General features: G+C 45.8%; 1 protein-coding gene across 2 annotated transcripts; it reads left to right on the top strand.

Moving 5' to 3' along the window:
- Positions 1-31,528: 31,528 nt before the first annotated feature.
- Positions 31,529-51,613, top strand: EMP1 (epithelial membrane protein 1). 2 transcript variants are annotated; one of them, XM_009003300.5, is made up of 5 exons: positions 31,529-31,613; positions 46,306-46,422; positions 48,302-48,398; positions 48,499-48,639; positions 49,350-51,613. In XM_009003300.5, exons 2-5 carry the CDS (start codon positions 46,345-46,347, stop codon positions 49,514-49,516), a joined length of 483 nt encoding a protein of 160 aa, XP_009001548.1. In that variant the 5' UTR covers positions 31,529-31,613; positions 46,306-46,344; the 3' UTR covers positions 49,517-51,613. The 2 variants fall into 2 exon arrangements, with proteins under 2 accessions (XP_009001548.1, XP_002752167.1); XM_002752121.7 differs by having other exon boundaries at positions 31,529-31,985.
- The last annotated feature ends 19,861 nt before the right edge of the window (positions 51,614-71,474 follow it).

Raw genomic sequence — 71,474 nt, 5'->3', positions numbered from 1 at the left:
CTCATGGCACCACGGCATTTTCATCTCCAATTTAGAGATGCCAATCTTTAAGAGCCTCTAGAGAGGCAGTGCAGCTAATATGTATCTGCTGAAACCTGGGCTTTTCAGCCATCTCACGTGGTGTGCATCTGACTGATCCCCTTTGGTGGTGAGAAGGTGGGCTCTGGGACTGGGGAGATGAGAATGACAAAAAACCTTGCATTAGCCAGCCCACCTGAGCTTGCCAAAGTCAGCCCGCTCTGCCCATGGGTCTGTCCATTTCTGCTAGAAGGAACTGATGGCGCCTATAGATTAAAAACCTTCTCATGAAAATAGAAGCAGAGCAGGCAATTGTTACGTGCTTGGTGCTGGTATGTCTAAAACTACGTTCATCAATGTTAAGCAAACTTCGTTTCTCGGAACAGGAGGGAAGCGGCTGACTTCCTTCGTCTTCATCTTGGATGTGTGAAGGTCTGCCCCAGGTGAAGGGCACTGACCAGATGTGTGACCCTGGGCAAGTCACTTCATCCCTCTAGGCTTGAGCTTCCTTTCCTGGAAAACAAGGTTGCAATAACTTCCTAAGATCTGACGAACTCGAATAGTCTCTGAGTCCAGGATCCTTAGGAAAATGGAAATCATTAGAGCGGGAAGGGAAGAGTTTCTTGTAGGGGACTTCTGGTTCAAGGCCTGCCTTCCTGAAGTGGCCATTAAATCATTAATTGGTCTGTGAAAAAAACATCATTTTCTTAGGGATGGAGTGTGCCCTTATACTATTTGCAAAACTAGCCAACTAACTAACCATCTAACTAACCAACTGGCCAATTAACTAACTACCAACCAGCTAGGTAGCTAGATTAACTAACAAACTAACTAACTAAAATGAACACTTGAAGAGCGACCACAGTGTGGGGAAGGAGCCATTGCAAATATCCTTTTCTTCTGTTGCAAACAGTGGCGGCTCCCGCAGCTGGATGGCAGCCCAGGGATGTTTCCTGACATGACCTGTAACTGCTTGGTGCTCCTCAGCTTGCAGGGCACAGGTAATTCTGGTTTCATGTGGCCATGCCAAGTCCAGAGAGAGGCCCCATCTCCACTTTCAGTCACGTGACCTGGTGACTCAGGCCCTTTCTGGTTCCTGCTTGTCAAGAGTATGGGAAAGGTGAGAAAACTCTGGTCAGTGGCTCTCTGGGAGGGTCCAGGGTTGAGCAATAGTTTGTTATTATGTAGTTTGCCCTGAACACTTTTCACGTGAGCATAATAAAATTATGTTATAGTGCCAGCATTGCCATTTTCAGATGACATCTGCAGAGTTGCTGTGTTCATCTCCTGTCTCCAGGAGTAAGCCAAAATCATCTAAAGGGGGAAAAAAAAATCTACATTTCACCACTTCCTTTATTGAAATAGTTTGGAATTTAACCACTTCATCACCAGAAATGTCTTTTATGTTAACCTGAATCCACCCTGCCATGTTTAAGCATAATTCCTCTTACTCTACAGAGTGGAAAATTTGTTCCACGATGGTAGGAATGTCTATGTAACCTTAAGAGAAGATGCCAATTCCAACTTTACTTTCTCTTCTCTGCCTATTTATAGCCTCTGTTCTTTCAAACTAGGTTTCAAATCTCCCTCCATAAGGAATCTTTCACTGTGTAACCCCTCCTTTCTACAAGAAAGACCAGAACACACAGGCTCAGAGTTTATTTTCTCATGCGCTTGTTCTGGTTGCTGTGCTATTTTCAGTCAATTTCAGGGCACTGTGCTCTCTATTTGCAGGTGGGATGGATTCTCTTTAATACAACTGTGGTGTTGTGAAAAGCGCTCTGGCCTTGGAGTCAGGAATCCTGGATTTGTCACTTAGCAGCCATGACTTGAGGCAGGTCCTCAGCCTCTGAGAGGTTCAGATTCTTCCTCTGGAAATCAGAAAATGGAGCTCTAACTCCTGGAGTCACTGTGAAGATAAATGAAGGAATGTATACGACAGTGATGAGGCTTGCGCTTAACAGGTGGCCCATTGACACTCACTCGCATACTCTGAGGTCGGGGCCCATAACTTCTGTTTCTGTTGTTTTTCTCCTGAAGGCCTCACTATACTGCTCTGCCCACAGCATAAGCTTAACGAGTGCCACAAACTGGCCATCTATTTGATAGCTAAGGACAAGCGAGCTGGAAAAGGCTTAGGGCACCTTATGATCTGGGTGAAGTCTTGAGAAGTCCAGGATGTGGGTCCCCACTCCAGGTAGGTCACAGGAGACGGCTCAGTGTGTGACTCTGAGCCAGGGAACCAGGTGAGTGGCAGGATCCATGAAATAGGAATCTAGGGGAAACAAAGGATTTGGTCCTAAAAGAGATATCTGGCATAGGTATGTGCGAGAGAAAAAGGGGCCAGCCATGCTCCTACTATAATCTGCTCCTTGTAACTTCACTGGCTCTTAGAGTTCACCTTTGCACTGCCAGCTCCATATTCCTGCGTCATTTCAACAAGCCAATTTCCGGTCCTTATCAGGACCATGGGAGGTAGGGTTTCTTTATTCAGGTGCTCAGTTTGATTACTTAGGAGGGATAGATATTATTGATGCTAAAGTAATTTCTTTTCCCAGGAAAACGCAGGCTTTCGCCTCCACCTGGTTCCTAAGCCCGGCCTGCACACATGGGTCAGAGGCTCCAGGATGGCTGGGGCGATGCTCCAGTGAGAGCAGGTGACAAACCCCAGCACTGATCCAGTTTGACTCCAGGGTGAAATGGGTAGGGATGACTCAGGGGTTGAGGAACCTGCTCCACAAAGGCTCTGTGGAAGGAAATGGTGTCTGGTTGGGAAACAGACTTGCCGCCTTGGGATGAACTAAGCCTGGAGAGATTACTGATGGCCAGGGAGGGGTTTATTTGTAGAGGGCGAGGCCTTCTATTTTTCCCACTAGGCCTGATGAATGGAGAGGTGAGGAAAGAAGCCTGTTGGGAGGTCACATCTACTCCCCAGCTCATCTCTTCAGTCAAAGCCTGGCAGAATCTGCTCACTTATCTTTCTACCACCAGTTCCCTGACCCCGGAGAGGATACCAGTGGTAAATCAGTGCTTGCATGTGGTGATTTCTGTTTTGTGGACCCTCACATGCAGACAGCCAAGCTAAACGCATTTCTCAGCCACACTGTTGTTAGTAGGCTGTGCAAAGTCACATTCTGGTTTTATCTTGGTCATTTGCCTTATTCCTTTCATCCATTATCTTCACTTCCATTTCCCTTGTGTACCTCCTTTCCCTATTTCTCGCCCTACCTGTACCCCTGACTCACCCATGGGATTCTAATGATGGAACAAGAACCCCATGCATGTGCCCCTATGGCTTTGGCAAGAGCTTCTCTGGGTATATACCAGCCTGTGGAATCGCTGGGCCGTAAGGCATAGGAGTACTTCATTTCACTAAATACTGCTTGGTTGCTGTCCAGAATGGCTGTGCTCAAGCAGTGAACGAATGAGCTTATTTCCTGGAATCTTCTCCAGAACTTGCTATTACCTGGCTTTCTAATCTTTGTATACTGAATGTGTATAAAATAATATACCATTGGTTTTAAATTTGTCTTTTCTGATTTCTAGGAGGGCTACATATCTCATATCTTACTTGTTATCTATTCTCTGAATTGTGTATTACATGTTTTTCCCGTTGTTCTTTGGGGTTTCCAGTCTTTTTCATGTTGATTTGCAGGAGTTTTTTTGTACATATTAGATATATAATTATCTATGTATGTATATACTATAATCCAATTTTGAAAGCAAGATTATACTTACTAGCCTGATTACTATTTTAATTTCTATAATGGTGATTTATCTATGCAAACTTTCAATGTCTTCTTCTGCCAAAATTGGTACTTTATTAATTCACTACAATGTGTCTAGGTGTGCACCATTCCCCCATCTACATTGTACAACATTCTATAAGTCTTTCCAATTGAAGTCTCTCATTTTCTTTAATTATAAGAAATAATATTCATTTCTTTAAGTATTTTCCCCTTTCATTGTTTCTTTGGTCTTTTTGGAGAGCATCTTTTGTGTGGTTAGTGATTCTTCTACTTCTCTAAATCTTAACTTTCACGTTTGCTTCTCTTTTTAGAAAGAAATTAAAATTTCCTTTTATTTATCTCACTTCTTCCTGGAGTACTTCTTTCAAGAGAATACTGAAAAAAGGTTTTACGTGTGCCTGAGATATCATTAATTTGCCCCAAACTTAGAGACGGTGTAATTGGAATTAAAAATTCTAAGTTGAAGGTTTGTCTTTCAACATTGAAAAATTTATTCTATTACCCCACATCCAATGTTGATAGTAAGGATTCCTGGTTGTCCCCCAGTAACCTAGCCCCGTCCCAGGGGATCTGAACCTTCTCTCTGGAAATCAAGAGAATATGGAGAGGATCTTTGGAGGCTAAGTGATGGTGTGCTGTGTGGCTTGCAGGAGTGGCAAGAGGACCAAGAGCTAATGGGGTGAGGTGGCAGGGTAAGGCACAGTGAAGGAGAGGTACAGGCGGGGGGTGGCTGGCAACAGCTGATTTTTCCTGCAGAACCCTGGAAGGGCACCAAATTCTAAATTTAGAGGACTCAAAAACTCTAGATTTGTTGGTGGGCAAGAGTGAGATGCAGGCTGAAACGCCCCACTTCTCTACCCTATCGTGGGGGAAGAATTGCTCCTCTGTAAAGAAACCGAGCAACCTGTTCCTGGTGTGGGAGCTGATGCCACATCCAGGCTCCACTTCCACTGACCCTGTAGTGGACCCTGGCAGTCTGCAGGCTCCGGTGGAATCTGAGTTCAGTCCGTTCTACTTGCATCACACATTGGTAGGCATTTGGAAAAAACTATAAAACACAATTTAGAAAAAGAGAAATGGCTTCACAGGAAAACAAGTGTTAATTTAGGATACATAAGGAACTTGAAAGAAACTCTAATTTGTGTATTCAGAGACGTGTATGAAGATATCACATCAACTAAAAGAAGAGAATGATATAAAAGCACTAATTAAAAAGTTGAAGGATAAAATAGAGGAAAAGTAAAACGAAAAGACAGAGAGTTAAAAAAACAGGGTGGGGGGGTGGAAACGTAACATGTAGACTAACCCAAGGAATCAACATTTAACTGATAAAAGCTCCAAAAAGAGATGAAGATGAAGATGAATGGATGAGGGAAGGAATTACAGAAGAACATTGCAAGAGAATTTCTCAGAGTTGAAGGACACAAAATTTAAGAAAGACATATTCACTTTGTGCTCACGACGGTAAAGAATAGTTGGCAAAAGCAACATCATAAAATTCAGGACACTAATACTGAAAAGAGAGCTCTTAAATGTTTTCTGAGAGAGAGAAATGGAGAAAAAAATAACAGGAACCTACAAATAAACGAGCACCAAAGATTTCTAACAGCAACACAGTTTGCTAGAAAACAGTTTTTAACTGCTTTAAATTATGGAGGAATGTGATTTCCCCCTAGAATTCTTTATTATTTTTCTTCTTATTATTAGATCAATATGCTGATATACCAACTAGAATCCTGTACTCCTCAGGAATATCTGTGAAAATTTAAGGCAGAGGAAAGGACATTTTGAGACACATAAGGAGTCAGAAGGCTTAACTTTACATACCTTTGTTTTGGATGTCATTTTTTAAATTTTTTAATTTTTTATTGGATTTTAGGTTTTGGGGTACATGAGCAGAGCATGCAAGACAGTTGCGTAGGTACACACATGGCAGTGTGCTTTTCTTTCCTTCTCCCCTTCACCCACATTTGGCATTTCTCCCCAGGCTATCCCTCCCCACCTCCCCCTCCCACTGGCCCTCCCCTTTTCCCCCCAATAGACCCCAGTGTTTAGTACTCCTCTTTCTGTGTCCATGTGTTCTCATTTTTCATCACCCGCCTATGAGTGAGAATATGCGGTGTTTCATTTTCTGTTCTTGTGTCAGTTTGCTGAGGATGATGTTCTCCAGATTCATCCATGTCCCTACAAACGACACAAACTCATCATTTCTGATTGCTGCATAATATTCCATGGTGTATATGTGCCATATTTTTCCAATCCAGTCTATTATCTGTGGGCATTTGAAAACACACTCCTGCAAAATAAAAAAGTAGACCAAGCCAGAGGAAGACCTGACGTCCCAGGAGCAGTCTATTCAACCTGGAATTGTAGCGAGGAGTAGCACACAATGACCGTTTTGCTGCAGGTCTGGAGAGAGCAGTGTAGATTTTACCGCTGAAAGAAACACAAATTTGTGTCTTCAAATGATTTTGAAGACATGTAAGCACAGAGATGTTAAGTCAGTTGACCAAGATGTCTCCATGGTAAGGAGCAAGTTAGCGATCAAGTCAGAATGCAAAAAAATACTATGTAAAATTGCTAAATTAAGAAATAGCTTTCTAGAAATCAAGAAGTAGGTTTTAGAGAAATAAATAATTACCAGGAGAGAAAATTCTGACTATAACAAATAAGCATTTAGCTTACATGGAATGTACCACTGTTTTCATTTTCCTGATGGAAATCTTTGATAACTTAGGAAAGGTATGATTTAGTGGCTGGACTCTAGGGTGGTTGTTTTGGCCATGGGGGGGGGGGGCAGGAAGCAGGGAGAGGCTGGAGGTGACGCTGGAAAAGTGGGCTAAGGCAAGGCTGTGGAAAGCATCGAATGCCATGCTAAGAAGTTTGGAATTTCCTCTGTTGACCATGGGGAACTATGGAAAAAAGTTTTGAGCAATGTGATTCCATCTGTGTTTCAGAAGGATGATCCTTATGGCAAAATGCGGTAGGATTTGGAGTGTGGGAACGACAGGAAGTGGGAAGGCCGAATTGGAGGCGATTGCAAGCTTAAGGATATCTTCAGGGTCCGAATTAAGGCTTTCAGCCTATGTAGAAAACTGAAGTTCCATAATTGCAACTTGAATCAAAACTCTTTCACCACTTTCGCCACTGTCCTGTGGACTGGGCTGTCCTCTGCCCAGGGAGGCACTGATGGGGCAGTATGTGGGTGGGTCGCAGGGAACTGCCCACCCTTCCTCATTCAGGGGCCACTAGAACCTCCTGCCAGGTCCCAGTCTCACTTCGAGTTTTCAGAATCTTACTACAAACAATTTCTTGGCCACATTTCAAGACATGTCTTAGTTTGTAGCACAGGATTTTTACCAATCTGTCCCCAGCCCCCTCCACACCCTTTAATGATTCCATTGGTTTTTATAAGTAGTTTTCCAGTTTTTTCCTCCTGCCCTGCCAACTCATCTAGGAAGCAGAATTTTTTTTTTCTCCTTTTTTATTATTAGGATTTAAAAAAATAGTAAAATGGAAAAAATGAATGTTTTTGCACTTCTGGCCTCTTGCTTTCGAGGTTCACACCCACTGGCACCTTCCCTCTGAGGCTCACTCGCATTCCACACTGCTGGGCGTGTGTCTGTGTGACTAGGAACCCTCAGCCGCTGTCTCCTGTCATCATAATTTCCCCCGCTACCTCCTCACCTGCTTCCATCCCTCCCTTTCTTCTGCCCGCTGGTTGCTAGGCAACACAGCTCAGGGGCAAGAGAAGCTGGCGGGCAGTACCCCACGGAAATAGGGGCTGCTTGTCTTCCTCTCCCAGCAGCCTGGCTGGGAGTTGAGCATCTTGCTGAAGGTCAAAGGCAGCCATCCATAGCTGTGTCATTCCCTCCACTAGGTATAAACCTGACGCAACAGGGGAAATACTTGAAGGTAGGGAATGGGGTAAAGTAGGGCAATTAGCTTTCCCTTCATACCTGAGAGGGTGTGTGGCTCCTGCCTTCCGGCAGAAGAGGGTAAAGGTTAAGATGAATTGGTCTTTTTGCATTTCAGGAATGTGAATTTTATTTCCTTCCACACCTCTCTGTCCAGTAGCTGGGCTTGATAATTAGAGTCAACCCTGCAAAATGACAAATTCACTTGTTGGCAGAGGTTGAATTTTTTGAGTTGGGGTCCCTTTCTCTAGTACCAAGCACGGTCTGGGGACTTGCAGCAGGGCAGCCTCTGGGAGCTTGTTAGACACATGACCTCGGTCCCATCCCAGACCACCGAACCAGAAGCTGCAGTTTTTAATAATGGCCAGGTCATTTGGTTGCATGCTGATCAAATGCTGTTGATTCAGTCATGTGCTCTTGAGACTTCTTTCTTTCCCGCTCAGCATCACGGACTTCTATCTTGGGTCTTTCATGGGTTGGGTGAGGCATCTCTCAGCCTGGCACAAACCTCTTCCCTTTCTCCATCTCTCCTTATCCTACACAGGTGTGAGACAAGGCACATCCAGATATGTTACCTCCTTTATCCTCCTTGTGCTAACAAAGCAGAGATTATGAGTCTATATTTAAACAATGAATCCCAATTTTATTGATGAAGAAATGACGTAGTATGTTCAAGGTTACAGAGCTTCAGTGGACTCACCCTGGGGATTGCTGAACAGCTTGCTTTCACCTTCTTTTCTTATGTGTCCTAGGCTAGAAATTCTATCCTTTTAAACACTTAGCTCCCAAGAGTCTTACTGAAAAAAAGCAATCAGAAACATAATGTTGGGTTTGGTTTGAGTCATAAATTCCACCAAGTAGGGATGAAACTAAGGACTTTTTCCTGAGCCTCTGCAAATGATTCCAGTAGTTCAGAGGCCCTTTTGAACAAGAGGTTACATGGATTGAGTTTCAAAGAAAAGAATGTTGAAAGACATCTTCCAGCTGAGAATGGTCTCCAGATGTGAGCACTGCTCTTCCAGATGTGTGGATGAATGGGGCGGGACTGAGATGCCTCACATATCTGCAAAATGAAATGGAAAAACCTCTCTCAGCCACAGGGGAAAGTAGGACGGGGGAAGATAAACGGAATCCAAGTTAAACTCTTCACAGTGGGGCCAGACTAACTCAGAGAAATCATTCCCGTGTGGGCTGACATTTTAAATATGCAGTATGTGTAGAGGCCACGCGTCAAAGTGTGCTGCTGAGCAGAAACTCAGAAGGTATTGTGTCTGCAGGAACTCGCTCTTCTTACACCTGCGTCAATCTGACTCAGCCCCTTAGAGGAGCCTCACCAAGAACTGCTGAGACTCCAGGCAGATCTAGCAGGACAGGCAGTGAGACTTACTCAGGGGAGCTGAGAACAGAGCCCAGAATGCGGAAGGGGAAGGAGCCAGAAATCACACAGTCCTTCCTTTCTTCAGCTTCTGAATCAGCAGCTCATTCTCTCAGGGATTGCCGGGTTTGTGTCTTTACAATGGCCAGAAGCTCCCATGTTTCTCAGGTGAGTCAATCTGAAACCACAGAAAACCGAGGACTTGTGGCCAAGTCCTCTTGGTTTGTCACATCTCTGAAAATCTGAGCCATTGTCAAACTCCTGGCTGCAGGGAATTAAACTCCTTTATTTCCCTCTGCGAGCGTCTTCACCTTCTCCAGGAAGATCTGCCAAAGGACTGCTCCAGGTGCAGGTCCACCCACCTCCCCACTTTCCCAGACCCTCCACTTTATCCATTTGGAGGCTGTCCCTGAGTCGCAATTTCCATGTCACTCGGGAAGTATGAAAGTGATCTTCATCCCCTAACTTCCCTATTTTTCAGCAACACAACTCACTCACTCTGTACTGGTTAAACTGGTGAGAATTTGTATTTTTATTCCATCTAAAGTTTCCCAGGATCTAAACAACACGTTCTGACAAAACAGGTTAATTTAAGTTGCTAATTATTTACATCATTAAAATATTATTACATTTGCACATGTAATGATGTCTACATATTGATTACACACACACACAGACCCAAACTGGTTAATATGCTAATAATAAAATTGATGATTGCTAAGTTGGAAACGTTAATTAGCTGTCTTCTGTTCTCCTATGTGGGGCCCAATTCTCCCTGTGATCTTGGGCCCAACACATTTCTCAAAGGCCACACCAGTCAGAAGGTAGATTTTCCAGTTGGAAGGTATCGAGAGCATTGCAGAGGTAAACCCACGATCAGTCCACCCTGGGTGGGCATGTCATATATCATTACACTGGGAATCAAGTATCAGGAAGTATAGTGTCATCATCATCATCATCATCATCATCAATCAATGGCTAACTGTGAGTTTATTTCCTTTTTTTTTTTTTTGAGATGGAGTCTAGGACTATCGCCCAGGCTGGAGTGCAGCGGCATGATATCGACTCACTGCAACCTCCGCTTCCCAGGTTCAAGCAATTCTCCTGCTTCAGCCTCCTGAAAAGCTGGGACTACAGGCGCGTGCCACCGTGGCAGGCTAATTTTTTGTATTTTTAATAGAGACAGGATTTTTCCACATTGGCCAGGCTGGTCTTGAACTCCATCTCCTGACCTCAAGTGATCTGCCTGCCTTGGCTTCCCAAAGTGCTGGGATTACAGGCATGAGCCACTGTGCCTGGTTATTTCCTTTCGTTTTTAATCAATTTAGAACTGAGTTCTCAAGCTGCTGTTTAAGTTTGATTCTAAGCATATTTTGATATTCCAATTAGTACCCAATTCAGTATATATATATATAATTACACACCCTCCATCAAAAACATCTTTACTTATTTTTATACTTAAACCCACTTCAAATTGATTTAAGGCTTAGGAAAATAAGTTAGGTTTAGTTCAATATGTGGTTCAGAAAATGTGTACACTTTATTCTGGCTTCCAACTAATTGGAAATCTTCCAAGAATTGGACAGATTTCTGTCTGGCTTGTATTGTGGCAATGGTGTATTATTTTGTTCTTGTCAGTGCATCCATCATTATTTTAAAAAGATTCCAGAAAGCCTGGTGTTACAGTTAGCCCACCTTCCCCCAAAGGCTGTGCCACTGCATTTTGATCAAACATTGGGATCATAAAGATTCTCCACCTTCTGTGTCTAGGCTTCCCCCATGCCTCACAGCCCAGAGTCAGGAGAAATAGTGTTTTGGTTCATCTGCTTCCCTGAAGTGAGCTGGGTTGTCCAGACTGAAGGGAAATGGCATTTCTTCTGCTGCAACTCAGGACCCTGCTGCAATAATTCTTGCCTAAGAGGACATCTCAGCCATGTGTTCTCCAGCTCATTAATCCTCAGCAGTGACTAATGCTGAAAACCCAACCCTTGTCTTTGGCTGCCAAGGGTGTAATTTCCTTTGGAATGTTCATTTCTGTTGACTCGTTCCCTACCTTTCTATTCACCTATCTGTTATGCTTAGCTCTAGCCTCCTGCACGTGTTAATTCTAATCCTTTAGTGACCTAAGCTAAAGAAAATGGCCCAGGAATACATTTTTTATTGATTAGGTGTTTTTCTGTGTGCTATAGCACCTATACCTCGAATGTTGACATATTAGTTTAAACCTACCATTTCTTGAATGCCTATGTGCCAAGTAACTTACATGTATCATGTTTGTTGTTACTAACAACCAAACATAGTGTTATCCCCATTTTTTAGATGAAAAACCTGAGGCTTAGAGAGTCTGAATGCCTTTCCCAAGGCTCTGCAGCAGATATCAGATTAAATCTCATCTGTCTGACTCCAAAGTCTCTGTTTCATGAGCTTCCAGCTCTGGTTCACGTTACCCCAGTAGAACCCTGTGACTTCAGGAATTTCTCAAGCGTCCAAACAAATCTATTTTAATTCATTTTATTAATAAAAACAATAATTCCTGGTGGTACAATGAAGTGTGAGGGACAGAAGAGAGTGTTACAGCCGGAAGGGTGGGAAATCACCCCCTCCATGCTGAAGGGAAGATTTCAGGTTCCAAATGACACATTTCCCTCAGAACAACTTTTGCCATAGGTGTGTGAACCTGCCACCACCCTTTTAATTTGATGGATTGATTTAACCTTGTATCTGAACCTGACTGAGGTGATCCCTTCCTGGTTCATGACCCTGTTGTTGGAAGAAGTAGGATCTCGAATTGGAAGGCTCTGAGTGACAGAACGAAGAGCTGGAAGAATCAGAGTGAGATACAAGAGGATTCCAGACTTGTTTCTCATTTTATCAGACACTCCAAAGTGTAGATCTTCCGTCTAGAACTTGAAACAAGACGGTGAACAGCAAACATGAACCGTTTCCTCTGCAGTTTGTTTTCTTGTACATACCCCCTCTTCCTGACGCCTTGGAAGAACAGCCTGTCTTGATCAGCAGAGGACAAGCCTATGAAAGCGTAGAGTAGACGCATGAGTGCATGTTTGCACCCTCATTCCACATCCTTCTATAAAGCATTTGAGGCAGTGCAAAGAATAGCATGACCACCAGCCATGCTGCCGTTTCTTCCCAACAGTGACCATGGGTATCTTTGCTGTGCTCCTGAAATTCTGCAGACAGTCCTGAAGGGTCCAGCGGGTCCTCGGACAGACCCTAACACTGGAAGTCACGCGTATAACTCTGAAGAAGTGTCACAAGAAGTGGCGTTTCTGGAGGATGCGTGGGAAACCTGTCGTTTGCCCTCACAGAGCCTAGTGGATTTGCAAAGCCTGCAGAGGAAGAGGTTAAATTCTGAGCCCTCAAAACAGATTTTTAGAAAAGCATCTTCCAACCTTTGTTTAGTACAAATAAAGAAGATAAGACAACACCTTTCCCAGGATCTTTCTCTTGGGTTGTTTTTTTTGCCTATGATGGGGGTATTTCTAGGGAAGGGGGACCAAAACTTCTTGTTCCTTAGGTTGTATGTATACTTACTCGGGAAATATGAGCAAACATTTTGGAATCTGTATCATTATGTATTAGTTGCCTTACTGGTGAACTTTATGGAGATGATCATATTTACCAAAATAGAATGACACCTCTGCAGAATCTTTTTTCATAGGACTTCTTGGCCAAGTCACCTTCCCTCTAATTAGCAGAGATGAGAATAAAAACCAAGAGAGGTCACTAGTGGAAGAGTAAGTCATCAGCAGAAGCTGATGAGCTCAGCCTCCTTCAATCTGACCTGGAGCCAAGCGGTGCGTTCGGCCCGTGAGTCTGGTCTTCTCTCCTAGCCCTCGATATGCACACTTACTGCAACGGGTACACGTAGTTAGTGCGGAAAACAGGTGTGCAGTGGAGCACGTCCAGTGGCTTTTTAATTATTTGCAAATTTGAGGTCAGATAAGTTTCTTAATTATTAACGATAATCCTTTGGGCATCAATATGCAAAGTACCGCACTTATCACCCAGGAGAGGAGGCGAGTTTGTGACATTTCAGCATTTCACTAGGATGGGATAAGAATCAGGCACAATCTTGTACTTTGCCTCAGAGGGGTCAACAAATAAGCATGAAGCCACCAAAGAAGGACATAGAGAAGGTCATCAAAATGGCAATGAAAGCAGCGTGAAGGGAGCACCAAAGGGAAAGGGTGCTAGTATCCTGGCAGTGTAGCCAGGCTGAGGCTGGAAGGAGGCATGATCAAAGCCTGGTTCAGAGAAGGGGAAACCACGTGGTAACATTATTGCCCAGGCAAAGGGCAGGAGTCTTCAGCTGCATGAATGACTGGATAAAGAACAAACATGATTGGAGCCACAGGGCCACACTGTGCCGTAGCAAGTGCTGACGAGGTCAGGGAGGGTGCAGGTGATGATGTCAGGATCTACGCACAGGTTCTGAGCCAGATATGAAACGGGTTTTGAACCTGGTTGTTCTGAGCAGCTGCATGTGGTATCCGTTAGCATAAAAAACAATCGAAACCGAAGAAATCTGCAAGGGGACAGCTCTAATAATCTAGCATTGAGAAACATAAAAACTGAACTCGTGTTCAGACATTTGGAATGGAGAAAAAGATTCTAAGAGAGGACGTAGGGCAGAGGAGCAATTAGCCAGGGCTCGGCAAAGAAATGGTGATGGAAATGGAGGAAAGACACTGCATGTGCTTTTGTTGCCTCTTGGAATTTTTGAGCTGGAAGAGCCCTTAGTCCAATATCATCTTACAAATGAGAAAACCAAAGCTTAGAGAGGCCAGTTAAGAAGTTGTACCAGCCGGGCGTGGTGGCTCAAGCCTGTAATCCCAGCACTTTGGGAGGCCGAGGCGGGTGGATCATGAGGTCAAGAGATCGAGATCATCCTGGTCAACATGGTGAAACCCCGTCTCTACTAAAAATACAAAAAATCAGTTGGGCATGGGGGCGCGTGCCTGTAATCCCAGCTACTCAGGAGGCTGAGGCAGGAGAATTGCCTCAACCCAGGAGGCGGAGGTTGCGGTGAGCCGAGATCGCACCATTGCACTCCAGCCTGGGTAACAAGAGCGAAACTCAGTCTCAAAAAAAAAAGAAGTTGTACCTATAGACTTACATGTGGGCCAATAAAATTCAATTATGTCTATATTTTATTTGGAAAATAACAAGTATGTTTTAGGTTTCAGACACAGAAGCTTAATTAATTAATACAGCATGTCAAGCAGAGCACTGGTTTTAAGCTTTTGACCGTTGCATTCTGATTCTAGAAAACTTGACCCCTGATCAGCTCTGACCCTGGATCCCTGGAGACCTTTGGCAGGCAGTGAGTTACCTTGCACTGGGGCTACTATGGATGGAGAGGATCAGGTTCTCCAAAAGCCACTGGAAAACATGGTGGGGCAAAGGACTGGTGGGATCTCAGAGCTACACCCTGCTCCCTGGGGCTCTGAGATCTGGGAACAGTCAGGCTAGATTGGATCTCTCCCAGGATGTCCCATTCTGGTCTGGGTCATCTGGCTTCTACCCAGACTCACGTCAACCTCCACACTGTGATTATCCATGACACTTCAGCCAGCAGCATCTCCACTCCACAGTTTATGCAAAAAGAAAAAAAAAAGTTAAGATCCTTTCCCAGGGACTGGGAATGCGTTTCATTTAGCTTCATTTAAAATACATTGTTAAAGCGATGCGCTCCACAGAGCCGCCAAATGCTATAAATATGTATGAAGTCGCAGTGGCCTCCTACAACCATGGAGAGGCCAGTTTTGGGATGGAAAACAGACAGGGGGAATTTTAAGTACATCCTGTTCCACTAACACTTGCTTCTTTTCCATTCTGTTCTTCCTCCTTCTTTCGCTCTCTCCTGCTCACCAACCGCCCTCACCCCAGCAGAAAAAAATAATTGCTATGAGGGTTGAGCTTGAAGATTTCCTTTTTTTTTGTTAAAGTGTTGCAAAACCTTAAAACCGTAAGGGAATAACAGCTTTCCCCACAACACACAAACCCAGCTCTCCTCTGGCAAACAGGAAACGATCCCAGGGCTGTGGGCTCCTGAGCCAGGAAATCAGTCTTTGCTGCTCTGGCTACCTTCCCCTCAGGTTCTTCCTGGGCATTAAGCGCATTTAAAAATAGCAACCACCAAAACCAGAAGAAAAGCTGATTTCATTGTCTAACCACTGCAACTTGTGGCCTGATTTGGGTGGTGGCAGAGAGGGAGCTAATCCTCTGAGTTGGCACCTTGAGAATTCTCTTAGGGTCGAGCCGGTCCCTCCCCCAAGATTTCAACACCGGGTGTCCCTGAGGAGTCAGCCCAGCGCAAGAGAGTGGCATGTTAGGCAGAGCCAGCTTACCACGCTTGTGCACGTGAGCACACACATTGGTGCGCATGTGCGCACGCATGTGCACCGTGGGTGAGGCGGCCGATGGAAATGCAAGATCTCCCTGTGGCCCAGCCTGTGTGCAGTGCAGGTGGCACACCCCTGCCCTGGCTTGGGAAGTCAAGGCTAGGGGCAGAGCCTGTTTGCTATCTGAGCTAGTCACTCCTGCAGTGGTCTGCAGAGTGTGCATCCTCAGCTGGCCCTGGCAGGATTAAGAATCTGTAGAATAAGCTCAGTTCCACTCAACATAGGAAGCTGTCACAGTGACAGGTACAGAAGGGACCCAGTGGGCTTCTAAGGCTATGTGAAGAGAAAGACAGTTTGAGAAGGTACTTGAGGGTCTCAACAGTTAATCTTGTTGAATAAAAGAGAAATCAGTTTTTGCCATGAAGAACCTTGCTCCACCCCATGCCATGCAGATTAAAATCCTCCCAAGCAGAGGTAAATTCACAATGATAAAAAAGATCCACATTCCTCAAAATAGGTTTATGGTCCTAAATTTTTTTTTGAGACAGGGTCTCGGGATTCCTGTCACCCAGGCTTGAGTGCAGCGATGTGATCATGAATCACTGCAGCCTCAAACTGTTGGGCTCAAGTGGTCGTTCCACGTTAGCCTCCCAAGTAGCTGGGACTACAGGTGTGAGACACCACACTCAGCTATTAAATTTTTTTTCTAGAGATAGGGTCTTGCTATATTGCCCAGGCTGGTGTTTAACTCCTGGCCTCAAGTGATCCTCCCAAAGTGCTAGAATTACAGGTGTGAGCTACTCCACCCAGCCTTGCCACTCATTGGGCAAGTGGGTTTTAAAAATAAGTTCTGTGTTCCTGGCACCTCCTGAAGTGTTGTGGGGATACAGAAGAGATATAAGAGCTGTTTGCCATCTTTGAGGACTTGATACGTTATAGTTAAGGAGAGAGAACGAATTCAGCTGAAGCAAATTGGAGAGAAGGCATGCCAAGCATTCAGCCAGGAAGTCTTGAGTGCCCACGAGACACTGCTCTGGGGAGTGCAGCTGTGAAACAGCACAAAGAAATGCCTGCTCTCAGGAGCTCATGCTCTGGTTGGGGGAGGCAGGTGGAATAATAAGTGGGATATATGCAGCATGCTGGAAGGTGCTGGAAGGTGCTGGATAATGGGTAAGAGCTAAGGAGGAAAACCAAGTGGCAAAGCGGGAAAGGGAGTGTTGGAGAAGGGTTGTATTTTAGGATAGGGGACCGGAAGAGTTCTTCCTGAGACGGTGACATCTGAGTCAAAACATGAAAGATACAAGTACTAAAATTGCCTGGTCCAGGCTGGACAAGGACGATCATAGAGGAGCAAATTGGGAAATAAGCAGAGGACATTCATGCAGAGGCTGAGGCTACATCCAAACCCTCGAAAGTCAGAAAGGCTTTATCTAGTCGGAAGAACGGATAAGAGGGACAGAACTGATATCATTACCTTGAAATTTGTACAATCCAATAAATGTTTTCTCTGCTCTGTGTCTCATATGTTACGCACTTTCAAGAAAAACAATTCTATTTCCTACTTATACCCTTTGGGTGGATACAACAGCACTTGGTAATTTCCCAGGGATGCCTGGCAGTCCCATTACAGCACTGGGGACCAGGAGGCAGAAGGGGGATGGGGTGTCTCTTGCTTAGCAGTGTCCACCGGGGAGGTGGCCTGGCTGGAAGGGTAATTGCTCTGCCCTCACCAGAGGGACATGGGGTTGAGAGGTGCTCAGCCACTTTCTAACCTTGTGACCTGGTGCGCTGGTTTTCTCATCTGTAAGTTGAGAATATTACCTTATTATTACTCTTTTTACAGAGTTGTTATTAGGCACACTAAGAGCTCAGCAAGTCATACCCATCATTATCATTATCATGCTATCACGTGAGCCTGTGAAACAAAATGACAAGCTGACAATTGTGAAACCTGTCATGAGTGTGAGGGGTGCTGACATCCGTCAAACTTGTATTTGTTGCACTGCCGAACTGCCAGCCTCCAGTAAATGACTAAATCGGGGACAAAGAGAGGCTGAGTGATGCACCGCTGTCCACCACAGTTCAGAGGTGTGGTTGGATGCATGCTCTGGCCTGGGGCACCAGGGTGGAGCACTTGAGGGTTTGGGGCAAGTCCTGGGGAAGAGGAGTGAAGAAGAGGTGGGGAGGAGGCAAGTGGGGCTGACCGAAGTGTAGGTCTGAATATGGCATCAGCCTCCAGGCCGTGAACTCCTGCGAACCTTCCTAACAGAAGGTGCTAGCTCACCAGCATCATGGGCTGTCCATCCATCCTTCCCTGGGAAGTGTCACTCAGGAGGGGACCTGGGGAGAGCTGGCACTGGGACTTCACTTCCCCATGCACTATCTCTTTCTCTCTTACTGATCTTGACGGTTCACCCATGCCAGTGCTCAAAAGCTTATGAGAAAAAAAAAAATAAACCCGATAAACCTGACGTTGGAGCTGTAAGAAGTTTCAGGCATCTCAAACTGGTCTGGATTAGGCCTGGGGAATCCCGTGGTTGGTGAGTCAAGAAGGCCAGAAGGCCGTCGGAAGACTGAGAAAAGAAGCGTGGCCTGGGGAGAGCCGAGCGTTTCAGAGTGAATGAGAAGTCCACGGCGTGTGCTAGAGGCTCACACTCTGGGTGGCAGGAAGACAGGTCCTGCTGTAGATTCCGCAGGTGGCTTCTTGAGTGTTTAAGTCACTTTGCAACGTTGTGCTCGTCCCTGAGCTCTGGTGTCCCTTTCAGCACAAGGGACAAGCCAGGCTCCTCACATGCACAGTTGTGTCTGTTGCTGATGAAGGTTTCTCTCGACTTCCACAGATTTAATGGGCAGGCATTCAAATACTTGCCGATTCACTGATAGCAAGGTAGTAATAGGGCTTCTTAACACTTAATCTATGTTTAACCTTTAGTAAACATGTATTCCATGCTAGGCACTGTGCTTTACCACGTTATCTCATGTTATTCTCATAAAAACTTTATGATACAGGTACCCGTATTTGTTTTTCAGGGAGGCCTCAGAGAGGTGATGTGATATGTCTCTCTGAGGACCCAGATTCGAATTCTGCCTCGCACCAACGGTTGTTAGCTTGAGCACAGTGCGATCCAGACTCAGCATCCACCAGTGTTTAATTTTTGACTTGTTTATGTCTATAAAAGTAGGTTACCAAGGACAGGTAGATGTGAGATCTTTTGGGGCAAGTAGGATAAGGAGATAAACATATTTATAGTGTGTTAATGTTACAACCAATCCATTTTCACAATCTTTCATTTACTTATAAATTGATTTTGTTCAATAAAAATAATAGAGCAGCCACTATGCTAAAGCATGACTGGCCATTGCTGACGGTTCAGACGAAAGATCATTCCTGCTTTCCACATCTTGCTGTCTCCGGGAAACAGGGAGACAGAAAAGTGAATATTGGTAAAGTCAGGTGTGCTTAGAGGCTGTGGGAGCTCCCAGGAGGGGCACCAGATTCACCCTGGGGCTGCAGGTGTCTTCCTGGGGACGCTGATGCCCAGGCTGAGTCTTGTAGACCAGGCCAGACAAGGGAGAGCGGGACACGGGGAAGGGCATTTCAACAGGGCAGGACATGGAAGGCTTGGAGGTTCCAGGCTCAGCCACAGAGAGAGTTCAGTATGGCTGGGACATAAGGCAGGGAGGAGAGGGTGACAGGCTGCTTGGTGGGCCTGAGAGACCGGGGCAGTCAGACCAGGGAAGGCCTTGTGAGCTGGCCAAACAGCGGGTCCGTATCCTAAAAGCAGTGGGTGCCATTGAACAGCTTTCTATGGAGGAGAGACTTGATAGTTTCAGAAAACCACCCTGAGAGCAGGGAGATGAACCAGAACAGGGCAGCTGGAGAGGGGAGACAGGCTAGGAGGGAATGAGGGTCCAGGGCAGTGAGCGGGGGCAGGCTCAGAGGGCTTGACTGGGGGAGACAGCTCTCGGCACTCAACTGCCCTCCATCCCAAATCAGGAAATATGTAGAGTGCTTTTGTTCTCGTAACATTGTCATATTTAGTTCAAATCGGTATCTCTATTTGTTTACATCCATTGCTCATTGATGATAAGGAATAGCCTACAAACCACGGTACTGGGAGCCTCAGCGGCACGTTCTGTTCAAGGTCTCTATATACCTCGTGTCGTTTCATCTTCCTCTCAGCTTTCCGGGGTAGATTTCATTATCTTCACTTTGCAGATAAAGAAGTTGAGGGTCGGAAAGGTTAGAAATTTGGCTGGAGTTGGAGATAGAGGGTGAAATAATAGACACTGGAGACTCGGAAGGTGGGAGGGTGGGAGGGCAGAGAGGGATGAGGAGTTACTCAATGGGCACGACGTGCAGTATTTGGGTGATGGTCACACTAGCTGCGCCGCTTCACTGCTATGAAACATAACGTAATAAACTGCACTGGAATCTATAAACATTGCGAATAGAAAAAAACTGTCCTTCAAAGTGACAAAGCTGGGAGTCCAACCAAGCATAGCATTCTCAGTGAGGTCCCATCGTAGGATTTTGTGTTTGTTTTGCAGAAGGTGAATTCCTCCCGATTTCACCCATATCCACACTTTGTAGGTTAGCAATCCAAGTCCTTTAAAAAATTCATTTTTGTATCTTCAAATTCTGTTAATGAATAAGGGTCAAAGATTGCACCAGGCACTGAATTGGAGGTGTTGTCATTTGCAAAATGTTTTCATCTATCTTGCCCTTGCTGGGTCTTCCTATATCCCACCGAGCTGAGAGAGACATTATTATCTCCATACTGTCGATGAGGAAACCGAGGCAGAGAAGCAGACATCATACAAGTAAACGGCATAGCTTGGCCTTCATGCTCTGAATTTATCCTTTGCCTTTTGTCTTTCTCTGACTGCACTCAGGTGGCAAACGGTATCACATGAACATTCCTTGGTGCATAAAACTGGGAGAAAAATGTGATCTGAACCTCTGAATGTTTCTGTGTTCAAATCCAGTGCAACTCATTCAAGAAACACTGAGTACCTAAAGTGTCCAGGCACTGGGTGTCCAAAGATGCTTGGCTCGGCTCTTAGGGAGCAAGTGGTGCACAGAAGGAGGGACCTTGGGGACCTGAAGGTGCAACAGGGTGGTAAGTGGCATCCTAGAGGTGTGGCCCGAATGAACCAGCTCCTGGGGTGGGGCTATTCATTCTGCCTAGGGTGAGGTGGAGGGAAGGGACGGCCTTACAGAGAGGTGACATTGAGACTGGCTGTGGAGGTAGAACAGCATTTCTGTAGGGAAAGAAGGGCAGGGGCAATGACAACAACAGGGTCACTGGTTAAATCCTCGCTATGTGCCAGGCCCTGTGTTAAGAACTTTAGAGATATTATTCATTTGCTACTCTCGGTAACCCTATGAGGCATCAACTAGTATTTGGCCCATTTTATAGATGAGGAAATGAAGGCTTAGGGAGGATTTACACCCAGGCAGTCTGATTCCAGCTCATTCTCTTGACCACTGCAACACAGGGCAGGCCCTCAAGCTAGAGAACAGAGCTTGAGCAATGCCTCAGAGATGTAAAGATGCCCAGCTCACTGGAGGTGCAGGGTGGGTGCAAAATGGGAAGAGGGCAGAGGCCTGAAAGGGGGATGGGGCCAGTGTGCGATGGGCCTTGCATGCGTTTATCTCCCCAGCAAAGTTAGATAGCAGTCATGTGATCCGATCTGAGGGGTCTGTGTTTCATCTAGATACGGTGCCACAAGCTCAGTTCCTGCGAAGGCACAGGCTCCAGGCCTCCAGCTCCTCCCAGCTGACTGCAGCCACGTGGGAAGGAAGTCCCTTTGTCGCCAGTCCCTCTCATTTTTAAAAAAACCTTGGCAAATCAAAATTTTATTTGAAAAGTCCTGATTTTAGAATAGAGGAGACTACTTCAGATTACTCTTTTAGAACACTTTCAGGACCAAACAAACCATGAGTGTGGGCTGCTAGTTTGCCACTGCTTACATGGAGGATGAACTGGAATAGGGAGAGCTCAGAGGCCAGGGGCTCCGTGTCAGGAACCCATCACACTAGACAGAGGAGGAAGCCTGGAGCATAGGCCACAGCATAGGGAGGAAGATGAGGGGTCAGGCCTGAGACAGGTTTCAAGTAGAATTAACAGTGTTAGTTGACTCTGGATGTGGAGAGTGGGAGAGGGAGGAGTCAAGGTTGACCTGGTGGATGATGGAGCCATTCAAGGTTGACCTGGTGGATGGTGGAGCCATTCAAGGTTGACCTGGTGGATGATGGAGCCGTTCAAGGTTGACCTGGTGGAACATGGAGCTGTTCAAGGTTGACCTGGTGGATGATGGAGCCATTCAAGGTTGACCTGGTGGATGATGGAGCCGTTCAAGGTTGACCTGGTGGATGATGGAGCCGTTCAAGGTTGACCTGGTGGATGATGGAGCCATTCAAGGTTGACCTGGTGGATGATGGAGCCATTCAAGGTTGACCTGGTGGATGATGGAGCCATTCATTCGTGTAATTTTTGGACAATTATTTATTGAGTACCTACTATATCCAAGATACGGCCCGAGGAGCTGATATATCACAAGGCAGAAGACATGATACCTTGCTGTGAAGAAGCTCCGAATCTAGTGAGAAGGTCTGTTGAAAGATAAGGACTGCTGAGAGATTTGGGGGCATGTAGGAAGAGCACCCACCCTAGCCTTAAGCAGCATGTGTTCGGGAAGGCTCTGCTCTGCAGGAGAAGTACAGGTGTGAGAGAGAGGGGCAGACATTGGATTTTGGATTTGCTGAGTTGAGTCTCAGCTACAGCCCAGGTAGTTCTGTGATTTGATACCATCGCTCTGTGATGCTTTTAGTTTTGTGACACATGAGAGTCCAGGCAGCTTGCTCACTCCTAGGACACATTCCTTTCTTGCGGTCATGCGTTCCCTGTATCCTCTTTTAAAATGCTTGGCACACACGTGTGCATGGCCGAGAGTGTAGCAGATGCCAGCGTCACTCTGGGTCCCTGCCCACTTGTCATCCATCTTAGGTGTTGCAATATTTGTAAGGCGAACCTGGGCTGGTTTGTTTCGTTTACTCATGGCTGTTGTGGAGAACTGTATTTCTCTCAGTATTAAGATTGTTGTATGGTGGATTAATTATGAGGAAGACACCCTGTACCGTTCACCACTCCACCTCCTCTCTGAGACTGCCACACAGTCTTTTTCCAGACCCGGGCAAGATTTTGCTTCATTCATTGAACACACATTTGTTGGGCATCCACCATGTGCCAGGCACTGTTCAAGGTGATGTGCCAGGCACTGTTTAAGGTGTTTGCAATGCATCGTGAACAGAGCAGGACTCCAGCCTTCACGCAGCCTTGCTTTCCTGCGGTTGAAATGATTTGTTCGTGTTTATTTCTGTGTTGCTTTTTTGGGATGTGCACAGATGTGTGGCCCCCTCCCAGCCAGGAGAATGTTCCCACCTGTTTCCTCTCGAGTAAAGTTGTGCCCCTCATCTGAGACGCTCCATTCTGTTCCCCTCTATGGATTGTTTGCAACATGGCAGCTCCTTATCTTGGCTGTTGAATGTCCAGTGTCCCAAACAGAACCTTAAATACTTTGCTCAAGTTCTAAATATCACTGCCTCTCTATATGCTCTGAAAGCCACTTATGTTCTCTTTTGATAAGAAAATTTAACTCTATCCTGAAACCAGACCCTTTATCGCTCCCATTGGCCTCCTTACCAGATGCACACTTTTTGTCATAAGGCCCCTGTGGTCTTTTGTTCTCTGTCCTCAGCTGAAAGTCCTTCCTATGGGAAAGTATCCAGACAGACCCAAAAGGGGCTTTGAACTCAGGCTTGAGCTGGTACAGTGGTGTGGATTCGGCAGGGCAGGATATTCAAGAAAGCTTTTCTAGGGAGGTTGGTTTTCACCAGATCACTTGGCATGCAAAGATAATCTGGAACGAAGAACCAAGAGGCCATTGCAAGGGTCATTTGGTCAAAGAAAAATGGTGCGGAGACCTCTCAGCCTCTTAAGCTGCTCTGTGAAGGTCTCGGAAGCTCTGGCTTGGATTGCTACCTACAGCAATAGTAAAAACAAATTTAAAAAAACAAAAACAAAAAAAACCCACTCCTCATACCTGCAATTTCTTCACCTATTTGTACCATTCTTGATCTATGGCAGGCAATTCATAGCTTCCAGGAGCCACGACAAGACAAGTATTGTAGAGGAAAGAGAAAAGTTAACAGCAAATACAGAGTTAAAAACTCTAAGAAATGTAGATGCTGTTCTTTAACAGGTCTGCGGCCTCCATCAAGCAGGCAGGCTTCCCTGAGCCTTGATTTTATCCTTCCAGGAAGATTTTTTTAAAAGGTTGAAATAGGAGCAGTGTGTATGCGTGAGATGCTATGCAGGTAGAAGCCGTGTTCACCATTGTTGTGATTACTATTTTTACTTTGAGCAGGCTTCTCTCCTAAAGCCTACATTAATCTGGACCTGGACCTTCAGGGCTGCTCCAACGGCTCTCCCTCTGTGGCTGAGGACAGTCCATCCAGCCATTACCCAGTGAGCCACCCCCTGTCCTGCTCGTCAATCAGCCAGCCCTGGGCTGAGGAATCTGTGCAGCTGTAACCTTGTTACCAGCTAGCAGGGACCTTGCATTTTCTTGCTTCAGCACCAAGGCTGGAAATTCCTTGGAAGGGGCTCCATCAGCATAGGCTTGCCTGTTTCACTGCACCCAGGATGCTGAAGGAACGCCACCGTACCAGGATATAGGGAGCTATAAGCTCGTTAGGAACAATTCACTGGTATACCTCCTGCTACCCTGCAGTGCTTTGTGTGGGCTCCAGCCCGTGCAACTGAGTAGGCTCACATGCTGAGCGGTGGGAGTTGGGACATAGGTGAGGTCCAAATGGTGCCAGCAGTCTGAAGTTTTGGGAAATGGATATGCTGGGACTAAAAGCGCAGATGGAGTAGTCTGTGGAGATTTAGCCAGAACGAAGGGATCTCTAAAAGATCAGATTCTGGGCAACCACTCAGCCCTATGCCTTCAAGGTTAAGGAGACTCCTCAGGCTACATGTTCTCAGATGAAGATCAGAAGGACAACGATATGACGGTCAATCATTGCTCATGACATAAAAAAGGAAGAAGAGAGGGCAGAGGGAGCTGGTGGTGGGCATCCATTTACACACGCTTTGCATAAGTTTTTGGATTTGGGAAAGTAACCAGACAATGTTAATACCAGAGGGGTATCGAGATCATGAGAAATGACCCTAGGGAAGAAACTGAGACCTAGCGTGCTTAAGTAAACTTCCAAGATTGCGCACCTATGCGTGACGTGATCGATGCTGTACCCCAGTCCAAAGGACGGGAAACAGGATCGTTAATAAGATGGCAAATATGTCACCACATGTACGGATAGGTTATGTACAGAAGTGTCACCAGGGTGTTGCTATGGTAGCCAAACATTGAAGCAGCATCAATATCTACTATCCACTAATAAAGAATTGCATAAATGTTTTATGGTATATGAACTCAGTGGAATCCTACGTAGTCATTGTGAATAATGATGCTGATCTATATTTATTGACACGGGGTGCTGGGGGGCTTAGCTAGAGGGACACGTAGCCTTTTGTTATATAGTAATAATGGAGGTCAGTGCAGCACTCTCATTGTTTTGGGTAAAATTTCATATGCGTATAAGAATACATATAAATGAAAGAGTGTTTATAATAATTACCCAAGAGGTGAGGTTTTGGATGGTTTTAACTTTTTAATTTACATCTCCATGCATTGTTGTTTGAAGCTCATATATGATTTTTTATAGTCAGACATCAAACGGTAGAAGACTCCCTTCTCTTTGGTTGCTGAACCCCGGGTGCAGTTTCAGAGCTTCCAGCATGGTGGGAGTGAATTTCCACACCCGGTTTGCTTACGGTTGTTTTCCTCAGTAATAGGCAAGTGCTGCCCAGCACACAATTCAGGGGATGACCATTCGGAGGGCATCGTGCCCTGGATCTTCAAATGGGAGCTGTTGGTACGGGAAGTAGATTAAGATGTCCCCAGAAATTCAAGATAAAGTCTTTTTAGAAGAGTAAAAGTTGGAATGAATGGAGTGGTTGCTTTGAGCTTCTGTGGAAGTGACTACCCTAAAAATAGTCCCAAATGGGTGGCAGGAGAGATTTAGGAACCCCTCACCTCTAATTAAGATGACTGGGTATAATCACAGGCAAGCAGGACTGGAGTGGAATTACAGTTGGAAAGGTGAGACTGAGTCAATTGCATTGGTTTGCGCTGTAATTTGGCTGAGGACACAGTGTGTTAACCAGAGAGGTGACCAGTGCTGAGTCCAGAAAACAGAGCTTTGGGTGTTCATCAGTTTATCTAGCCTTGTCCAAGGAAGAATGGCTGTGAATCCTGTGTCCATGGACTCTGCCAGGTTACACACATTGAAGTTCCTTCCTATACATCATCCTACAAGAAGATGCTGGACCTGGCATCTGTGTTTGGAATGGCAAAGGCATGTCTCAAAGTGTGGAAAGAGGTCCTGTTTTATCCTGTAATATTTTTTGAAAAGTTGAAGGCTGGGTGCAGTGGCTCATGCCTATAATCCCAGCACTTTGGGAGGCCGAGGCGGGTAGATCGTGAGGTCAAGAGATTGAGACCATCCTAGTCAATATGGTGAAACCCCGTCTCTACTAAAAATACAAAAATTAGCTGGGCATGGTGGTGCATGCCTGTAATCCCAGCTACTCAGGAGGCTGAGGCAGGAGAATTGCCTGAACCCGGGAGGTGGAGGTTGCGGTGAACCGAGATGGCGCCATTGCACTCCAGCTTGGGTAACAAGAGCGAAACTCCGTCTCAAAAAAAAAAATTGAACTATTATCCTAAAATGTAACTGGGGTGCATTCCCCATTTTCCAGCGAGGCTGAATAATCAAGTCTCTCTGCTTAGTACTTGTTCATTTGTTTGTTTTCACCAAGAACCGATTTGTGTCTTTGAAAGCGTTAACTTGGTCTCAAAGATCTCCGGGTCTCGTGTGTTTTGTTGACCGCACAGTCTCATGGGGAATATGCCTTAGGATCCTTAGGCTGGACTGCTTGGTTTTGTGCCCCTTCCATGGCAATTTTTCCTGGGCAAATTTAAAGACATGCACTACTTTTCTGACAGGTATGGGGACTTAGCTAGATGGGTGCTCTGACCAGCATCTGAGTCTGAGGAAAGAATCTTAAACAAGAACTGAGAGCCTCTTACTCGGTTATTTGACACTTCATTGATTAAACATATTACATTTTAATTGAACGCTCACTATGTAGCCAGCATTTACTTACTGGACCTGCTGCCAAAGGAGGGGCTAGTCACTCTTCAGTCTCTTATGAATATTCAGTTCTTTACCTGAAATGGTCCGCTTAGAAGGAAGAACAATGCACTCGGTAACACGAGAGCGAAAGTACAAAAGAAAACCATTTATTCAGTATACCTGTAATATCCACCTTCTAGTATCACTGCTGGCATTGGTCAGAGAAAGGATGTCTTTGTTTTTCATTTTGGTCGCAATTGCTTCTTATTTGTTTGCCTGTTATTCTTCTCTGGCCGTAAAGCTGTATCCACACTGGAAATGGCTCAGGTCCCTTTGCCAGCCATTTGGATCAGCCATGCATATCCCAACTGCCTAAAAACTAGGTTCAGCAATTAGTATTAATCTGGTAACTGTCCAATGTGGCAAGGGGGGCTTATTTCTCCTCCAAGTTGACATGTCATTGTTGACATCACCACTTCTCCTCTCTAGCCACATGCCACTTTCCTCTGTGTTCCGCCAAAAGTATCAGGCCGTGGTCCTTATTCTAGAAAGGCTCTCAGTATCTCATCAGGGTTCTCTTCCCTAAGCAGTGTAAGGACCAGCTAGCTAAGAGACCAGAAATGGGGAGACTAGGAGGATTTTGGAGACTTCTCATTTTGTGAAACGATATTAAAATTACATCTTACTGAGAGGAATTTAAGAAAGTAAGCAATGAAAGCCAGAAGCAAATATGCTAGGCACAGCGGCTCACACCTATAATCCCAGCACCTTGGGAGAGAGAGGTGGGCAGATTTTCTGAGTCCAGCTACTCTGGTGGTTGAGGTGGGATAATTGCTGGAACCTGGTGCGCAAACGCTACAGTGAGCCAAGATTGTGCCACCGCATGCCAGCCTGGGAGACACAGCGAGACTGTGTCTCAAAAACAAAAAATTAGCCAGATGTGGTGGTGCCCGCCTGTATGCTAGCTGCCCAGGAGGCTGAAGTGGGAGAATCTCTGGAGTCCGGGACGGGGAGATTGTGGTGAGTTGAACTTGTGCCACTGCATGCCAGCCTTGTTGACAGAGAGAGACTCCGTCTTAAAAAAAACAAAAAATAAAAAAAGAGAAGAAGGAAAAAGAAAGCCAGCAGAAAGCCTGAGAGAGAAATAATGAGAGGAGTTTTGAAGAAAGAAATGAAGGAAAGGGAAGAAATACAACATTTGTGATGAATTCTCAAATTTCAAAGAGGAGTGGCGGGGAGCAAACATTCCTTTGACTTGGGAGGATACTGTTTCACTTTTTCTCTCCGTTCTTTACCGTCCAAGCAGTGTTTGCTAATGTTAATACTGACGTCCCTGCTCATATAATAGCTTCAGGGAACACATTGCATAGTTTAGGATTCTTTTTGGTTAACTGAGTTTGAACCAAAACAAGTTCAAGCTATTATTAGTTTTCTTTTCTGTGGGTTGCCGGGGTCAGACCTGCCTTAGGAGACTTCTTGTATCAGTCATTAAAAGCCTTCGTTTCATGCATTCATTAAAATGTTTACACTGGTTCAAACTTGAAAATCTGCCCCAAATGGCATCATGCCAGAAGTTGAGTCTTGTTGCTTCAGAAAAAGGGGAAAATATCCCGGTGCTGGAGAAACACGTGCACTGGGTGAGAGGGACATTCCTTCCCAAGAATATATGGTTTTTCATTGAGTGAGGTCAAATGAAACTTTGCCCATGCGGAAAATGAATGTGTCCAAATTACCTTCCAAATGGGGGAAATGGGAGCAGAAAGGCAGATTACTTGATATTGTTTGGAAAGACCATATAAATGCCAGGGAGCCGTTTCTCCAGCCCCACGTGGTTTGAGGCCCTGAACCGTTTACTGTCAGTAGTCTAAAAATTGTCTGCTCAAGGCCACAGGAAGACTCAGGCTTGACATTTTAATCACATCCAGAGGCACAAGGAGTGAGAACTTCAGCCAGAAAGATCCAATTTCTTTCCCAGACTTGATAACTTAGTTTTATAAAATAAGCTCAGTGATATTTCAAGGGTTAATTACAAGTCTTTAGAAATCTTGGACTTGCATTTATCTTTTAAAAATACTTACACAACTTCCCTTTCTAAGGCACCACTCTGGGTATGTGCATGTGTACATGTGCATGTGTGCATGTGTATGTGTGCATGCATGTGTGCATGTATGTGTGCATGTGTGTGCATGCATGTGTGTGCATGCATGTGTGTATTGTGTGCATGTGTTCATGTGTGTGTGTGTGTGTTTGCATGTGTGCATGTGTGTTTTAAGAGCTCTCATTTAATATTTAATATGCATTTAATATTTTCTCTCCAAGCTTAGACATCTCCAAAAGTACACAGAAGGGTGAGATTTATCAGACCCATTTGGAAGGTGATGCCATCTACTCACTTTAAGGTGAAACGGAGGAGGGCAGATGCCTTGCTCACAGCCACTGCCAGGTGGAAACTGAAACTCCTGCTTTCTGAGTCCTGTTTTGACAGCCCCTCCCTGAGTCCAGTGTCTCTCTTTTTGAAATGTGTAGAAACCCAGATGGACTGAAAGATTCCTCTACTCAAGTACTTTATGAAAATTCCTGATTTTTCCCTTTGTTAAGCCCAAGAAGGAGGTGGTGGGGGAGAGTGCCTTCCCTCTACTATTCCTTGGTTCCAGGGTTCTCTTTAAAAAATGTAATCAGACCACTTACTCCTCAGCATCTGAGAACACTTCCTCTGGAGTCCAGTTCTCCTTTCCAGGCAGCTGAGGGAAGAGAGACTTTAAAATTGGCAGAGGGCGTCAGGGATGAAAGGCAACCCCGAGAGTAGGAAAAGGCCAGGGGGAGAGGCAGAGGGCAGCAGGGGAGAATGGCTCATCTGGAGCGCCAGCCCAAGCCTGGGGATTCCCCAGCCTCATGGGCAGACACCCTCCTCTCCCTGAGGGTTGGGCTGCTCACAGATTACAGGGACTCTTAACCCACTCCTGGGAGTGGCCCCTCTCAGACAGGCATTTTTATTATCAAATGGGTGATGAGAGAGGGGTGAGGTGAGGAACTCTATGAAAAATATGTAGCCTTTTATCACATCATCAGTTTTCAATGAGAAAATCCAGACCTTCTTACTTCTACAGAGACGGAATTCAGTTCTCAGGGACTTGTGAAGGTACAGCATCAAATCATTGTGTGTGTGTGTCTGTGTGTGCGTGTCTGTGTGTATGCGTGTAGTATGTTTTCCTTCTCATCCCACCTTAGAAAATATTCTCTACATTCCCATGTTGAGATATTTTTTCCTAAAAACCATCAATCCATACACATCCCAACCTCCTGAAGAAAGTCCTACAGGTTCATCACAGAAGATTCGGGAAATACAGACTATGACCAAAACAAACTAAAATGTACCCATAAAAACTGAATTTGATCAACATTTTGGTGAAGAGCCACCAGTCTGCTTTCTGTCTTTTTAGGGAATGTAATCTCCAAGAGGCAGGGATGTCACTCACTTCTGTGACTCAGTGATCTGAACCGGGCCCAATGAAGGTTGACATGCAGCCCGTATTGGCAGAATGGATGAAGAAATACCACACAGGCATATTTCGAATTGAAACAGGTTGTCAGGGTACAGCAGAGAATAACAGAAAAAGAAGTGCTTGGGTTTGCTGACTTAGATCCAACCTACTGCTGGTAACGTACTGAATCTCCTTGAATAAGTCACGTCACCTCTCTGGGCCTGAGCTGCTTCTTCAGTAAAATAATCCTTGTAGCTAAGATGTGTTGAGTGCCCACCATGTGCACTGTTGTAAGCCCTACACGTGTATTTCTCATTGTAACTCTATGAGTTAGGTACCTACTATCTCCATTTTATGCACGAGAAAATAGGCATGGAGAGGTTAAGCGGTTTCCCTAAAGTCACACAGCCAATTTGTGGAGAGCTGGGCTTGAACTCAGACCTCTGGTTTCTTAAGTGTGTGTGTGTGTGTGTGTGTGTGTGTGTGAGAGAGAGAGAGAGAGAGAGAGAGAGAGAGAGAGGAGGGAGGAGTGCTGCAGGAAGGTAGTCCGATGATTATGCTACTGGCCAAGTTCAGGAAAGTCAATTGTGGAACAAGGTCCAGCTGATTATTACAGAGAGCAAAGTTCTTAAGTAGAGGACTTCCTCCTGGAATGTGGGGAGTCCACACGGGCATTAGCAGAGCATAATTAAAGACCAGGAATTCTCTGCCATTCCATCAGCACTCCATCACTCGGAGGCAGGGTTGCAAGGGCTCCTGATGTGTTTCTTCGCCTTCAGGGCCTCCTTGTACAGCCGCCCGCAGGACAGTGCACGAGGGTCAGGCAGGGAAGTAAATAAAAAAGGAATCTGATAATTCCTGACGGTGAGCAGCAGCTGATGCATTTAATGGGGGAGAAAGACTGGGAATCTTGCTTGATGGTGACCTAGGACTTCAGTCAGCAGGACACTGGCCCTTTCCTCCCCCTCCCAGGCTGACACCTCGTGTTTTGCCTTATGTCCATGGTAACCAAGTCTCCTTTTTGGTGAGGAGGAATGGGCTTCAGTAAACAGATCTATTTGTGTGATCCTATTACTCATTTGAAGCAATGTCACTCCTTTTTCCACTGTGGTCTGTGTGTCTGAGTCAGACAGAGCGTACAACAGGGTTCTTTGAATTGATGGCTCACTCCCAGCCACTCTTGACTGACTGCCAGCTTAGCAGGGCGTAGCTTACCAACAAATCTTTTTTTTTTTAAAGCCAGACTGATTCATAGAAACTCCTTTAAAACACGGTGAAAAGAAACCGCCCATTACACACCCCAGTACACCAGCAGAGGAAACTTATAACCTCGGAAGACAGGTCCCTCCCCTCAGTGCAGTCGCGAACCTCCAGAAGAGCGGACCAGGGCTGCTGCCAGCACCCGCCACTCAGCTCCTCCGTCGCTGAGATCCTCTAGGTAGGACAGCTCCCAACACTGTGGGACTCTCAGCAAACTTTCTTTGTCCTTTCAACGGCTCTCCTTCTCCTGACCTCATCTAAGCTTTGCTTTTTCTTTTTTCCTTCGCTGTTTTCCTATGATTCTCTAAGAACCAAGTCCTTGAAACTTTTGGCTTAAAGTGAATACACAGACAAGTTTTTCCAGAAAGTTCAGAAAAGTGTATTTTGAGGACGTAGTCTGGGGAGATCAGCTGGACGGGAGATCAGCTGGACGGGAGATCAGCTGGACGGGAGATCAGCTGGACGTAGTCTGGGGAGATCAATCGTGTTGGCAGTGACTGGGTTCTCGCTTCAGGGTGTCGCCGGAGCAGGGACTTTGCAATAAACCGAGGTAGGATACTGTTTATGGAGGAAGCAGCACACACCTTGGAAATGGCATTGGGAGCTGGCCAGATGTTTTCCAGCTCCTGTGCTTTGATTCCGATTGCTTTAGGACTTGAGCTGTTTCTCTGCCTGCTGGTTGTTGGCCGGGATTTTTTGGGTGGTGGTGGACAGATAACTCGTTTTCTGTTTATTTTTCACGTTGCTTTTCCTGCAGGTTTGCTTCTCTGTTCACTTCTGTTTAAATTTAAGTACTTTTTTCCTTCACACTGGATGGGAAGAGGGGGCTTGGTTTGTTTAAAGAAAAACTTTGGCGGAGTGCGGTGGCTCACACCTGTAATCCTAGCACTTTGGCTGAGATGGGTGGATCACCTGAGGTCAGGAGTTCAAGACCAGCCTGACCAACATGGTGAAACCCTGTTTCTACTAAAATACAAAAATTAGCTGGGTATGATGGTGGGTGCCTCTAATCCCAGCTACTCGGGAGGCTGAGACGGGAGAATCACTTGAACCTGGAGGCAGAGGTTGCAGTGCGCGGAGATTGTGCCGCTGCACTCCATCCTGGGCAGCTAAGTGAGACTTTGTCTCAAAAAAAGAAAAGAAAACCTTTAGAGAGAGAAAGAGAAGGAGGCAAATGGTGTTTCAAATGAAACGTGGGAGGGGTTCATCTGGTGGAAGCAGGAGCTGATGAGGATTCCAGATGACTTCTCTTGGCCAGATGTGGAGGGTGGGGGAGGCAGAAGGGAAGCTGGGTTTGGAGGAGAGGGTGGGGCAGGGGAACTTCATCTGTGCCCGAAAAAATTGTTGAGTGGCTTTGTGCTTTCACCCCAGAGTGGCCTTTCAGTGCCAAGTGAAAAGGCGGTATATCAGAAACGATGAGAGAAATTTTGAAAGAAAGTGGATGTGGAATTTCTCTGCACGGAAGGCAGCGATTATTTTGAAATCCTTATCTTTGCTCTCTTTCCTAAAATGTGGTTGTATAAATGCCAACACTCCTGCTAATCATGAGGTAAATCTGGAGGAGTGAAGAAGGTGCTTTTTCTATTTTTTTTTTGTTGTTGTTGTTATTGTTGTTAGGTTTGCATTTTGGGTGAGTGTCTATTAAGGTGTGGCCCATTTCAACACAGACACTGGTTTATTTTTTCCCCAAGTAAACAAGATGAGGAGAATGACAGGATTCAGCTTGTCTGACAAAGCTAGGCTTTTCCTTTAGAAAGGAGTACGCTGGGAGAGAAGATTTAGATGTAATCAACTTGTGTGAGCAGCAATGCTCCCTGTAAAACTGCCCCGGGAGGGATGATTGAGTGGGCACCAGGGCGATGCTTCAAGATGACCGGAACTCCTCCTACATCTGCTTCAAATGTTTATTATTTCCACATTACGTGGATGTGGACTAGGGAAGCCATTATTAAATCAATCGTGATGATATCCTGTGAAAATTATACAAACCTTTTAGTTCTGTGCAGGTTAAAACTAATAAGTAACGTGTGTCTAAACAGTCAGCACAGGGAAAGCCGCGACAATTCTGCAGTGTGAACCATCGCGATATTATTTGTAGCAACGTTTCACATTCTACTGCAGCTTTCTACATGAGAAAATATGCTACATGCTCTTTCCTGGAGTTTAAAGACAATTTAAAAAATGCTATTCTGATTCCCGCTCTCTGCTCTTCCTCCAAGAAGTAGTGAGAGAGTCCCTTGGCTGTGGGAGCTTTTCTGGATTCCAGCTTTGACAATACTGAAATGTGAGGGTTATTTTCTTCCTCCTGCTGCCTCCCACCCTCAGAGGCAGATCCAATTCCTACCAGACTCCAAAGAATGAGGCGGGGGCGGGAGCTGAAGGACATCCTGTCTGGCGCCCTGGTCAGAGAGCCCCCCACATTTTACATTGTTTGTGGGTACTGAACTGTCTTGGGAGTTGGCAAGAGGCCATCAAGGACCAACTCGGAGCAGATCACATCCTTAGAACCTGGCTACCTCCCAGGGCTACTGGGCAGACCACTGGGGAAAGGAAAGACACCCCTTCTGTGGATTGTGGAAAGGACTTACTGTGCCTTCCTCAACCCTTCCTGCTTCCTCCAGAGACCAGATTAGGCCCATCCAATTCCCACCTTGTCAGTGGGCTTCATGTAGACCCACCCCGGGAAGGCAGACACTCTTGGCTTGCTGGTAGGTCTAGGGATTTCAGATAGTGCCAGAGAAAGACACACGGAAGACCTAGAAAAACTTGTGGATGAGGCAAAACTTCTTTTCTGTAGACTCCAAGGAGCCTGGTGGGCACATAGCTGAAACTTGGCCACAGGAAAGGGCAGGAGGCAAGTTGGTTCCATTTCATCCTTCATTTTGTTCACAGAATTCTAAATTTGGGAGGGATCTTGGAGATCAACTCATTCATTCTCCTACTGTATGCAGAAGTCTAATTTTTACACCATCTTGAACAGATGGCCATCCTACAGATCTTCAACTTTCCAGATGGGGGGAGCTCAGAATCTCAGTGTGTACCTCCATGCTCGTTCCCTTTGGCAGGACAGCTCTAATTTTATTAAGTTCCTTAAATCAAGCAAAATCAACTTCCTTATAACTTCCTCATTCTGCTGGCCTGAAACAACTCAGAAAATATCTATTCTGGTTTTGTTCTTGCTCCACCCAGTGATTCTTATCCTCTAACCACTTAACCCCTACTTAATACTTAATGAATACAACTTGATGGATCTAGATTGCATTAGCTTTTCTTTTCTTCTTCTTTTTTTGCCTAAGTCTCAGAAGAGCAGGAGCGTTTTTGAAGTTTGAAAGTATGCACATAGTCAATCATACTCACAGAGTTTTTGATTCGGAGGTATTTTCATTTTCTAAACACATGCATATGGCTTCTTTTTTAAATTCCCACATGTATGTACCTAGCTGCCTAACACAAAAGCTCAGGCGTATTTGGGACTCTCAGATGTACATACTCAGAGGGACACACCCAGTGTTGCTACCTGTCAGTTCACGGTTAGATCAATCTACTACATCTAGCTTCTAGCTAGGCCTTTTGGGGATTGTCCCATAACTTGGTTCATAGTTCATGTAGCCCACGCCTATACAGAGTCACCACCCGTCATAGTAACCATGAGAACAGGCTGTCCCTCAAGTGTAGCCTCCTTCTAATTGCTGGCCTGCAATCTGGGTATCATCCCCTTGAGAAGAGCTCATAACCTTTAACCGGTGTAGAACTGGAATTTTCTGACCATCAGCTTCCCTTTTCCAATACATTTCTCAGCTCCGCCCAGGTGACCTTGAATTTCTGGACCGCACTTGCTATTCAACCATCAGGGAATCCCAAGTATGGTTCCAATTAGGGGTTTACCTGAATCTCCATCCCCCGGGCCCGACATACACACGTCCAGAGACTACTCTTTGCAACACTTCAGTCTCTGGTGTCCTGCGTGGGTAAAACCATATCCTTCCATTTACCCGGGAGATTCACTGAAACTGAAGCAGAAAGATGAAAGCACAAACACCTATGGCGATTGCTGCTTCTCTCACTTCCTGTCAGCAAAAGGTTGGGGTCAACGTTTTCTTTTCTGTTATGGAGATGGCATTTCCCTGGAACTACAGTGGACTCCTCTGCTGTTGGTGCCCTTGGCCTTATGTGGCCGTGGCAGTCTTTCTATTCGCTGAGCCTCTTTCACGGATTATTTCTTCAAACAGGGCGGTTAAAATAGAGAGCCCTTTTAGCACCGGTTAAAACCATAGCAAGAATCCTGGAGCAGATGGAGGACAGCTGTCTGGGAGGACAGAGGGCCGGGTGCTGTTTTCACTCTGCTGTGTAACCACAGGCGGGGCGCTTGTCTCCCTGCTTTTGGAAGTTGAACTTACTGGTTCTTTCAGACCCCTTATGGCTCTGAGATTCTAAGATTCAGCCAGGCATGGTAATCCCAGCTACCTGGGGGACTGAGGTGGGAGGATCACTTGAGGCCAGGAGTTTGAGACCAGTCTGGGCAACATAGTGAGATCCTGTCTCTAAAAGAAAAAATGTAAGCAGCAGGGCATGGTGGTGCATGCCTGTAGTCCCAGCTACTCGGGAGGCTGAGGCGGGAGTGTTGACTGAGCCCAGGACTTTGAAGCTGCAGTGAGGTATGACTACGACTGCACTCCAGCCTGGGTGACAAAACAAGACCCTGTCTCTAAAAACAGAGAAACAAAAAACAAAAACGAAACAATTAAGATCCTACCATTTCTATTTCGAGAAATCACTTGGGCTCACGCTAACAGCTAGTTTAATCCATAAAAAATTGGTAGACTAGTGAAACAAGGCAACGCGTGGCGTTGAAATGGGCATTTTACAGAGGATTCTTGGCTCCTAGGTGCCTTGAGGACCCATGCAGCCTCCTCTGCCCCATCCACTCAGAGATTCTTTCGGCATGGTAGTCCCCGGACTTACTCTCAGATAGCCACGAGAATTCATCCACCACTGGGACTAAAAGAAAGAGGCTTGAGTAATTAAACGTAAAGGGTGCAGCTCAGATGAGGAGGGCGGGCTGGGTCTGCGAAGACATTGACATCACCAAAGCATTCACCTGCAACCGAATCAGGCTCAGGGAGAAACTGAGCTGGCCCTGGGAAAGAACCTCCACCCTCTTCTCGAGGAGGGAGACCCTGCAGCACGAGGGTGGGGTGCACAGGTGTGGACGGGAGCCAGTGAGGAACAATTTGAGAGGAGGAAGGGGAAGGCGCAACCAGGACAGGAGGGAGGGAGGGAGAGCAAGTGGGACGCTGTTTCCCAGCCTGTGTGTTGAGGGAGGAGGCAGGCAGAAAGACCTAGAATCAGAGAGAGAACTAGGCAGATAGAGAAAGACACAAGGGGAAAAAGAGCAAGAGAGAACTGGTGAGGATGTTCCCCCACCTATCCTTCTGCTCTTTTTTGGGGACCGCTCACCCTCAGTGTTTCAGGAAAATTCTTTCCGTCAAAATCCTACTCTTTGTCCCATGTGAAGAATCTTTTGTTGCATCATCTACGTCTTGTTTATTCAGGATAGTTGGCACCTCCTAGGTTTCATCTGAGTTTCCATTACCTGTGCCCACCAGGCTGGAACCTCTTCAGTGTTTCTCCTTTTCCAGGTCAGATCAGAGCTGAGAGCAAAATGGGGTCCTTGATCCTTAGACCTCTCATTTCAAAGAGTCAAAGACCGTTCCCCAAGAGGCTGGAGAAGGGGAGTTGGAGGGAGGTTTGCTAGCCTCAAACAACTAGTTTGGGACAAGCCAATGTGTTCACATTGACCTCAAAGAAAGTTCTGAAGCTGAGACGTGGAGCTGATTCCCTTTACTGAAAGACAGTCTCCATGCCTGGGTGGGATGGAGACTCCTGTGCTGGGGCAGGGCCCAGGGCTCAGGATTAGAAGTTTGCTGGGAGTTCGCAGGGGGATCTGGTTCGGGCCTGTGGTGGCCAGGCAGGCTGGCTCTGCAGGGTGGGCCTTCTCAGCAAAACAACAGGGAGAAGCAGTGGCCTTTGAAAACCCTGGGTTTTTACCATTGGCATGGTTTCGGGGGGTATATGTGGAGTCTTTGATTAACTCAGAGAGGGTAGGAGGAAAAGAGGAAACAGTAGATCTGGTAGAAGTTCTAGAAGAGACGGGAGAGAGAAAACATTTCCACCCTGGCCTGGAAGGCGTGAAATGGTTCCAGTCCATTTCTCCTCCGAGGACACGCATTTCCTTCTTGTCAAGGGGTTGGACTGAATGACCTCGATGCCTCTAAACCTCTAAAGAATGAATTGCTGAGGCCCTGAGCCCACCGAAGGGTCTGGGGTGTCTTGAGGCCAGGGGCCCCCCTCCCAGCTCGCCGCCCTGCAGGAAGCTGCAGCTTTGCTGGTTCAAGCATGTTGCCCATCTACTGTCGGTCCCGCCCAAGCGCCGCTGGGTCCGGCCACACCCAGGTTTTCTTCCCAAACCCCTAGTTATTATTATCTTGGCAACCTCTCCCTTGAAGACGTCCTGGCTGCCAGAACACTCCTTTGTCAGAAGCAGAAGGCAACCCACCCAGGGAACACCGCCCGATCCCTTGACCAGCTGCAGTCTGGGGGCGTGGGCCGGGCTCGGCTTCACAGCCCGGGTCTGGTCTCCGTGTTTGCAGATGTTGCCCAGATCCACCCCCTCCGCTGGACACAAAGGAGGACAAGCGGAAGCAAGAGAGAGAGGTTATTCTCCTTGGGAGCATGTGCAAAAGCAATATTCATGCTGCTCGTTTGCTTTTAGCCTAACTGCTGGTCCCCAGGCTCTGCCAGAGAAGCCTAAAGCCCCCCGAGCCTCACATTTTACACAGAGGAAGAGACCAAGCAGGAACGGTGCGGCCCCCAGCTCTGTGCCTGGCACAGGCCTGCAGCCCTCGCTGACCCTGTGAGTTCTGCAGTCACAGTTCGGACATGGTGGAGCCAGGCTGGAGCTGAAAAGCCCTGCTCTGTGCTACTGCGTACTCTAGGAGCCACTGACCAGAGAGGGTATGTGATTTTTCCAAAGTCAGCAGTTGGTCAGAGGCAGATTTATTATGAAAATCTGGTTCTCTCTCCCTCATACAGTGGTTTACCCCACTCCCAACCCAACCCTCGGCTCCCCAGCCCTAACTATGTGAGAGTCTGTACTAGTCTACACAGCAGCACACACGACTTGCTGTGTCGTAACCCCCATCTAAGATAGCCTGCATCTGGGAGATGGAAAAACCAAATGCTTTCCCTGCGGCATGTAAGTCCCTGTTACTTTTGTTGCTTGATTGACTGATGATGTTTCTCGTGGTAAAATCTGCTCTGTATTTTAAAACATCGAGTCCTACCTGAGGTTCCTTCCTTCCACAGCAAACATGAGCTATGCAGAGGCTGGAGGAAACAGCCCTCGAGAATCCTTCTTCTCCTCATGTTTCTCAGGAAGAAATTAATGTCCTACTTTCCCACCCCTGCATAAAAACAGTCTTGAGAATGGAAAAGTACACTTGACATGAAACAACAATAACAATGGCCAGAGAGGCTCATCCAAGGTCTCATCCACTCGGCCTGCCTTTAATGCCAGCCTTTCCTCCTCCAGCCACATCCTCTCTGGCTGCCCCCAGAAGGGAGCGCTTCCTTTTCTGCTTTTGTGTTACACGGGCATCCATTTTGCCAACCCAAATGATCCTTCATGGGAAACAAACACAGCAAAACCAAACCAACGAAAGCCAAGTGCTCCCGACGTGCACAGAGGACGGCAAGGCTGTCGTGCCTCCCTGTGCGGTGTCCTTAGGAAGGAGAGGCAGCTGCGGGAGTTTCAGGTGTCAGGCTGGGGACAGTGCTGTGGGGACAGCTGACTCACGGGGGTCGCATGACCGGAAGCGACTGAGCCTCTCATCTCTCCTCATACCATGGAGGAAGCGCCACATCTTTGGTCAGATGCTGTGAGAACGCTTTCCCCAAAGTTTAAAGTTATCCAGAAAGAGATCAGAATTTCATTGTTGGAAAAACATCGGCCAATGAAAAGACAGGGAGTGTCTAGCAGTAATCGCAGGACCGTGTTACGACTTGACTGAGATTTTGAGATCTGAGGTGAGGGCCTCTAGTGATTCTTCTGATAACCCAGTAGTTCTGCTGTGAAGACAACCATGAAGAGTTAGTCTAGTTGGGTAATCTCACAGGTGGAACTAAAGGTGGTGTGGTCGTTGCCAAGAGCACGCTTGGACATATTGTCAGAAAAATCTTTCTAATCAGGGAGGGGATCTGGTAGGTAGTGAGCTCCCCAGGACTGAAGGAGTTTAAACATGATTTAGATAGTTCTTGGGTTTAGATTTGTAGATGACTTTCTAGAATTGAAAATGAATTTTAAAGACCTCCCTCTTCAGTCCTGAGATTCTATCATTCAAAGAAGTAGAGAGAAAGGTTAAATCTGCAGACGAACTAGTGTTTAGAAATGTAAGAGATTTTCTTTGCATTCACGTGTTTCCTCTTGAACAAAAGGCGACACAGGCATATATACCCTTGTCTATTCCAGTGCTCTCAGGACATGGCCACATATTCACATAGGTATTTCTACAGAAATATATCACAACGTTGCATGCAATAAGATACGCAATACCTACTTGTAGTAAAGTATTAGACAATTTCTGAAAAACAATAAAGGACTAAAGTCCATGTATGTTAAAAAAAAAAAGGAAATATTTTCCCTCTAGAATTCTGTGTTTATTATGAAGTCTTCAGTCATTTTGACATGATTTTTCCATAGGGAAGAAAATATGGCCATCCTTAATTCATTTATTTGTTCCTTGAATGGATATTTATTCGGTACCTGTCATAGGCAAGACTCTCCCTTCGGGGACTTAAACTCTTGGGGTTGCCATCAGTGGTTTTAGTAAAAAGCTATGTAAGGGCAATAGAATAAGAGAGGGAAGAAACTACTTCTAACCTGTGGACCTGGGAAGGCGTTTTAGAAGAGGTAGGATTTTGGCTTGGTTGAAAAGAATTTGATAGGCTGTCACTGAAAGAAGAATACAAAAGCAGGGCTTTTATTCTTGGAAACCAAACTCCTGGGAGTGCAAAGGCTGGCTAGAGGTGTTTGGAGCCTCTTTCCCAGTGATCGGTGGTGGTAGTGGTGGGGTTCGGAGGTTCTTGAGCAGGGGAGCGCCATGGTCAGATAACCCAGTAGTGGGTAGGAGATAGGTTAGAGGGGAGGAGTTCAGAGACAGGGTTGTGGGCGAGGCTGATGTCACAGTGAGGCTAAGACCTGAACTGGACATCGGCAGTGGGAATGGAATGGAAGGAAGGATGCGAGATAAGTAATGGAGGGTAAGCTCAGGGTAGGACTGTGATGTTTTGGGCAACAAAAGTGGACTGAGGGCAAGGGAAGATAGGACATTGGGCAGTGGCCATTGCTGCTCTCTTCTCCCCAGAAAATCCTGGTCTGTCTTAAACTGCCAGGGAAATGCCAGCCAGATCCATCGCCTGCTACTGAGAAAGCTCTCTTGTGCCCTCTTGTAGAGAAGAAGGTCTCCACGATGCCTTTCATCTGGGAGAATCTCACCCACTCTCAAATGACTCATGGAATCAAATGAATTCCGCCTGTGTTGGCCTCGTCTTCAGCCCCTGATTTCCGAGCATGCTCCCCACCTCCCCCGACCCCTCAGCTCAGGCTAATTCTTCAGTGACTCAAGCCCCAGGATCCTGACCACTTCCTTCACTGGAGAAGTGGCTTTCTGGCTGCTCTATTCTATTGCATTGTTCCTAGTCATTGTGCCTTAGACCACCGTTAAAGAATGGCAGCTGCCTCTAGGCCTTGCGGAAGTTCAGTAAGCACAGACTTCTGCACAGGAAGAGGGTATCTGATTCCTGGCTTAGCAATCACGGAGCCAAATTATGCACCTCTAAAATTCCCTTCTGTTCCTTAGGAGTCAGTTATTCTCAAAGTCTCTGTAGAATTCGTTACCCACCAGTAGAGGAAAGGCTCCCATGGGGGCCTGAGTAATTTCTCACCCATCAAAGAACCTCAGAGTGTTAGGACTGCCTGAACAAAGTCCACAAGGCAATGTATGGCAGTCTCAGGGCTATGTTCCTTTGATTCTTTCATTTGTGTGTGTATGTGTGTGTGTGTGTGTGTGTGTGTGTGTGTGTGTGAGTTAGGGAGAAGCCAATAAAGATTTAAATAGATGGAGATAACTTGAGACGGTGGTTATCCCTCTTTCCCTTCTCTCATATCTCATAGTAGTCCTTTAAAGCCACAGTCACCTGCAATTTTAACCCTCAGGGTTATGTCTTCCCCTCCCCTCCCGTCCCCTCTTCTTTTTTATTTGAGACAGAATCTTGCTCTGTCACTGGGGCTGGAGTGCAGTGGTGTGATCTTGGCTCACTGCAACCTCCACTTCCTGGGTTCAAGCGATTCTCCTGCCTCAGCCTCCCAAGTAGCTGGGACTACAGGCGTGTGCCACCACACCCAGCTAATTTTTTGTATTTTTAGTAGACAGAGGTTTCACCATGTTAGCCAGGATGGTCTCAATCTCCTGACCTTGTGATCTGCCTGCCTCGGCCTCCCAAAGTGTTGGGATTACAGGTGTGAGCCATCACGCCCAGCCCTCTTTGTTTTTTTGAGATGGAATTTCGCTCTTGTTGCCCAGGCTGGAGTGCAATGGTACAATCTCAGTTCACTGCAACTTCCGCCTCCCGGGTTCAAGCGATTCCCCTGCCTCAGCCTCCCAAGCAGTTGGGATTACAAGCATGTGCCAACATGCCTGGCTAATTTTTTGTATTTAGTAGAGACAAGGTTTCACCCTGTTGGTCAGGCTGCTCTCGAACTCCCTCAGAGTTATTTCTACTAACTATCATACATTTTCTGTTAGCCAAGAACATGTAAATACTGAATGGTCAGTGTTCGTGAGGTTTGCATTAGAGATAGGAGCACAAAGACACCTCTGCTGTAGTGTGGTCTGGGCAATTTGGGAAGAAAAGGAGGAACAGTGGTCAGAAACAAAAGACGGTGGTCGGATGTAGGGAACGGCAAGCCTGTCCATCAGGACAGAAAGAAGAAGAGCAAAGGCATATCCGAGTGCCGTGTGTGGCTCCAAAGTGCTGATCTCCATTTCTCTTAACAATTACGTCTCTCCAGAGTCAACACATGGCTCTTACATGTTTCTCAGTTTCCCACCCAGCCCCTGACTGCCCCTGTGCCACGTATGTTAGGTAGGTGAGGCTTAAGAAGGAGATCATCCTCCACTCACAGTGGCGGGTACAGAAATGTGTTCCTGGCATCCCGCACAGAAGTCAGTGGACAGCCGTTCTTTAAGAATGCAAGGAACTGATGGGCTCTGCTGGCCTAGGTCTGGGATCCTAAGCACCACAAATGAATGCTGTTATGTGCATTCCCCCACAACTTTGGGACTGCCCAGTGCACCAAATGCTCTGCAAAAAGCAGGCCTTGCTTCAGAGTATTCAGAATTGCAATGCTGTGATTCTCTGCATCTTGGTTTGAGCTACCCCACGAGGACTAGGGGTACGCTTTCCCCTGGAGAGTGCCACCCACAGCATTTCAGAGAGGGGTGAGGGAGAAGTCTGTTATTGTTTTAGTGAAATGTATTGCTAAGAAATAAGTAGTAGCCACCAATACTTCCAATGATATAAATTCTCATAAATGGTATTTTTTTCAGTGCCTTTGTATGAAGCAAGACGCACAGTGGGGCAGGAAATGAGTCTCCCCCCAAGCTACCCCGCAAGTCATGGGTGGGTAGAAGTTTCAGGAGCAGGATTCTTCTGCTATTCTACTCTGCTATCGAATAGATGCCCAGACATTCACCCATTAGGTACCACTAATGGCTTTTTCATAAAGACCGCAATGATTGCCTCTCCCAGACTGAGAGTTTCCCTGGGGGGCAGGAGGTATCTGGCATAGTGGAGAGACTGGATAACTAGGCATGGTTCAGCCCAGAAACTCAGGAAGATAATTCAATCTGTTTTCACCTGTGTTGGGGGAAGCACATTGAAAATAACGGAAGCCCCTCTAACCTGACAGTGGATGGTATTCATAAAACCTGACAAATTATGGGGTTGTGAAAAGATGGAGAAGTTGTAGCTCCAGCTAAACAGCCCTTCCTTCTGGCTGGATACAGCAGCTAAAAGCAGAGAGGATTATGGGTTTCCTACAAGAAGAATACTTGCTAACTCAAGATACTTTGCTTCTTTCCGTAGTGAAAACACAGGGAGGGCAGTCACAAAAATCTGAGATGAAAGAGAGTTGCTCTTTTGCTTGATTCTCACATCCATTCCTCCAGGCTGCAACGGGCAGGAAATATGGTCAGGTGGATCCAGGGGCCGGGAACTTGCACACACCCCCAGGGCCGTGATGCCTGGGCCCAGGCAGAGGTGCTGTGGGAGGGGTCATTGAGACAGAGAGCTTGAGCCAGGCAGAGGAAATCAGACTCGACTTCAGGGGTTAAGAGTGACGCAAGGAGACAAAATGCTGCTTAATTCCCGATAGCCTATGAGGGGAAATGTTTTCTGCTCCTCATTTAAGTGGCCTCACTTGGTGGATTATATTCTGTTATTGGCCCCTCCAGCCCCTTCCACTTTTAGGAGAAGGATGTTTGTAAATTAGAAGCAACAGGAACAAGAAGGTCATCTGAAGAGCCCGAGGAGGATTAAACATAAGTACTTGTTATGTAATATTTGTAATTCCGTGCAATCAGCCTGTTCCTCTCCCCATAGGGAGCAAGGAGATCAGGACCTGGTGAAGTGTGAATCTTGGGGAGTAAGAGGAGGATAGGCCGAGAGAGTGAACTTTCTCCTGGTCATTCTTGAGGGTGTGCTCTTGGAGGCAAGGGTTAGACAAATGACAATTTCTGAGAGGATTGAAAGGATTTTATGCACCCTGCCTCATGCACTGGACAGCAGGCCTCTTATTACTTGAACTTCACATGGGGCAGCCTAGCGATTGAGCAACCGGGTTGAGTTGACAAGAGCTACTCAGCTTCACTTATGAATAGTAAGGCAACCCCATTATTAGTAGCTGCCATGTGCCAGACACTGGGTGTTTTATACAAGTAGTCTGAATTCATCCTCACACTTCCCTTTGCAATTGACATTGCAACTTCCACTTTCTAAATGAGGGAACTGAGATGAGCGGTCAAGTAACTTGATGTGATTCTAATTCAACGTCTGTCTGATCCAAAACATGTTTTTGCTGTTCATTTAAGTCAAGCAGAAAATTGTGGAGCTGTGCTAGAACCTGAGAGAAGCAAAAATGAGTTTCAATGTGTGGGGAGATTATTAATAGCAGACGTGAAAGCTCCAGCCTGTCCCCTGAAGAGGCAGGATAAATGTCCTAATTTTTGCATTCACAGTTAAATTGGACACATTCCCAGGTTGGAAGGAAGTGGCCAGATTGGGAAGGGGCTGTTGGAGAGGGTCAGTGAGAATGGTGGAAGCCAGTGTCTGCCTCTCATTCACTGCCTGCAGAGAACAAGGCACCCTGGTATATATTAGAGCATTCTAGATTTTTGGTTGCCTGGTGAAGAAAGTGAGAGGAGATAAAAGGCATGTGAAGTGTTGGAATTACAGTATCAGTGCTCTCTAATAAATACCTGGTGTGGCATGGAAGTGGCTCAAGCACACTCAAAGTGTCAATTAAATTCGGTGGAGGGAGAGAGGGCAGTGGAACAGTTTCAGGACGCACCCTAGGTCGGGGCATCCACACATCCATTCTGCCTAGGGTGTGAGTAACCTCAAGCCCTTTCCTTATGCCATCCCTCTGAGCCTGCACTGCTTTGCGACAGACAGTCTTAGGCATGACAAAGCTCTCCTTCTCTAGCCTACATAAATCAGAGTCGCCTCCCTCCCATGTATCCTTCACCCTTCCTTTATTTCCCAGGCTTTATGATCGTTGGGCTCCCTTCTCTTCTGCTGTCATTATGGCTGAAAGCTTTTGTTTATCCTGCACATTCTTAATCAGTGTTAGTTCCCAATCCTCCCACTCTGCGATTTATGCGTTTACCTGTCTTCTATATTGAGTCCTGAAGGATTGGAGTTTGTGTAAATGTCACGTACAAGGAAAAGGCGCATTTGCTGGTATCTCAAGCTGCATACTTTGAAAGCCCCCGGAACCGTCATACTGAGCTGTGGAAAATATGACCAGTGGCAGGCTTCCTGCCATGAGACACAGAGCTCTAAGGCTCACGTGTTTCAGACACTAGTCTGAAACGCTCAGTCAGGGGGTGACCTACCATTAAACTGTAATTAGGTTGTTATAGCTATTGAAAACCAAACATCATTGTAATAATAGAATTGTGTCTCTTACATTTTATATGTCACCCAGGATCAAATTAGTAGCCTATTCAGTATATGGGCATTGAGTAATAGCTGCTATTCTTCGGAAGGCGCTCACGTCTGTTAAAAGTGCTGGGTGAGCAGTGTGATGAAAGCGTGGGCATTTCCTAGTGGAAAATGGACATTTATATGACATTGTTGCATAGAAACCTGGAAATGATAAAGGCCTATTTTTTTGCAAACATAAGTCCTACTTTTAACCTCTAAAACACAAACAAAATAAAATATTAACCGTTATCATAGAATGTTCTGGTTCCTTTTTTGAAATAGAATGTATTAGAGAAATGAGTATGTGTATAGCTAAGAAGAAACTGAATTATGTTTACCTGTGGGTATGTATAACTGGATGAATAGGCACTTAAGCAAATCAGAACTAGGTTACGGGGGGTGTTTTCAGGAATTTGTGATTAGATTGTGCTGGTTTTTCGTGCAGCTCTTCCCCATTTTAGCAGATAGCCCACACGTGCGGGACAGCTGGGCTGTCTTATTGAATCTGACAGTAACCATTTTCGTCCCTTTGTTTTTCTTTTCAGAACTCTCTTTGCTCACGAGTTACCCCAAAGCGAGCCAGGATGTTGGTATTGCTGGCTGGTATCTTTGTGGTTCACATCGCCACTGTTATTATGCTATTTGTTTGCACCATTGCCAATGTGAGTAATGTTCTTTTGTTCTTTCATTCATTGAGAAATCATTCACATATTTACATCAAGTGCACAAAAGAAGTTCAAGCCACAGCCCTCGCCCTTCATGAACTTACAGCTCAGTTGTGGGAAAACAAAATAAACCCACGCTTGCACTTCAAACAATTAAATAACAAGAGGATAAAGGTGAATGGAGGATACTGATAAAGGGCTGGAGGATACAGTGCACCTTCCTCCTTCTCTAGAGGAACCTGCCGGGCAGCAGGGGTGGGTGGAGCTTGAGGTGAACCCGGAGGACTGGTGGATGGATGAGGTTTCTCTTAGTGAAAGAGGGAAGGGGGAAACCTCATAGGGATGCATTCAGGTGGGAGTGCTAGCAAAGGAGCACAGAAATGACAAGCTTTGGTCAGAGGATAAGGAAGACGCCTATGTGGCTGCAGCCCAACTTCCCGTCCTCCTGGGAGCCTTGATTAGAAGGATAGATGGGAAGAAGAGGATGACAGGCTTTGATTGCCAGATTGACGAATTCAAATTTTTAGCAAAGAGTAGCGTGTGAAAGTGGAGTTTTGCAAGATTAACCCGGTGCCACTCAATTATCTCAGAAAAAAACAAGAAAAAAAAAAAAAAAATGGAGGTAGCGCAAGTCTTTTCTCTCTGAAACCTGGGCTACTCTGACCTCTAGTGGTGGCTTATAGCGTCCAATTTACTTTTACTTGTGGTTTTCTCGGGGAAAAAAGCAAGCCGGCTCCTTGGACTAAAGCCAAGGCCACCCATCACTAGGCAGGCAAACAATGGTTTCAGAGCCTGTTTAGGTCCCTATCACAGGTAAAGGATAAGTGGGTTTTAAAGCTCAGATAGAAGAGCTTTGCAGACACTGGTGGGTGTGATCACAAGCAAGGCTAATTTAAGAATAACTTTGATGAGACAGCCATTCTGTATGCCACCTTTTATATCTATCCGGATAAATCTGATAAGCTTCTTCAAAGGGTATTAATGAGCGCCACAGTGCTGAGTATCTGTGAATTACCAGCCCCTAATATAAGGCTCGGCACACACACAGTTGTTAATTGAATGAAGAGCAGGGATTGGCGCAGGTGATTGCCTGTGTCTGGCCCCACCTTTCCAGGGTGTGCATTTGTGTGTGTAGACAGAACCCTGAACTTGTTTTCTATTCCAGAAGGAGAATTCTTTTTCTTGGGCCAGGCAGGAAGGGATGGCGGCACCATCATGAGCCTGGGGGATCTATTCGGGTCACCCTTCGGCTTTTAGCGGCCCCTACAGGAAAGCACTTGCTGTAGGATTTTACTATATTACTTTGCATGTTGTGACAGTCAAGTTTGATCCTTCTGTTTAGATGAAAGTGGTTTATTAACCACCAGATTCATTGTTATTTTCCCAGTAGGTCTTATGTTTCTTAATTGTTTCCAGTTGGACATTTCACTCCCCACCCGCCCCCCCACTCCAGTGTACACTTAGCCAGGGACTTAAGTGAAGCAATCTTGTTAGAGTGTATCAATTGCACATACCTAAGCCCTACCTAAGCCAATTCCCTCCTCCAGGGCTTCCAGAACCTTAGAATTTTAAACCACTGTGGTTGAATTACTTCCGTTTTGAATTACTTCCAGTCATGAAGAATATGGAGTCCAGAGAGGACTAGGCGATTTCTTTCTGAGTTTCACATTCTTCTCTCTCTCTCCTCTTAAAGAGAAGCCTATCTGGAGGTGGAAATAAGGTCCGATTAAAACTGGTCACAGGCTGCTTAGCCATAGTAGCTGAACAGAGTGTCTTCATTACAATTTGGTGCTGATGCAAGCTGATTTGTTCTTTCTTTATTTTTTTAAATCAGAAGGTCAGCTTTCGATCAATGTTTCTTTTCTTCTGGTTTCAGGTCTGGGTGGTTACCAATACTGGAGACATATCAGTAGGTCTTTGGAGAAACTGTACCCAGGGTAACTGCAATGGTGGCCTGTTGTATGAAAACGAAGGTATGCATGAAGATATTGACCCAGGGCTGACAATAGGTGTGGTCAGGAACGTTCAGCCCCTGGAGTGACATAACGCCCTGTTCTCGCCCTGTGCCTACAGATGCCCTCAAGACAGTGCAGGCCTTCATGATTCTCTCTATCATCTTCTCGGTCATCTCCCTCGTGGTCTTCGTGTTCCAGCTCTTCACCATGGAGAAAGGAAACCGGTTCTTCCTCTCGGGGGCCACCATGCTGGTGTGCTGTGAGTATCTCATGGGTGGACTCCAGTGTACACTTTTAAGTCCATCTTACCATCGGTGCTTCTGGCAACCTGAACAGATTAGCGCATGGTTCGGTGGAACTTCCTTGTGCAATTTTCTCCTCTGGTTATTTTTTCTCTCATGGAGAACCTTGAATTGCTGCTTGTATTAAGAATCCTCATCTGCTTCATCATTCAAAACCGGTGCTCCTGGGTAGCTGCCAAGTGGCAGCACATCCCTGTCAGCAGCACGTGTGTACGAGACACTTGAAGGCAGAAAGGCAGGAGTTGCAGAAAGATGAAACCACTGCCACAATGCACACAATTATTGTGATTCTCATTCAGTTGTCGTTCTTTCCCAATGTACTTGGTTTGGTGGAAGGACATGCTGTTTTGCATCCCTGAATAGCTTGCCTAGACCCACAGGGCCAGACAGGACCGCTGGATGGTAGGCATGAGGTTCTGTGTTTTACGTCACACTATGGCCACAGAAACCAGTGCAGAGATCCGAGACCAGACACCTCTAATTGATCAACACACCATCAAGCTCTTGGCCCAGGGCACATCTAACAGAACTCCTATTTAGGAACAAACAACCAAAGCTCATTTTCCTATTGCTAATGAGGGAAATAGGATCTTCTTAAAATTAGGAAAAGCTTTTTCTCAATTTTAATGTAAAAAAACATATTGACACATCTCCTTTTCCTCTGCAGGGCTGTGCATTCTGGTAGGAGCCTCCATCTACACTAACCGTTATGCAAATCGCTCCGTAGTCTTGTGGACGGAGAGTCACCACGGCTATTCCTTCATCCTGGCCTGGATCTGCTTCTGCTTCAGCTTCGTCATCGGCATTCTCTATCTGGTCCTGAGAAAGAAATAGGGCCAGACGGGTTCATGGGGATCTAGGAGGTGGGGAGGAGGAAGCCATTGAATCTGGGAGGGAAGTGGAGGTTGCTGTACAGGAGAAACCAAGACAGGGGAGGGGGGAGGGGGAAGGAAAGGGGGAAGGTCAAATCCCAAACCATTACCGGAGATTCTCCACTGCCAAGCCCCTGCCCTGGGGAGAAAGTAGTTGGCTAGTACTTTGATGCTCCCTTGATGGGGACCAGAGAGCCTCCCTTGCAGGCACCAGACTTGGCCTCCAGCTGTTCTCAGTGACACACACTGTCTGGGGCACCCATCAGCTGCCACACCACCAGCCCCACTTCCCAGGTGAATTCTGGGTCACACACTGAGGTCCACAGACCTACTGCACCGAGTTAAAATAGCGGTACAAGTTCTGGCAAGAGCAGATATTGTCTTTGTGCTGAATACGCTAAGCCTGGAAACCATCCTGCCCTTCTGACCCAAAGCAAAACATCGCGTTCCAATCTGAAGTTCCTAGAGGGGGACTTTGGCCAGCGAGCCATTGCCCCTCTTTGGAACAGATACTTAGCTCTGTGGAATTCAGTGTCAAAATGGGAGGAGGAGCGAGGGTTTGTAAGGTCACACTGGTGGGTGAGCTAAACCAAGAAGACCTTTTCACAATGGAAAACCTGGGGGATGGTTAGAGCCCAGTCCAGACCTCACACACGGCTGTCCCTCACGGAGACCTCATGCCATGGGCTTTGCTAGGCCTCTCGCTTAAAGCCAAGGCAGCTCTTCTGGAGTTTCTCTAAAGTCACTAGTGAACAATTCGGTGGTGAAAGTACCACACAAACTATTGGATCCAATGGGCAGTCTTGCAACAGTGCCATATTAGGGTTATGTTTTTAGGGTTCCCCTCAATGCAGTCAATGTTTCTTTTAAGTATACAACAGGAGAGAGATGGACATGGCTCCTTGGAGCGCGATCCTATTACTCTTCCTCTAACTTGTAAACTTTCGAGGACGTTTTGTCTAATTATTCATATCGAGAATCAGGGCTCCTAGGCTCGGTGGTAGCTCTGGCTTAGACACCATCTGGAGTGATCCCCTCTTGGGGATCCTGCCTATCCCACTTCACAGGTGAGGCATGGCAATTCTGGAAGCTGATCAAAACACGCATAAACCAAACCGAACAACAGGCCCTTGGGGGAAAGGTGCTATAGAATTGTGAAGTATTAAGCATACTATAGTTCAGCCGTGATAAGAACAGAGTGCCTGCATTCCCAGGAAAATAAGAAAATTCTATGAGATAAATAAAAATATAGGTGATGGGCAGATCTTTCCTTTAAAATAAAAAAGCAAAAACTCTTGTGGTACCTAGTCAGCCGGTAGAAGAGCGGTCTGCTGCCGCAGGAGCGCCTCTATGTAGGACTTAGAAGTAGTGTGTTTTTCCTGGTCACGCAGGCATCGCTCTGCCCTGGAGCAGCTATTTTAAGCTATCTCAGATTCTGTCTAACGGGGTTTTTTGGGAAGACTTTTCCTTTATCACCCTGAGAAGATCTACCCCAGCGAGAATCTGAGACATCTTGCCCACTTTTCCTTATTAGCCTTCTCCTCATCCATTTCTCTCATACCTTTCCTTTCTGGGGAGTTGTTATGCCATGATTTCTGGTATTTATGTAAGAGGATTATTACTAATTCCATTTCTCTATGTTTATTCTGGTTAAGGAAATGTTGAGGACAAGCCACCAAATTACCTGGGCTGGGGTTAGAGAGATTGGCCAGCAAAAACTGTGGGATGATGAACTTTGTCATTATGATTTAATTATTGCATGATTATAGAAGGCTGTCGTAGTGCAGAAGCATACTTACATATCAGACATAGCCAAAGGAAATACTCACATTTTGTTAAGAAGCTGAACTATGACTGGAGTAAACCATGTATTCCGTTGTCTTTTCCTTTTTTTTCTGTGACATTTATGTCTCATGTAATTCGCATTACCTTGGTGGGTTGTTCTAGTACTGTACTGGGCTTCTTCGTTAATAGATTATTTCATATACTATAATTGTAAATATTTTGATACAAATGTTTATAACTCTAGGGATATAAAAACAGATTCTGATTCCCTTCATTGTGTGAATGTTTTCTTTCCAAAAAATGTGGAAAAATATGGATAATTGTGACATTTATCCCTCATTAAGCTGCCTATCAATTTGATTTGGACAACGTGACATATATTTGAGACACTAAGCCTCTTTCTGTTAATATGTTAGGCATTCCTGCAATAGCTCTTTCAGGCAACTGAGTGCTATTAAGCATAGTTTTATCTTGTTTTAATTAAACCTCTTAGGCAAAAAATGGAACTTCATAAGCTAATATATTAGAAAGAAGTTTTGATTATGATTTTAAACCAGAAATGCTTGTGACATTAAGACATTAACACTTGTAAAGTTTCTTTGAAATAGCCAGCTCCTCTAATGTGTCTTCAAAATATGAAGTGATTCACACACACATTTGTAGCAGCCCATTCATTACATAAACCAAGGCATACCTGTGTGGGCTCTGTGAGTGAAGGGTGGCTTCACTACTTTCTGTGAGCAATGAGGTATAAGGAGGGTTTTAATGTGCAGCAGGCCATCTTCCAGCCCGTTCTGGTCTTGGATGAAATCATCGCACAAAAATACACAATGGAGGTGGAAAGGTTTAACATATTTTGAATCAATTAATCAAATTGAATTGATTCTTGATGCCTTCTCAGAAGCCTAAATGATTTCTTGGATTGCTCTGAGAAACTACGATAAGAGGTCCACTTCCTTCACTTAGTTCCCCCAGGGATTTCTTTTCCCCCATGTCATACACCCGGTCCTAAATCAACTCCCCAGACTATCTTTCCATTCCTTCCCCAGAGGGGACTTTTGTCAGACTCTGCGACAAATTCCTAGCTCTACGCAGAGTGTCCTCTGCTGCTAAGATTGGTATCTTTCCCCTCAAAAGCCTGGATGGTGAATGGGGGTGAATTAGTCTGAATTCTCCAGAATAAGAGGAACAAGAAGATTTATGTGTGTGAGAATACATATATATATATATATATAAATAAATAAAAATATATTTATTTTAAGGAATGGGCTCACATGGTTATGAAGGCAGGCAAGCCCCAAGTCTGCAGGAAGTGGCCCAGCAGAGAGCTGGTGCTTCAGCGCAGGTGTGAAAGTTGCCAGAGTCCCTTTTATAGAGAAGTTTAATACGTATTTGTTGAATTAAATGTCTTCGGTAGAGACAAACTGAATTAAAGTGGTTAAGTAAATACTCTTCGGTGAAATTTGTGCATATTATGAGTATAAAGAGAATGAGCTACAGAGCTCTCCATGACCACTCAAGAATGGGACCTCCCCAGGCAAATGATAACTTATTCATGCCTCAAGGTGACAAACTTGAGGTCTCAAATGGTTAACAGATAACGATCCCACTCTGCCTTGGACTTAGCCATGAAAATCCCACCAGCTTTCAGGCATGGAAAAGAATTTCAGAAAGGCCTTGAAAGAAGGCATATGAAGACAAAAAGGATATTGAGCAGGGCTCCATACTTGAACAAAAGAAGAAGCTCTCTTCAGTGTTGACTAAGAAATAGAATGTAACATATCCTGTACAGATGAAGTGTCCTAGCAAAAATGTTCAAGTGTATCTAAACAAGAGCTAGATTTTGGGGGGAACAGAAGGGAATAAGATAGGCTGGTGGGAGTCAGGATGAAAAGAAGATAACTTGTTGGAGATTTTGGAGTAGATCGTGAAGAGGGGTGACTCAGTTTAAAGATGTATTGTTCAGAGGTGAGCACGACTTTCAGAGCACACAGCAGGTAAGGAAAGATGTATGCTGTCTGTGTGGAGCCCAAAGGAAAGGGGATTTTGGAGTCCCAAGTAGCCTTTTTTCTGAAAGGGAGACATGTGAAGCCTCCTCCTGAGGCAGGGAGGCTGGGGAGGCGAACATCAAGACCTATACTGATAAACAACTAGGGGCTAGGGGCTGCACCTACATGCTGGGGAAATAGAAAATGAAGCAGACATGTGTCCCATCTTCCTCCAGCTTTCAGTCTCGCTTGGAAACAAATCCCATACCTAGAGAAAATGGAGGCTTTGTGAGATGTAGATGAGGTGGGAGCATGAATGCCCATGAAAGGGAAGAAGAAAGATTTTCAGGTCTTCAGCTCTTCGTCACAACCCTATCTCATGCCATGAGCAATCGCGTGGCATCTGCTGTGGATCGGACCTCTGCTGCATTTCTTATCTGCCCACATTACTTTGTCCCAAATACCATTCCTTTGTTCCAGGGCCTCCTTGTCTTCCATCTGGGGAACTGGAGGTGAGAAGCATTATAATAGCCTCTCTGCCTTTATCTACAATCTCTCCAACATGTCCTTTATGCCAATGTCAGGATGGGCATTGATGGACACTTCTATTGCTGTCAGGGCAGGGAGGGCCAGAACACTGGCATAAGATGTCAATGTGTATATTCATATGTTAGGTCCACACTCAACTCAAGCTTCCAGTTAACTGCTGATTTATGCCACTCCAGTTCCTAAGAAGTTCCTCATCTCCATCTGAGACCACCTCAGGCTGGACTTAAGTGTCCACACCACAATCAGCATTTTGGTTTAAACCATTCAACAAGTCTCTGGGAAGCTCCAAACTTTCCCTCAACTTCCTGTTTTCTTCCAAGCCCTCCAAACTCTTCCAATCTCTGCCCATTACCCAGTTCCCAAGTCACTTCCACATTTTCAAGTATCTTTATGGCAGTGCCCTACTCCTGGCACCAATTTCCTCTATTAGTCTGTTTTCACACTGCTATAAAGACATACCCGAGACTGGGAATTTATAAAGAAAAGAGGTTTAATTGACAGCAAAGCTAAGAAAGTGAACCCTGATTCAAGAATGACTGTCTACACATGGCACACGACGGACTCTATGACATTCAGAGATGAAGTAAACAAGGGTGGGTAGGGGGGAAAACAGAGTTTTGAGCTCTTCACAGTACAAGAATGTGTTATTTCTAAGAGTCATTTTCTTAAATTGTTTGCTTGGAACTCAGTATATTTTTCCATAGGAAAAAGTCAGAACTATTTTATTTATGATATGGGCTAACAAGACTTCTGCAATCTAGCTTGGAAACTTAGTAATCATTAAACTTATTTTCAGGCCGGGCGCGATGGCTCATGCCTGTAATCCCAGCACTTTGGGAGGCCAAGGCAGGTGAATCATGAGGTCAGGAGTTCGAGACCAGCCTGGCCAGCAAGGTGAAACGCTGTCTCTGCTAAAGATTCAAAAAATGAGCAAGGCATGGTGGCACACTGCCTATAATCCCAGCTACTCGGGAGGCTGAGACAGGAGAATCACTCGAACCCAGGAGGCAGAGGTTGCAGTGAGCCAAGGTTGTGCCACTGCACTCCAGCCTGGGCGATGGAGCGAGACTCTGTCTCAAAAAACAAAACAAAACAAAAGAACAAAAACAAAAACAAAAACGTACTTTCAATGAGATACGACTGTTTAAATTCTAAAACCTAGAACCCTCTCTGGCCCTGCAAGCGCTTTAGGGAAAAAGGAGGATAAGATGGAAAGTGAATATGGATCCATATTCAGAAGACATGGCTGCATTAGGGCAAAGGACCAGCTTTTCACTGGCCATGCTCAGTGTTTGACATTGATGTGGGAGAACACGGCATTCGGTTTGACTCTGTCTGGATATATATAGTTTTGTAAATTGGGTGTTCTTAAGTCGAGACTGCATATTTCATTCCAAAATCAATCTTAGTTTTCCCACATGCATTAGGATATTGTATTAGTCCATTTTCACACTGCTGTAAAGATACACCCGAGACTGGGTAATTTATAAAGGAAAGAGGTTTAATTGACTCACAGTTCTGCATGGCTGGGAAGGCCTCAGGAAACTTACAATCATGGCGAAAGGGGAGGAGGTACATCTTACATGGTGACAGGTGAGAGAGAGCGTGTGCCAGAGAAAGGAAAACAGCCTTATAAAACCATACATTTTGTTAAGAACTCACTGTCACAAGAACAGTATAGGGAAACCAGATCCAATCACCTCCCACCGGGTCCCTCCCTCAACACCTGGGGATTTTGGGGATTACAATTCAAGATAAGATTTCAGTGGGGGCACAGCCAAATCATATCACAAATCAATGCTTAAATTGAGTTTACCTGGGAAGTTTGAATGATTCCAGCCCCTTAGTCATTTACAGGCTTTTAGGCATTATGAAATTGTACTATTTTTAATTTCATTTACCACTTTTCCTCTGTCTTATAAAAAGCTGACATCAAGCACATGTACTTATAATTTTTAAGGTGAATCAAAAGTAAACTTGTTTTGAGTATTTGGATACAGTTTTGCAATCGCTTTTGAGGTTACTAGGGTTGCACACTCAGGTTTGAGAATTACAGTAGTAGATTTATGAGTGAAATGGATTACACTAATTAATCTGACATTTAGTCACCTTGTTTTAAAAAAGCAAGGCAGTGTTCTGGCAGCGATATTGAACTCCAGATTTCTTTCCATTTACCAACTTATGAAATTCACTTCAATATTGCATACCAGAACTGACTACTAATTTCTTTCCCCAGAATAATTTAAATTCTTTATGTCTCATTGTATTTAGTACTTGTCAGAGCTCCTGGAAGGACAGATTAAAGACAAATGCAGACAATTATTCGTTGCCCAGTTTAGGTGCATCTCAGCCAGTCATTCTCTTGACCTTACCCTGGACCTCCCTATTCCCCAGAACCTCTGTTCCTAATTCAGAGGAACGTGCGTGGGTCCTAATTTCCGGAGCTAACACCGGCTACCACTATTTTTGAACTCCGTGCTCTTTCTTATTTTTGAGACAGAGCCTTGCTCTGTCACCTAGGCTGGAGGGCAGTGGCGCCATCTCCTCTCACTGAAACCTCCACCTCCTGAGTTCAAGGAATTCTCCTGCCTCAGCCTCTCAAGTAGTTGGGATTATAAGCGTGTGCCACCACATCTGGCTAAGTTTTGAATTTTTAGTAGAGACTGGGTTTCACCATGTTGGCCAGGCTGGTCTCCAACTTGTGACCTCAAGTGATCTGCCCACCTCAGCCTCCAAAAGTGCTGTGATTAGAGGTGTGAGCCACCATACCTGGCCTGAACTCCATGCTCTTTTGGCTCTTCAGGGATGCTATATCGATATTAACCTTCTCTCTATATCTCTACTGGAAATCTTCTCTTGTGGGTAAAATATGCTTAAGTTTACCATATCTTAAGTAAAAGAAAACACACAAACAACAGTAAAAAAATCACTCCTCTCTACGCTAACACTTCTCCTCTTGCTCTCATTACCCAACTCCACCAGGCCCTGTCCCTGGGGTGGAGGGCAAGAGCTCACAGAGAGGCACACCGTATACCTACATATTTAAAAATTGTGTATCAAGGTAACAAGCCATGAAATAAAAGGTATTCTATCGTTCTACCTTGACAAAGATACCTAGAAGGTCAGGTTAAACTGAAAAAGCTCAGACTCCTTGGAATCCTCGGGTAGAAGTTGGCTTAGGAGGGAGTTGGTGTCAGGCTTACTGCTCATAGCTTGGCTTCCTTCTTTCTCCCTTCTCTGCCCCATCTCCCACTATGAGAGACACGGAGTGCATAGGAGTGGGTATTCCAGCCCACACCTACAAGAACAGCCCTCACCCCTGCCGCATCCTGCAGTCAGCTGCCCCAGGGCCATCCCACTTGGTAACACAGTCTACTCTGTTTGACAGGCCCGGGGAAAGGGGCCTAGTCATGAGCATAAGGGCATTTGGGCAGAGACTTTGCCAGCCTGGGCAATCAAAATGCAGTCTGGCAGCAGAGTGCGGCCTCCAGGTGGGTGTGCTCCTTTGGTTCTGAGCCCAAGGACATCTTGCCCAGGGGAGGGTGTGGCCAGAGCCTGGAAAGCCCAGGCCTAGAGAAAGCCTCCTTCCTGATCTCAGGGCCCAAGGCTCTGCCTTCACTTCTCACTCCCTCACCTCCGGGCTCCCTGTAGCCAACCAGCTTGTGCCCTCAGCACTCCAAAGTGACAGCTTTGCTGAGGATCAATAGTCATTTTATATTCTCCAGTCCAATGGGCACTCTTAGCCTGTACCTTTTTGTTTGTTCTTTGCCTTCTGCTCATTGTATCTTTGTATTTTGCGTGGGTTTTAATTAAAATTCATATAATGAATAATCACCTGTATTGGAATGAATCCAAAATCTGCATCTTGACTCAGGCCGGCTTTCCGAATTCAGGGCTGTAAGAGCTACAAATTCAACTGAACCCCTGAGGTTTCCTCCCCTTCTTTTGACTTCCCCATCTCAGGAAATAGCCACCTACCACTTAGAGTCACAGGCCAGAAATCCAAGCGTCACTCATGTTCCTCCTTCTTCCTCATTCTTCACATTCAATTAATAACAGTATCTTGGTAATTCGAACTCCCAAATATTTCTAGACTCTCTCCCTTTCTTTCCATCCCCTTTGGTGTGATCTTAGTTTAGACCTTTAATTGCATTTATTGAAAGTAGCTGAATTAGGCTCATAAGTATTCACTGCTCCGACTCATTTTCCGCTCTGTTGCAAAAACTGATTTTCCTGCCATGCAAATGTGCCATTTCCCTGCTTTTAATCCTTCATTCGCTCCTTCAGGTTGTGCAGGATAAAAATCAGAACTTGTTTTTTGCTGCCTTTCTCCCCCCATAAAACACACTACTTATACATTGTGGTGGGGAGTTTTCCCCACATACCGTGGTCCTTCCTCTGGTATCCAGCTGCCTCATCCTGATTTGACAGAATCAGAGCACATTCCTCATCTCCAAAAGGGTGTCCTGATGCCCCAGGCCCTATTGAGATGAGCTTTGTCAATGTTTACATAACACCGTATGCATATTTCATCGGAGCATTTGTCACAGAACATTTGAATAGTGGGTTAAAGTGCATGCTTCCCTCACTGGACCATGAGCTCCACGAGGGCAGGGAACTCATCTTTCATTTCCTTCCCCTCAGCATTTAGCAGGATGCCGGTCAGTTAGCAGATGTTCAATATAATTGTGTGAGAAGGGCGGGAAAGGTGGTGGGGCACGTCATCATGGGTGACAGAACTGGTCCCCTGTGGCACTCACTGTCTCGGGGGATTGGACAAGTGGTTCCAATGCAGGTGAAGTGCCATTGATGCTGAGAGAGCGGGAGGAAAGGTTCCTCTACAGGGTTGTCTCTTGCTATTTTTAGGGTCATTAAAAGTGATTAAAGCCCTCTCTGTAAAAGCGTACACATATATATTCTTGTCATAAAATTCTCCTGAAACATCCATGGGTTTCCTAAGTAGTACAGCCCTGAGGCCAGGGCAAGAATGACCTCTGCTTTAGAGCGCTGCATTGATTTAAAGTAGCTGAATAGGCTCTGGTCCTCGTCCAGCTGTGCATGCATTTAAGATGAACTTCAAGGGTGAATACGATGTTGGAAGCTGTAAAGAAGTTGGAAGTTGAAAGATCAGCCAACAAAATCATAGCGATGGAAAAGCTGGCTGGAGCAAGTGACCCATTTGGAAAGGTAGGCTGGGGGCTTTACTGCAGAAGGTCTTCACTCTCAGGGTTAGGAATTTCACAACGATTTGGAGGGATAATGGGAATCCCTAAAGTGTTTTGAGCAATGATGTAATTACAGTGTGCTCTGAAAGGATGAATTTGGCAGATTTTAGAGGGGGTTGCAGGGGAGGAGGAGAAGGTGGAGAAACAGTTGAGGGAAGAGGTAGAAAAGAACTGAACAAAGTGGGTGGGATGGGACTAGAAGAGATTAATATAATACAAAAGGTATGATTTAGATGTCATGTGAGTCAGCAAGATTTCAGGGAGAAGGCAACAAAGCATACTCTGATTTACAAGACTGGAGTTGGGGGAACTGGCCATGCCATGAACAAAACAGGGAAGCAGGAGGAACAATTAATATGAGGGAGAAGATTATATACTCAGCTCTAGACACGTTAAACACAAGGAACTCGCTGGACATTTAAGTGTCTTGCTCCTTAAAGTCTAAGGGTTTCTTAGGATACTTGTGAAGGGCTCCTTTCCAGAGGGATCCTGGAAGATCCAAAGTACCCACAAATATAAGTCTCTGGAGGCTGAACATTTTCCACGTTTAGACTCCACCTAGGTAAGTTTTTCATAGCACATCCATCAACCTGGGTCAACTCACTTGGGACTGACCTTATATCTGTTTGAATTCAGCTGTCTTTTGTTTTAAATTTTACTTTTAAATTGTTTTATTGCCAATTTTAGCTCCTCCAAATTAGCATCACACTTTCTCCTTGTGTTAGTTCCAACCTGGATCCTGTGGGGGGACACGGAAGGGTGATGGGAGGACAGGGCATGGATCTGGGACACACTTGGAGTTTTAATTTAGTATCCCATGAAACTTCTTGTTTAAAATATATGATTTGCTAAAATTTGCTTTTCAAAAATGTTGGCCTTTTACTAAATTTCCCTTTTCAACATTTTAAACATCTGCTTTAGTTTTAAAATGGCCTTTTTCTTTTTTTAAAAAACATCTTCTACGTTTGTCCAAACTTTCCTATCCCTCAAAATGGAGGCTTCTTTTGGGCAAATTATTTTGATGTGAGATCTCTGAACAATCTCATCAACAAGAGATCTGGAACGATGTCTGAACACAGGTAACAGTGACCTGGCAGGGATGTAAGTCAAGTAATATTGTGAAAAACTCCATGTAATACCAGAACATATGAAGAAATGAAGACGAGAGGCAATCATGCCTTTAGATTCTGAATCAGTCAGATTATGGCCTGAGTTAGAGTGCTATGTTTCAGCGCTGGTCATCGCCGTTCAGAGGGACGTTAAGAAATTAGAGTGACTGTGGAAACGAACAAGCACGATGATTGAAGGGTTGGTTAATGAGCCCCAGGATAAAAGAAAGGTTTGCTGCTGTTTTCAGAAGAGAGGATTGGAGTAGACTGTGATTTCTGAAAGTTTTTATAAGACTCTGTTAACAGAAGTAACACAGGATGGAGAAAGATTGAGAGCAAAGCTAAAAGGAAAGAAAATGCCTCGTTTTGGGTACGCCAGGCTAGAATCAACCTTTTACCCTTTCCTACACTGTTAATAATTAATCGCAACATTCTTTCCTGCAGAGCTTGGGCCAACCATGTAAAATCCCCTATAGGGAACTCCAGGCAGCGTCTCCCAGTTCTTTGAAATTTTTCCTTAGGAAGAAATCTGTTTTCTTCTCTATTTTGTACATCAAATGTTTTGAGAACTCGAGGTTTTACCAAATGATTTCTCAAAGCTCTTTCTAGCACCACGATTCTATCAAATCATTTGATTAGATGAGTTTCACGAGGAATGGACTTCATTTGTAGATGATAATGGATCTAGGCCCTTTGACGAAACTGAGACATCTCTGGAATGCTTTCGGTGAAGGGATTGGAGACTAGCTACTCTTTTTTTTTTTTTTTTTTTGAGACAAAGTTTCGCTCTTTTTACCGAGGCTGGAGTGCAATGGCGCGATCTCGGCTCACCGCAACCTCCGCCTCCTGGGTTCAGGCAATTCTCCTGCCTCAGCCTCCTGAATAGCTGGGATTACAGGCACGTGCCACCATGCCCAGCTAATTTTTTGTATTTTTAGTAGAGACGGGGTTTCACCATGTTGACCAGGATGGTCTCGATCTCTTGACCTCGTGATCCACCCGCCTCTGCCTCCCAGAGTGCTGGGATTACAGGCGTGAGCCACCGCACCCGGCCCTGGCTACTCTTTTAACACCTAAAGTTTAGTTGTCTTCTCAAATGAGCTCTTCACAATGTCTTGTGAGACAGCCTAGAAAGTCTCACAATGCTGAACAAAAAGAAATATTTGGATGGAACCAGAAGTAAGGAAAGAATGTCTACCGGGATCTCCTGTGTAGAATCTCCTGTTTGGCCCAGGAGAGGACAACTGGAGTCTAGGAGGGTCCTGAACACTGCCTGTCTGAGGAAGGCACTGAGACACCCGAAATGAAGCTAGTTGAAGTCTCTGCTTTCTCTGTGGCTCTTTATGTGTTGTTACGAAAAAGCCTGATGAACAGTGGTTTTCGGACATGAAGTTTCTGGGAGGTAAACAGTGATAAATGGCAGTTCAAGAAGCTGAAGGGGAGAAATCAATACTTGCTGTTACTCTGCAGTAAATTATGAGAAGCCTCCAATGAGAGGGACAGACACTGTTTTTCCAATTGCGTGTTCTGGACTTAGTTGTTTACAATTTTCTTTCTCCCTGTGGGTCTAAGTTTTGGCCTTTGCCATATGTACCCTAAATGTATGGGGATATATATCAGGCCACTTAAAAAGGTGGCAGGTAATTCACCATTAGTATCTGAATTTGCTTCTCTACCATTGTCTTTTTCTTCTTTCTTTCTTTCTTTCTTTCTTTCTTTCTTTCTTTCTTTCTTTCTTTCTTTCTTTCTTTCTTTCTTTCTTTCTGGTGGAGTCTCACTCTGTTGTGAGGCTGGAGTGCAGTGGTGTGATCTCCGGTCACTGAAACCTCTGCCTTCCTGGTTCAAGTGATTCTCCTGCCTCAGCCTCCCGAGTAGCTGGGACTACAGGCACGCGCCACCATGCCCAGCTAATTTTTATATTTTTAGCCGGTGAGGCTGGTTTCGAACTCCTGACCTCAAGTGATCCACCCACCTCGGCTTCCCGAAGTACTGGGATTACAGGTGTGACCCGCTGCGCCCGGCAGACTTTCTCTGACTTTTCTAATGAGGATCAGCACAGTGTGTGTTGTTGAAGGGCAGTCTTTGGACCACAAAATGGATGAAAATAAAATAAAATAAAATGAAAAGAGCTAAACTGCTAAAAAAAAAAAACCCCGTAAGACTCTCCTAATACTGAGTTTCAAGGGCAGAGTCTTTCTCAATGCCATTTGGATCACAGACGTGCATTCCGGAGCCACTAAATTTGAAATACAAAAATAAAAAAGATTTTACAGAAGCCATTTCTTCCAATGAGGTCAGCAACAATTCTCGTCATTTCTTTTTTGAACAAATTCATCATGTTCCACCAAGTCAGATATTTACATACACTAACTTGAAATTTCACTTCTGAAAAACTAACAGAGGAAAAAAGCCTTAGGGGCCACTTTTGCTGTTTTCATGGCAGTCGTTGATCTTCAGTGTTTATTAATTTTTAAATCTTTTCCTTATTTATATCCACCCCTCCCCTTTAAAAAAAATAGACACTTTCCTAAAACCTGAGCCAAGAAGTCTACTGTTAGGTGGTGCTCCTGTTTTACAGCTGCTGGTTAGGCTGACAGTAAGGAGAAATGGACAAGATCTCACTGGAGGAGACTGCTTGCAGCTTATCCATCACACACATGTATACAGCACTTCTGTTGCTGCTTACCCGAGACAGCCACATGATACTTTCTAGGACAAATTCAGATGGGAATCTCAAGAGTCATGATGGCAGAGACCATATGCGTACCACACTGCTCCAGTGGTCTAGGGGGCTTGCAATCACAGAGAGGAGTTGGCTCTTCCTGCCCCTTCTCTACCCACTTCCTGCTAACTGCAGGCTCACCTGGCCAACCTACAGTCTAACCTGTGAGGAGCACTCAGATGGGGAATGAGCCTCCTGCCAGATGTAATGATGATTATTTTGAAAGGCAGTGGGGAGAAGGGGACCAACCGGGAGAACCTTATAAGACTTCACGGCTTTCAGGCAAAGAAATGCTGGTTTGACGGTTTGAGGGGCTCTGACTTACATTCAGATCAAGCAGACTCCTGAGACATAATCGAATCAACACCAAGCGCACCTCCTTTGACTCTAAGTACCTTGAGTGCTTGTTGTAGGACTGCTGTCTCCTCTGTTTTCCTGGAACCATCCACATTGCCTGGTTTGGAGACACTGAGTAACATTACATTAGATCAGTGAAAGGATAAAAGAATCTGAGGTTCTGCTGAAGGAGAAATGGGCTTACACTGAAGTATCAGGAAGAGAGGGTATACTAGGGGGGTATTTTATTGGTGAGAAACATTTTTGTATTATTGTAGGTCTGTTATGGGTTATTGAGGAAGTGCCATGTAATCTAAGGAGATGCATTATCACAGCAGAATTTCCACTGTTTTGAAATGATTTCATTGGGCTGCCTGGAGGAGGGCATGAACTGACCACCATAGGCTTTCAGCCTTCTCTTGATGTTGATGATTCTCATTCTCGGGAAGGTGCCCCACTCCCACTCCACCCCCAATTTTCTTGGACAATTCTAATTTCCTACAGTCCCTGCAGTACAGAAGACACTGATTCCTGAGCATTTTTGACAGTATGGTATTGGTATGGTATCAGCAAATGCTTTTTCAGAGCAAAGACACTCTCTCAAATACTAAGTCCTCACTTAAAGTCATTGGTAGTTTTTTCTTTTTTGATTTAAGAAGGGGTCTTGCTATGTTACCCAGGCTGGTCTTGAACTCCTGGGCTCAAGGGGTCCTTTTGCCTCAGGCTTCAGAGTAGCTGGAGTTACCACTGTGCCCAGTCACCAATAGGTTCTCGGAAACTGCCACTTCAAGTGTAACGGTATACAACAAAGCGAATTTGATCACAGGCGAACCGAGATAAATAAGAGTTAAGGTCTTCCTATTTCTGGCCACAAAAGCACCACCAAACTTCTAAATAAAGACCCAAACACTTCCTCTTTTTCTTCTTTTTGAGATAGAGTCTCATTCTGCTGCCCAGGCTGGAGTCAGTGGTGCATCCTGCCTCACTGCAACCTCCACCTCCCGGGTTCAAGAGATTCTCCTGCCTCAGCCTTCCAAGTAACTGGGACTACAGGCACGTATCATCATGCTTGGCTAATCTTCGTATTTATTTATTTATTTTTGCATATCAATTCTTTATTTTATTATTATTATTTTTTATTATACTTTAGGTTCTGGGGTACATATGCAGATCATGCAGGATTGCTGTATAGGTACATACATGGTGAGGTGGTTTGCTGCCTCCATCCCTCCTGTCACCTATATCTAGTATTTCTCCGCGTGTTATCTCTCTCCAACCTCCCCACCCACCACTGTCCCCTCCCTAGCAACCCCCAACAGACCCCAGTGTGTCATGCTCCCCTTCCTGTGTCCATGTGTTCTCATCGTTCAACACCTGCCTGTGAGTGAGAACATGCGGTATTTGATTTTATCACTCCTTTATTATACTGATCTGGAAAAAGAATATTGTCTAGTTATGCTCAAATGAACACTGGACCCATGTGGCAAGGCCAAGCAACTAGAACGTGATTCAGAAATCAGTGAAAGAGACACTTGGACAGGACCAAGCGGCATTTCACTGCCACGAAACAAGGCGGGGAGGGATTCTATACACACAGCAGGAAGCACTCCTGCCCCCTCAGAGGTCAAGGAGCTGATCCCATATTAGTATGAGGAATGGCTTATTTTCTGATGACCACACGTGGGACTATTTCAACCCCCAAGAGAAACCCCAGAAGGGTTACTGTTTTGTATTATTTATATATACTATCTTTTAAAAATAAAATAACTCTAAATTCAGGATTAATCCCAACCTTCTAGAGCCAGCTCAATTTTTGTATTTTTAATAGAGACAGGGTTTCACCATATTGGCCAGGCTGGTCTTGAACTCCTGACCTGGTGATCTGCCCGCCTCAGCCTCCCAAAGTGCTGGGATTACAGGCACAAGCCACAGCACCCAGCCAACACTTCTTAAAGGTTGAAATAAAGGTAAGCTCTACAGACAATTAAGAAAGATGAATGAAAATAAGAGAATTATTTAGCCAGTTAGTTCAGTTCAGGTTTTGGGTGGCTGGAGCCTCCCGCAGCAGCTCAGGACACAAGGTGAACTCAGACAGGACACCATCCCATCATAGGGCGCGCTCACACACACACCCACACTCACACCCACACTCACCCACACTCACCCACACTCACACTGGTACTGCATAGACATGCCAGTTCACCTAACGTGCACAGCTTTGGGATGGGGGAGGAAAGTGGAGCATCCAGAGGAAACCCTTGAAGCCGTGGGGAAAATATTCGAACTCCACACAGACAGTGGCTCCAGCTGGGAAGAGATTTTATTCTTCTCATCAATGTTGTAACAAAACAATGACGTTATTCGAGCACTCTGTACATTAATGGCGCCATCTGCTGAGATGCTTGAACCACTAAAATGTGAGAAGGGCCCGATGACCCCTCTGCCTAAAAATGTAAGTGCATCACTGTGTCCTGGTGCTAGCAGGTGTAGAGAAACAGAAGTTAAAAGCTATTCCTACTTTTTTTCTTTTTGCATTGGCATCTGTTGACCTATATTGTGCATTCTGTGTAAATTCCATATGCCAGAAAAATCAAGAGTAAAAAGGTCATGGGAAGGCAGAAGAGTGGGTTGGAGAGGACTCTGAATAAGAGAACCTGGGCTAAGACAGCTTATCAAGATATAAACAATGATTTCTGCCTTTTTTTTTTTCAGCCAGAAGATAAATAAGCACAGAGGATGCAGTATCAGTCTTGGATCAGTATGGGATATTGTACGATGAGAAAAATGATTGATGCATTTCCATCTTCCAGGTGCCTCTCCGCCCCTTCTGTCTGGGGGCTGTGAGGTAGGGAATCTGCCCGCTGCTTCCTGAGGGACCCCTCAGGGTCACTCGACCAAGAGGCAACCTTGAGGAATGCTTCTTGTCAACCCAATTAACAAGTAAGGTTAATATCCTGGTCCTAGTGGGTGTCTGATTTCCAGTCTGTCATTTCACATGTTGACACTAGATGTCAGGGAAAGACTTAGCGTTCTGCTTTGCAGGTCTCACATCTCTTCAGCAGGAAGGAAGCCTGCCTGACACAGAAATCAGGTACTGAAGCCTGGCGAATTTCCCACTGTGAGCCACTGGGGACAGCAGGGCTCCTACGCCGAAACACCGCTATCCCGCTCGTGCCCTGTTAGACACGCTCTTGATGCTGTTAAAGCCCATTGACAGAATCAAGGTCATTTCATCAAAAGAGTTTTTTTTTTGAGGGGGGAGGGGCAATGAAAGTCATTAATTTACCCTTTCGATTTTATTATAAAAGATATTCAATTTTACTTTTTAGAAAAGGGCAGAAGGTATAACATGTAGTGTTTTTATAGTCCTTTTCATTAGTAAATTAGAAAGCAGGTAAACCAGTTAAAAATTATATGAAAGTCTCATAAGATCGTTCTGATACTCTGTAGTACTTCCTTTTGTTTTGCAAAAATGGCATTTTGTTTTAAATGGTATTAATCAAAAATGTGTTTTTACTGCAGAATAACTAAATCCTGACTTGCTTTTGTTATGTTGCCATTATGATTCCCAAGGCTCTCAGCTCCTTCACAGGCTTTCTGATGTAATAAAAAACCAATGGGCTTTCATAAAAAAGTATGGATAACACATTCAAAAATTTTCCTTCCTTGCTTCCTCCCTCCCTCCCTCCTTCCTCCTCCTCCTCCTCTTTCCTCCTCCTCCTTCTCTTCCTCCTCCTCATCTTCCTCCTCTCCTCCTCCTCCTCATCTTCCTCCTCTCCTCCTCCTCCTCATCTTCCTCCTCTCCTCCTCCTCCTCATCTTCCTCCTCTCCTCCTCCTCCTCCTTCTCTTCCTCCTCTCCTCCTTCTCCTCCTCCTTCTCTTCCTCCTCTCCTCCTCCTCCTCTTCCTCCTCTCCTCCTCCTCCTTCTCTTCCTCTCCTCCTCTCCTCCTCCTCCTTCTCTTCCTCCTCTCCTCCTCCTCCTTCTCTTCCTCCTCTCCTCCTCCTCCTTCTCTTCCTCTCCTCCTATCCTCCTCCTCCTTCTCTTCCTCCTCTCCTCCTCCTCCTCTCCTCCTCCTCCATCTCTTCCTCCTCTCCTCCTCCTCCTTCTCTTCCTCTCCTCCTCTCCTCCTCCTCCTCTTCCTCCTCTCCTCCTCCTCCTCCACCTCCTCCCCCCTCCTCCTCCTCCTCCTCCCCCTCCTCCTCCTCCCCCTCCTCTCTCCTCCCCCTCCTCCTCCTCTCCTCCTCTCCTCCTCCTCCTCTCCTCCTCCTCGTCCTCCTCGTCCTCCTCTCCTCCTCCTCTCCTCCTCCTCCTTCTCTTCCTCCTCTCCTCCTCCTCCTCCTCTCCTCTCCTCTTCCTCCTCCTCTCCTCTTCCTCCTCCTCTCCTCCTCCTCTCCTCCTCCTTCTCTTCCTCCTCTCCTCCTCCTCCTCTCCTCCTCCTCCCCCTCCTCCTCCTCTCCTCCTCCTTCTCTTCCTCCTCCCCTCCTCCTCCTCTCCTCCTCCTCCTTTCCTCCTCTCCTCCTCCTCCTCTCCTTCTCCTCCTCCTTCTCTTCCTCCTCCTCCTCTCCTCCTCCTCCACCTCCTCCCCCTCCTCCTCCTCCTCCCCCTCCTCCTCCTCCCCCTCCTCCTCCTCTCCTCCTCTCCTCCTCTCCTCCTCCTCCTCTCCTCCTCCTCGTCCTCCTCGTTCTCCTCTCCTCCTCTCCTCTCCTCCTCCTCTCCTCCTCCTCCTTCTCTTCCTCCTCCTTCTCTTCCTCCTCTCCTCCTCCTCCTCTCCTCTCCTCCTCCTCCTCTCCTCCTCCTCTCCTCCTCCTCCTCCTCTCCTCCTCCTCTCCTCCTCCTCCTCTCCTCCTCCTCTCCTCCTCCTCCCCCTCCTCCTCCTCCCCCTCCTTCTCTTCCTCTCCTCCTCTCCTCCTCTCCTCCTCCTCTCCTCCTCCTCCTCTCCTCCTCCTCCTCCTCTCCTCCTCCTCCTCCTCTCCTCCTCCTCCTCCTCTCCTCCTCCTCCTCCTCTCCTCCTCCTCTCCTCCTCCTCCTCTCCTCCTCCTCTCCTCCTCCTCCCCTCCTCCTCCTCTCCTCCTCCTCCTCCCCCTCCTCCTCCTCCCCCTCCTTCTCTTCCTCTCCTCCTCCTCTCCTCTCCTCCTCCTCTCCTCCTCCTCCTCTCCTCCTCCTCTCCTCCTCCTCCTCCTCTCCTCCTCCTCATCCTCCTAGTCTGAAAGAAGGCAGTGTAAACAAACTGAAACCAGGAAAGATGGTGGTAAAGGACAAAGTCAGAAAAGGCCACAGCATTTTCCCTGTGATGCACATTCTTTTCCTCTGTTCCAAAGGGTCAAGGCCATTGTGTTCTCAGCCAGCCTTTGGAAATAACTCGTCATCTACCCACCCAAGGTTAAAAAAAGCACTTCCTTGGTAGGAAGAGCCCACAGTGGGAGGAGGCCCACCCAGATGCTGGGGAGCAGCCCCGCCTATGGAAAGACGTTCCAGGAGTCCCCTTGGTGGATCTGGAAGCCATTATATCATCACCAAAAATAGTATTATTAGTACCATATGGGTGTGTCCTTCATTTATTCATGAGCTGGATGTTGTGCAGGGCACAGGGGACTTGAAAAGAAAAAGACAATTTTCTGCTGGCTCACAGTGGAGGCAGGAGAGAGACATCCTAGAAAACGTTGGAATGCTCATTAGATATTTACAATACTTGGTCATTGTCACCCACTGCTATCCAGGCAACCTCATCTTCTTGGAACTTCAGATAAAGATTGATGTGGGGTGTGGTGTCTTGCACCTATAGTGCCAGCACTTTGAGAAGCTGAGGCAGGAGGATCGCTTTGGGTCCAGGAGTTCAAGACCAGCCTAGGCAACATGGTGAGGCCTCATGTTTACAAAAAAATAAAGACTGACGTGGACAAACAAAGAGAGTTTCCAAGTGTAAGGCAGATTAGAGAATTACTTGGGCAGGAACAGCCATACGGAGAGATGTCAGTACTACCGATTTATTGATCAAGCTGCTGACTGGTTCATTTATAAAAGTACCCATATGGCACATATTACGTGCCAGGCATCATTTTAAGTATTTTGCAACTGTAAACGCACCCTCACAGCAACTCTCTAAGTAGGTTCCAATATTAGTCCCGTGTTGCCGATAAGTCAACTGAGCCCAAAGCGGTTATGTAACTTGCCCAAGTATTCACAGACAGAGCTAGAATCCTGGAGGCCATTTCTCTCACCTTTTCTTCTAGTCAACCCAGACACTCACCTAACGACATGCTTTTTCTTTTCACCTAGGAAGAGAGTGTTACGTAGTTTAATAGTTTGTGGTTTTGGAGTCAGTCAGATCTATGTTTGACAATTAGCTCTGCCACTTAATAACTGTGAGTTTGGCGCAACCTGGACTGAAGTTCTCTGAGCCTAGTCTTTCTTTCTTTCTTTTTTTTTTTTTTTGAGATGGAGTTTCGCTCTTGTTACCCAGGCTGGAGTGCAATGGCGCGATCTCGGCTCACCGCAACCTCCGCCTCCTGGGTTCAGGCAATTCTCCTGCCTCAGCCTCCTAAGTGGCTGGGATTACAGGCACGCGCCACCATGCTCAGCTAATTTTTTGTATTTTTAGTAGAGACAGGGTTTCACCATGTTGACCAGGATGGTCTCGATCTCTTGACCTTGTGATCCACCCACCTTGGCCTCCCAAAGTGCTGGGATTACAGGCTTGAGCCACTGCACCCGGCGGCCTAGTCTTACAAGGAACAGTGGTAACTCATTCCTATAGTTGTTGGAAGAATGATAGGAGATAAGTAGTCAGGAGGAGGTAAGTAGAAGATAGGTAATAAGATTACATACTCTTGATAAATGTTCTGTGGAAGCTCCAAGATCACACACAGGCTTCTCACATCCTGGCGATTGGGCCCTTGTGTAGTTCTTCCCACTTTGGGTAATGACCTAAGAAGCCAGTAGAATATTGTAGAGTGACTTCCAAGGTCAGAGCATAAGAGACACAGCAGCCTTGCACCCTCATTGATCTGGGGAAAGCCAGCTGCCATGATGTGGTTTGGCTGTGTCCCCACCCAAATATCAACTTGAATTGTAGTTCCCAGAATTCCCACGTGTTATGGGAGGGGCCCAGGAGGAGGTAACTGAATCATAAGGGGTGGTCTTTCTCATGCTATTGTCGTGATAGTGAATAAGTCTCATGAAATCTGATGGGTTAATCAAGGGTTTCTGCTTTTGCTTCTTTCTCATTTTTCTCTTGCCGCTTCCATGTAAGAAGTGCCTTTCACCTCCTGCCATGATTCTGAGGCCTTCCCAGTCATGTGGAACTGTAAGTGCAATTAGACCCTTTTTTCTCCCCGGTCTCAGGTATGTCTTTATTAGCAGTATGAAAAAGGACTAATACAGTAAATTGGTACCAGTAGAGTGGGGTGTTGCTGAAGATACCCAAAAATGTGGAAGTAAGTGACTTTGAAACTGGGTAACAGGAAGAGGTTGGAACAGTTTGGAGGGCTCAGAAGAAGACAGGAAAATGTGTGAAAATTTGGAACTTCCTAGAGACTTGTTGAATGGATTTGTCCAAAATGCTGACAGCAATAGGGACAGTAAGGTCCAGGCTGAGGTGGCCTCAGATGGAGGTGAGGAACTTATTGGGAGCTGGAGTAAAAGTGACTCTTGTTAGGTTTTAGCAAAGAGACTGGAGGCATTTTGCCCCTGCCCTAGAGATTTGTGGAACTTTGAACTTGAGAAAGATGATTTAGGGTATCTGACAAAGAAATTTCTAGGCAGCAAAGCAAACAAGAGGTGACTCGGGTGCTTTTAAAGGCATTCAGTTTTATTAGGGAAGCAGAGCATGAACGTTTGGAAAAGTTACAACCTGACTATGTGATAGAAAAGAAAAACCCATTTTCTGGGGGAGAAATTCAAGCCAGCTGCAGAAATTTGCATAAGTAGCAAGGAGCCTAATGTTAAACTCCAAACCATGGGGAAAATGTCTCCAGGCCATGTCAGAGGTCTTCACAGAGGCCTCTTCTGTCACAGGCCCAGAAGCCCAAAAGGAAAAAGTGCTTTTGTGGGCCGGACCCAGGTTCCTGTGTTGTGTGCAGCCTACAGACTTGGTGCCCTGTGTCCCAGTTGCTCCAGCTGTGGCTGAAAGGGGCCAATGTACAGCTTGAACTGTGGCTTCAGAGGGTGGAAGCCTTGGCAGTTTCCACATGGTGTTGAGCCTGTGGG

The sequence above is a fragment of the Callithrix jacchus genome, chromosome 9 (assembly GCF_049354715.1).
Source record: "Callithrix jacchus isolate 240 chromosome 9, calJac240_pri, whole genome shotgun sequence".
NCBI classification, from domain to species: Eukaryota; Metazoa; Chordata; class Mammalia; order Primates; family Cebidae; genus Callithrix; species Callithrix jacchus.
This window is presented reverse-complemented; position numbering and strand designations above follow the sequence as displayed.

Coding starts and splice junctions, on each gene's coding strand:
- EMP1 (XM_009003300.5), top strand. CDS start 46,345: ATGTTGGTATTGCTGGCTGGTATCTTTGTGGTTCACATCGCCACTGTT. Junction 48,399..48,498: donor CCTGTTGTATGAAAACGAAG/GTATGCATGAAG, acceptor CTGTGCCTACAG/ATGCCCTCAAGACAGTGCAG. Junction 48,640..49,349: donor GGCCACCATGCTGGTGTGCT/GTGAGTATCTCA, acceptor TTTCCTCTGCAG/GGCTGTGCATTCTGGTAGGA.